This window comes from Acanthochromis polyacanthus, chromosome 13, assembly GCF_021347895.1.
Source record: "Acanthochromis polyacanthus isolate Apoly-LR-REF ecotype Palm Island chromosome 13, KAUST_Apoly_ChrSc, whole genome shotgun sequence".
In the NCBI taxonomy this organism is placed as follows: Eukaryota; Metazoa; Chordata; class Actinopteri; family Pomacentridae; genus Acanthochromis; species Acanthochromis polyacanthus.
Window position 1 is genome coordinate 28,542,293 of NC_067125.1, and position 54,514 is coordinate 28,596,806.

The 54,514-nt window shown below is 41.3% G+C and overlaps 2 protein-coding genes across 3 annotated transcripts; one reads left to right on the forward strand and one right to left on the reverse strand.

Annotated features, from left to right (window-relative positions):
- Positions 1–6,419: 6,419 nt before the first annotated feature.
- foxo1a (forkhead box O1 a) lies at positions 6,420–31,804 on the reverse strand. Its single transcript, XM_022189109.2, has 3 exons — positions 30,771–31,804; positions 10,905–11,096; positions 6,420–10,547 (listed from the first exon to the last, which is right to left on the reverse strand). Exons 1-3 carry the CDS (start codon positions 31,413–31,415, stop codon positions 9,360–9,362), a joined length of 2,025 nt encoding a protein of 674 aa, XP_022044801.1. The 5' UTR covers positions 31,416–31,804; the 3' UTR covers positions 6,420–9,359.
- A 2,064-nt stretch (positions 31,805–33,868) lies between these two features.
- slc25a15a (solute carrier family 25 member 15a) lies at positions 33,869–38,616 on the forward strand. 2 transcript variants are annotated; one of them, XM_022189111.2, is made up of 6 exons: positions 33,869–34,387; positions 34,766–35,024; positions 35,770–35,910; positions 35,999–36,174; positions 36,249–36,407; positions 38,278–38,616. In XM_022189111.2, exons 1-6 carry the CDS (start codon positions 34,333–34,335, stop codon positions 38,397–38,399), a joined length of 912 nt encoding a protein of 303 aa, XP_022044803.2. In that variant the 5' UTR covers positions 33,869–34,332; the 3' UTR covers positions 38,400–38,616. The 2 variants fall into 2 exon arrangements, with proteins under 2 accessions (XP_022044803.2, XP_051813653.1); XM_051957693.1 differs by having other exon boundaries at positions 33,871–34,024.
- The last annotated feature ends 15,898 nt before the right edge of the window (positions 38,617–54,514 follow it).

Genomic DNA, 54,514 nt, shown 5'->3' on the forward strand with positions numbered 1-54,514 from the left:
AGGTCATTAATATGACAAAATTTCTATTTTTATGATCACTAAAGATGGTTACAGAATCAGGAAAGACCCTGGTGTGTTATATGAGGAAGCCAAACAACGAGCACTGATCAAGTCATACGTTCAGTTGTACATGGAACATTTTGTTTTTGAACAATTTAGACAAACGCAGAATATTTTGTCTCAATGTTTATCCCCATAATGAGACATAAACAAATTTTATTGCCTCTTTATACACTTCAAAAATACAAATTTAAACTATAAATTTCAGGGGAAGGTTACAAAATAGGTTACAAATGCAAGAGTGTTTACCACAACAAAGAACAGACAAAAACACTCAACTTTTGGTCACTTGAAAGATGAAAATGGAATCTATGCTATAAATTTTAAAAAAGGGGGTTTTGGTTGCCATTTCCTTTGCTTTGTTCTCCGCTGAGTGTATCACTGGCTGTTTTTTTTTTTGTTTGATTGCCTGTTTTTTTGCTCATATTATGGGGGCTTTTTATCTTTGTGAAAATGAAATATTAGCCCAAAGTGCAGAGAATGTAAAGGATGCCATGGTTTGTAAGTTTGCATTGATAAAACATGGAGGCGGATTCCTGATTTTAAAAAAAACAACAACAACAAAAAAAACTTCATAGTAAACGTGGAGATTGACAAAGAGGCGGAAGCATCACCCTCAAACCAAGAACCAGACAATGATGCTGTTGATTCTTTTATCAAGAGCAAATCTTTGACCGCAGCGCTGTTGAGATAAATCTTGTGGTTGGAGCTCAGAGCCATGACTGCCTCCACCTGAAACTCTGTGCCAGACTTTTCCAAACACACATGCCATTCGGTTAGGATCAGCAACTGGTGTTTGTCAGCCGCCGCTGAAGTGCTGTTGACGGTGTTGTTTTCAAATGTCCTGCTGATACTTGCTGCTCGCCCACATGTACCCTGGATGCGTATTATTAGGCTGGCGCTCAGGTAAACGATATGTTCCTGGATAAAACGTAAACAAGACCTTATGACACGCATGAGTAGAGGGCACACAGAATCAAATGCACTGATGAATAAGTGCATCACTGGTTGAATGACCCACTGCAGCAGCAGGATCCCTCATCCCGTCCTCTGTCATTGACACTCGTGACTAATGGCAAGGGAGGGCCAAGCACTGATGACAAATATGTTGCTGCTAGGATAAAACTAAGGGCAGCTCTGTCACTAATTAAAGCTGAGATTGTGATAGCAACAAATTCAATACTTGATAGAATGTGTATATAGAAGATCCTTCTTCAGTGGAAAAACCATAGAACTGATAGTTGTTAGCCATAAAAACATCCACATGAAGCTCTATCCACAACGGAGACCAAACAATCTTCGTCGGTTTAGTAGATTTAAATTGTGATTTAAACAAGGAAATAAGTGCGATTGTTTCAAAACAATAAACTTTAAAGTACCACAAGCTATAGCAAAGTACAGTTAGAGCATCCTGTTTTTTTATATTTTAGTGTCTGTGGAGGTGTACAGCTGACATGTTTGGAAAAGACTGAATTTATTGATATGGAAGAAATTAAAGTATTTTGGTTCTCTTGTATTACAGACCACATGCTGTAATGAAATAGTGGACTTAAAAGATAAAATTCAAGAGATTTGCGTTCTTAACACTTGCAGTTATGCATGCATCAGATATGTCTGCTTCAGTGAATCAGTGGAATGATCTACAAGTGTTAGACAGGAAATGTCAGAGCTATTTAAGGTTCTGTAGTTTCTGTAAGATTTCAAAAGCATTGTTATCTTTCCAGAGCGTGATTTGTTAGTTCTTTTTGTGTATTTTCACTTTAAATCATCTCATGGTATTGTGTCCCCCCCTCTTTTTCAGTGTCTTTTGAAGCGTTTAACACATTTTATGCTTTACATTATAAGTCTGTTTGAAAGAGGCTACACAAATAAACTTCCCTCACCTCACCTCTCCTTTCTTCTCTCAGTTGATGTTTTACTTAGTTCGTACCCTTTCGCTTCTTTTCTCTGCTTCTTTCGTCCCTGCGCTCTTGTAATTTTACCATTGAAACTTTATTGTTTACATCCTGTGTGCCTTTCAAAGACCATGTTTATTCTTGCGAGTGCCGGTGTGTGACTCTCTTACTATCATTCTGGAGGAAATACCATGAGTCGCGTGCCAGTCACAGCTAACCACAAACCCAAGCTGGGTGGAGGCATTTTTCATATAAATCATGGAATATGGCTGTGGGCGAGCCTTTGCCAGGCTGAGCGAACGGCCACAAATAGACTCCTATTGCATGTAGTAACAGTTTTGAGCAACACAAAGGCAAAGACTGTAGTAACCATTGCCTGTGGTATAGCTGAGGAAAAGGGCTCTTATTGTTCCCGTAGTTAGTCATGAGATATTACCAGACCGTCAAGTTCAATTCGCGAACCATCAGACGTGAATGCTTTAAATTCTCAGTTTTCAGTTCAATCCTTTCAGCACCGCAGGGTTTGACAGTATGACAGAAAAAGTCCCCTAATGAACCTCACTTGAGATGTCAGTGGGCCGAATTTGACACACTTTGGTCTTCGACAAAACACTCACAGGCACTGCTCTGTCTGGCTCCATTTCCCAAGATTGCTTACATCACATGGCATAAATAGAACTCTCCGGGATATAAATCCAACGCTGTGATGATAGACACTAAAATAATGTCAGAGGTAGTTAACAAGGGCTGCTCGAGCAAGAGCGTGTGACAGTACAAAGGCAGCAAGGAGCAAAGACTGATGTGGAATGTAACTAACCTGGAAGCTAAAGTCATATGGGGCTAATCGGTTCCAGCCATGCATAAATTACAAAGGGAGGAACAGTGGACGGTCAGCGGCATGGGCAGAAACTGTAAAGATAAAAGACAAGGGGGACAGAAAGATAAAGAATCGGATCAGCGTGTGTGTGTGTGTCCTGCCTGTTGGGTGTCTATCAGTGCCGCCGGCGAGGTTAAATCAGGACACAAATCACACCCCCAAGCTGGGGTGCCTCCTCTCAACTTACCCAACAGTTAAGCTACATCTGTTTCTCCTTTACTTTCTCCGTCTCCCTGTGTCTCTCTCCCACAGCCTCTCCTGAAATGCGCTGTTACATAGCGATGTTTGCTGGCCCCAAAAGTGGAGCCGCTTCAGTACAGGTCGGTGTGATGTCCTGCGCTGGAGTACAACTAATCATCTAATCAGAGGCATGTTCAGGTTGTCTAAGGACAGGGAAAACAGTGGTACCTCTGTGGTGCACAGGGGCAGGTTTGTGTTTAGGTTTATGGTTTGTTTAGTCCAAAGATTACAATAGATTAGCACTTGAGCAAACCGCAGAAGCACTTTGGGCTTACCAGCAGAGTGCCTGTGCCAACCAGAGGGGTACTTGGCCTCACTAGAGGGATATTTGGACCAATCAAAGGGTCACTTTAGATAGTGAGAGAGGGATCGAGGCTGACCAAAGGGGAACTTCGGATAACCTGAAGGGTATTTTAGCCAACAACAGGGATCCTTAGATGAACTGGAAAGACATAGGAAGATGGTGGGCACTTGGGACAACTACAATGGCAAATAGGTCAATAAGAGGTGCCAGTCAAAGGGTCATCAAAGCAGCACTTGGGCTTACCAAAGGAGGTGTTGCAGCCGCCACCTGGCACTTGACTTGGAAGAGAATTTAGGACAACCAAAGGGGTCTGTGGACAAACCTGAGCACTTGGCCAACCTAAAAGGGCACTCCAGCTTACCAGAAGTGTGTACTAGGATCAGTTAGAAAAGGCACATTGACCAAGCGGAGGGACAGTTTTAGCAACAATCAAATAACTGAGCCAAATACAGAGACATGTGGGCAAACTGTGGGCGCTTGGGCCCACTCTAAGATCACTTGAGCTCACCATTTGCACACCTGCACCAAGTGGAAGGGCATATAGGCCTACAAGAAGAGCACTTCACCCTGCCAGTGGAGAATGTGGGATTACCACTACCTGAGGGCATTTGGGATGACAGGAAGGTCAATTTGGGTCGTGCTGGCTGTACATTTAGGGAAAAACAAACTATGCAACTCTGTAATTGGGACATGAACATATCCTGAATACATATTTTTTCAATTTTAGAGAAATTTTGGCACATAGAGCTAGTTGTCCAAGCTAATTTATTTAGATTTGTCATGCTGTGCTATAGTGATGACTTCAGGCCTTCAGGTAAAATACCTGTAACAAATGAGAGTGGGAATAGAGTTGAAACAAACAATAATTTTTAAAATAATTTTTTCAATTATGAAAACACACCAAATAAAAATGTGGTAAAGGCTCATGGTTTCTGTAATGTACTTTGGCACTTCACTCGTTACATTTTTTGCTCAAAGTCCTTTGGGTCTAAAGTCTCTCAGAGTCTTATTTGTGTCACCAACAGAGCCCTGAGGACACACCTCAAACACACACACACACAGACACACTTGCGTGTTCAGGCCTGCGTGAGAGCTAGAAAAGATGTCAGGAAGTATGATAATGTACAGTAGATACAGCAAGCTGTAAAAGGGTCATTTGTGTTGTCCCATTTACATTTTAAAAGATTATCATTAGGAGTTTTATTTAGTCTTGTCATTTACACCATAACACTAAGATATTCATCAATGCTTTATTAAGAAAATCCAAACAAGAACATTTTTAATGAAAAAACACTCAAAGGAGGCTCTGATGGCAGATTATTTATTGGTGACAGTGTTCTAGTACCATCTTGTATTGTGTGTATCCCACTGTACAATAACAACAGCTTTTTTTTTGTTCTGTAACTCCTTGTCTTCAATTCACAACTGGGGCACAAAGAACTGTTCGCTGGAAACTGGAGGAAAATGCAAAAGTGCACATGCAGCGGCGAGAGTGAACTCCATGACATATTCCAACGTCCTCACACTACATCTGTGTCCTGACATGGCCCCAACCGTCTAACCGCATTTTGTCTTCTGGCACCCAGGGGAACATAAGGATCACATATGCCTTTGGCAGCAGTCCACGCCCACATTCCTCAGCTATGCGCTCACAAGCATTCTCCCTGCTCCCCCCTCCCATCGCCCTCCCTCTTCGCTCTGACACCAAAAACTTGGCCTACATTGTTGTACCCTGTAAAGAAATGCAAACACTATATTTTTCCTGGACACAGGGGGAGGTGGAACTTATAATGTGCCACTTCTCGAACCAAGCTGAGCCTTCCAAGTTCTTCTAAACATGCTACTGACTGAACCGACTGTTGTGCAGGTGGATTAAATAGGCTTGTCAGGCTTCAGGGATAGGGTTCATTTCAGGTAGTGCCTACATGCTGATACTTAGTTCACGGAAACTTCCTTCAGTGTGAATTTCAGCTCTGAAATGGGAGGAGGAAAAATGGAAAAATAAGAGGCCTTGATTGCAACTCCTAAAGAAGAGTCTTTCGCCGGAGCTTTTTATACGACTAGTCCCCAGTGGCTTGTCTAGTTAAAGGTTATCTTTTACTCATAAGTCAAAGTCAAAGACAGTGGGGCCAGAGAGGGTGTGCAGTTTGCTGTCTGGGGTTACTGGGTTCAGTGGTAGGGGGTGCATGGTGCGGAATGTGGCTGTAAGAAAAAGCCAGGAGGAATCATTATAGGGAAGAAATGAGACGCCAGAACTGGGAGTGCAGCGCATGAGCAAAGAATTTTCAGTCTTTTATAAAACAAGCCTCTGCACATGGCTTAAATCTTCTGTTCTGGATCTTTTACCCTCCTGTGACAATGTGTACTTTCCACTTTTTAAGTGTGGACGGTGAGTGGTCGACATATTTTTACACTGAGTGTATTCTAATTTACAGGACACGGGTTGATTGCGGATCATTTGTAATGGTTTCTGCCATCTAGCTTCTGACTTGTTAACTTTTCCTATTGCAAACTCAGCCAGTGTTACATTATGTCAAATTCTACCACACTTTGCTAATAACCCTCTGCACATTTGTCAAGTATTTCACCTGGAAATGTCAGCTGGCTTATTAGCTGGGATGAAAATGTGACCTCTGGCCAGACCACCTGCTAATCATCTCCTGCCAGGCCAAGGACGCTGTGTGTATTCTGGTGCCAGAGGAAAAATATGAACCACATTGGAGTTTTAGTTGTACAATACTGTGGAGGCAGAATAACCAACTAGCAGTGGGCTTATTGCTTAATTTAACAAACCAAATTAACCTATAGGCCTTTTTTGCACGTTTAGATATATATTTTTTAATTTAAGCCTCTCCTGTGCTTACTTTCAGCATATTTTAAGTCCGTACTTCTTTTGTCTTTGCTTTTTATCCTCCTCTCATGGTTTTCTGCAGGGAGTACTGACAGACTATGTCTTCGAAGACACGTTTCAAATGAACCAAAACTTTTAAGAGTCCACTTCTGCATGCAAAATGATTCATATTTCCAAAAAACAAATCTGATGCATCTTTTACACAGAAGTACATTTATTTAGGTCTTAATACATTAATATTGAACAAGTTACATATTTGTATTGATTGCAAATTACACAGCACGATTCCAATTTATTCCTGTATACCTGCATTAGGTAAATGTAACAGATTTTTTTATTTTAAAATATGTAATGGGAACTCTTCCTCTTGTTACGAGGAGCCCTTTTGTTATAAAATGTAAGTAAAAGTGCAATATCTAAATTGGTCCAGAATCTGCATCATTTTGAGCAGGACTTCTCTGACAAATAAATATTGTGTGTTTCAGTTTTAAAAATGCAATATATCTTTACATTTTTTTCTGTAATTTGCTTTTTTTGATGCTATTTTCTAAAAACCGTAGCTGAATACAATAAAAACAACATTGTCAGTTTACAAAAAGCTTAGCGTATCAATCACTGCATTATCTATTTTTTCTAAATAAACTTCATTTTTTCCCATATAACTATCTGAAACATAGAGTTTTGACAACAACAACACCATAACATCTCACAGCGCTATGTTACAATAAAATATCTCTGTTAAAAGTCCAAAGAAAAAAAGAAAAATATAACAACAGCAACATAAAATTAAGGAATACAATGCATAGATTCAATCATTTCAAGATGTTTGAGATATAATTTACTTAGTACAGCTCTTTAACTTTTAGAGTGAACCTACATGGATTCATTACAGTTTATCCTGACTTGAGTGACCGGCACAAATATATATAGTTCTGAACACATCACATGATAAAAATGCTAAATATATCACTTTGACTTCAAAAGGCAAATTTGGCTATTGTACACTATGGCATGTTTGGGTAAGAAAAGGCAACACCTGGCAACAAAGCCAAACAGCAGCTTCTTTATCGGCTCCTCTGCCTTTTGAAATGTTAAAAATGTCATTTTTACTCACTTTAACTTGCTTGATCTTTCTTAAAATCTGTCAGATGATTTACACTTGCTGTTCCAGAGTATGCAGGTTTTCATTTCATCCAAAAAACAAAAATAAATTGAGGATCTCTCACCTGTGGCTGACAATGAAAAACCTACATACTCATACAACACGGGATCGCCTACTGACATGATCATTCTAGATCAATCGCATAATAAAGGCTTTCAGTTTTACCGCTTTCAGCCACCAAAACCAGTTGACTTTATGAGAATCAGTCATGTTGACAGATGAAGGTCGCAACAGTCTTGTGCACGATTATCTGCTTCTGCATAATAAGTCACTGGCAGGCTGGAGAGTTGGTTGTTAGTACAGCAAGAAGTGGGAAAAGCAAGTTTGAAAATGCAAATATACAAGCTCAGATACGTAACACTTAGTGGCGCTTTTCAGGAGAAACTTTAAATAATGACTAAAATAGACTAAAAAAAGATGATTGAGGGTTATCAAGTCATGCGTTACCATTATATCAGATGCTTAAAAAAAGACATAATGATAGGTAGAGGTAGGAGGGGCAGAGTGAAAGCAGTAAGGCTGTTCCTAATGACAGCATTTAGAGGGCTCTTTTGGACAAAAAAAGGAATCATACTATACTAATCTGGATCACTAAACGTTCGAGACAAACAGGGAAATGCAAAGAGCTCTGAAGCCGAACAGAGCACGGGCTGGTTTACTTGCAGTGACAATCTCTGCAGGCCTCATTCAGCCTCGGCATGACAACAACAGTAGCACTGAGAATATCTTTTATCCAAAACCACCTCGACCTCATCACAATCACAGCGCCGAGAAAGCGTTCAGGAAACCTTAACAATAACAATTTACAGTCACTTATTTCTTCTGCAGACAAGTGAAAGCAGGAAATTGAAAATAAAAGAGTTCACTGTTCTTTTCTTCAAGACTGCTGGATTTGAGTATCTTCTGGACCGTAGACATTTACAATATTAAAACCCTTCAAGCCTGCCGTCAAAATCTACTTTGTTAGGCACAATAAATAGGCCCCTGTGGTATTAAGGTTCAGAGTGACAAATAACCCAGAACAATTCTGATGTCTGAGTGCAGGTTATGCAACAGCATAAATCTATATTAACCACAAATAACTTATGTCTCAAATATATACTAAATCTAGTAAACATGTACTACATCATTTTAATATACATTCTTAATGTATGTACAGAGGAATCAGAAAGTAAATTATCATTTTACAGCCTGATTGATCTCAAGCGCAGATCTGTGTTTAGAAGAATCGGATCCAGTTTTTCTCTGTGAGCTCATTTTCTGTTGCCTTGATTTTTGCTTCCATTCTGTAAACACTATTTACAATCTTTAAAAATACACGACGAGACCTGATTTTACAAACCATATGATTACACTATGTACATTCAGGTAATAAGTCAGTTATTCTGTAACATCGCCCAAGGATCCTTTGAGAAATCCCTCGCTTGTTTTATTATCATGACAGTCCACAAACTCCAGGAGCCAGATCACCTTCATCGTCCGTCCGCAGCGGTAATCAGTTATCATTATTTGCACATACAAAAAGCTTGACTGGTGACACACAGTAAACAGCATGGGTTTGTGCACTTCTACACATTGTGCTGCAGCTGCTGATGAGATGTAGTTGGCAGTGTCAAAAATTACAGACTCGACTAAATTACTACTCAACTCTGTAACCTTTGTGAGTAAACCAGAGAGGTGCGTTTCAGTTTGGCTCTTCTGTTAAGGCAAAATGTTTGGCACTTAGTTCGTACAGACTATTAAAATAAACCTGACTTCATTTTCAGGGGCCTTAGTGGTGATTTGTCTTCAGCAGGTTGCAACCAATCTCAGCCTGCCGATGTACTTTGAAAAGTTCTTTTTTTGAAACAGGAATGTCATTGGAAAAGAAATTGCAGGTGATGTTGAGATGAGAATAAAATGCATGTTTATTCTCAAATGAGTTTACCGAACAGCGACAACAAGAACTTTTTTTTTTTGCATTACAGTCTCTACCCTGACACCCAGCTGTGTGTGGTGGTCTTCACCCCATGTGGGAAACCTTGCTGGGTCACCACCGGCTCAAAGTTGAAGTCCAGCGAGTCTCCGTCCATCAGAGTGTCGTGGAGCACCGTCTCCATGTCAATCTCAAACGTCTCGATGGACATGTCATCCAGGTCGCTGGGCAGTTTCTCTGGGTATGAGGGTGGTGACAGGCCCGGCCGGCCGTATCCGTTGGTGTTCAGAGGACAGAAGCCGCCGGGCATTCCTCCTCCGCTTAGGTGGCCGGACAGACTGTAAGGCATCTGCATGGGGCTTTTGGCTGCAGGCAGCCGCGAGCTGCCCCCGTTGTAGCTCAGGGACATGAGCAAGCGGCCATTCATAGCTGGTGATGAGGACGGGGCTTGGCTGTGCACATTGTGGGGGTGAGTGTGAGAGAGGCCATGCAGGTGACCGTTCCCTCCTCCCATGAGTTTGGCTGCATGTTGGCTGCTGCTGTACGGCGGCAGCATGCAGCCTCCGCTGGACTGAGACACCACAGTGTCCACCGACGGCATCAGCTCTCCGTGCTGGTCTGTATCTGATGTCAGCAGCTCCTTTAGAAGCCCCGCAGTGCAGCTGTACTGGCCCATTCCGGGCCCGAAGCTGGGCTTACTCTCCGACAGCGTCTGCAGCGGCATTGGAGACAGGGTGTTCATCCCCGCTTGGCCGTACACACACTTGTGGTAGTCTGGCTGGGACTGTGAGGCCATGCTGGGGGAGCTGTAGGCAGGATACCCCGGGCTGGGCTGCATCATAGGAGAGGGGGAGGACTGAGAGGAGCCGGGGGTCGTCGCCCCTCCTCCAACCTGAGAGTTGTTGGGTGACAGCAAGTTCAGGTTGTCCAGAAGATTCTCCATGACGTTCTCAGAGCTGTGTCCCAAAGAGCCTGTCATCTCGGTGAGGCTGGGCAGCGTGGCTGTCATCTTGGCCCCGGGGGCTCCTGGGTAGCCCATATGCACGTCTGCCTCTCCCAGGTCATCCTCAGGCATGAAGGGAGAGAGGCGACCGCTCAGCGTGCTGGCGTTGGAGCTTGTCCGAGGCCTGAAGCTGTTCCATGCATCGTAGTCGTCGTTGCTGTGGGAGTTGGGGCTGCCAGGCCACTTGGAGTAGGATCCAGGGCTGTCTGCACCTCCGTCAGGGCCGCCCTGCAGGGACAGCTGTGGGGAGACAAGGAGACTCTCAGTGCACCGACAATACTATGCGTGCCAGAGTCAATCAATTTAACATACTGTTGGCAGAAAGCAGTGGAAATAAAACAGGGCTCAAAGATAAAAGCAACAGAAAATATTCCTTCCAAATCTGTACCCATAAAGTGACTATTCAGCTGATGTTTAAGTTAATTTGACATATTTAATGTCCAAAATCCATCAGAATGCTTGGTGATATTTATCACACCGTATCTCAATTCAGTAGAGCACATGGATTTATCTGTTAAATTAGTTTCTTTTAAAGAAGAAAGCAACACTGGACTATGTCCGAGCATAAGACTACAGATGGGTCCTGGACTGACTTACCTTTTTCTTTGCTGCTCTCCCTCTGCTCTTGGTGAACTTGCTGTTGTTGTCCATGGAGGCCGCCCGGCGTCGTGGGGACTTGCCGCTCTTCCCACCTTCTGGGTTCAACATCCACCACGAGCTCTTCCCCGTCCCTTCATTCTGGACGCGAACAAAGCGGCTGTGCAGGGACAGGTTGTGTCTAATGGAGTTCTGCGGGGGAGACGAGAGGGAGAGAAAAGCTGGGTGAGGAGACAGACAAACAGAGAGATTTGCCCTTTTCCCACAACACCTCAGTTCTGCTTCATCACACAAGTGCAAATCCATCCCTACAGGTGGTTCTCTTTTAAAAACTCGCTCGGCTCGACAGCTGACTTACGAGGAGAAAAGGGAGATTTTGTGGTCACTCAACAATCTAATGCCATTCGCTATTCAGAAAAAACGTGCAAAAACACACACACAATAGATGCCAGTGAGTTTGCTCTGTGAGTGATACATCCTGAACAGAGCGAGGATTGAACTGCAGGCACACTTTTCTCCAAATACACTGTACATGAGCGCCTTCCTTCCCAAAACAGAGGGGCCTATTGTAAAACACCATTAAACCAACAGCCACATTCCACCTGGCTGTGTCTTGTCTAAACCAGCACAAAATCAAAGGGAGGAAACAGACTAATCTTTCCTCCTTACAGACACATTAATGCGGCGCTCGGACGTTGCTTAGTGACGCCACCAGTGGAAAAACTAATTTTTTTGTGCAGGAAGCTAGTGAAGCGTTATAAAAACAGGGCAAACAAAAGAGCGAGAATATTGGGCAAATGTCTGCTGAGCAAACCACAGAAAGCGAGACGCCGTTTTCTCTCCCTCCGCTACTGTAATGGGACGCTCGGGTTACTCATCATTTCGGACTCGGTTTGTTTTTCAGACGAATTTTTCAAAGTCGTCGGCTCAACCTGTTGTGAACGTTTACCCCCAGAGAATAATTTACACTCTCGTTCTGTATCATTTTGCATCCAGGACTTAACATGGAGTAATGAGCCTTGTCCAGACATTACTGTGCATGCGTAAAGCTGGTTGTTTTGGAAGAAAAAGGCTGGAACTCCCGGCACACACACAGACACAGACACACACAGAGCTTAGCGTGCATAGTGGCTAACGTCATCAAGCCTGTTCTTGCTGTGAGTCACCGCTTCACATCTGGTTCACAGTCTGCCCTCTGCTCTGCCTTCACCTCTGCTTCTCCTCATCTCTACCAACTCTGCTTGGCCTGGGCTCTTAAATCTGGTCCCAATCTAACCTGTGCCACGCTTACTTATTATTATTGTTGATGAATTTCTTGTTTAGTCTGCAAACATCACATTCTGATATTCCGAAAGCCTTCGAATTGCACTCCAAAACTCACACATAGTCAATTTACAGTGATATAAAACAGAGAAAGGGGACAAAGGCTTGACACTTCCCCTCAATAATTCACTTAAAAGATTAAAGAGGCACTCCATTTAGAGTTGCACTCCTCTACAGCTGGGAGACTTCAAGAGACTTTTTCTTTTTTGTAAGTGCTTAAAATCAAAGAAGGTGGCCAGATATTTTGACGATACTAGATTGGGTCAAGCTCTTAAAACACGGCACCCTATTATTGCCTTTAATGCCATTTGATAGCATCTTTTATTGGACCTCCCACCACAGAGCTGTTTAATCCCAACTCACTTCCAGCTCCAACACTTTCTCTTAAAAATGGCAAATCTGCCGATGAAGCTGGGATGACACTATCGGGGTTATTTTTCTCAAACTCTGAGAGCCACAAAAGACGTTACACAACTGCTTCCACAGGCTCAGTTTGACTCCTTATCACAAGTGAATGTAAATGTGTAAAATTGTTTCATTTTCTCTTTAACCTCTCCCGTTCCTTCTCTTTCCTTTCCTCACGAGGGCCTGCCTAAACACAAATGAATGTCATTTCCTCTGAATCAAATGGCCCGACTGCCTCAGCCAATAGTCTCAGGCTCGTTTGCATGATCTGAGGTACGTGACAGCCGTTCCCTGATTAGCCTAGCAAATGCTTTTCTCCCCCCCTTTCTCCTCCTCGTGCACATCGGTAGCTATGACAAAAGGCGAAGAGCAAAGTCTGGTCATGAGCCTCTCTTTCCCATGACTGCTAAGACTGCTGCTGATTTCAGCTGTGCTGCAATAAGGAATGACTGCAATGTGCGCACAGACGCCGGGACGTCCTGTTATAGTCCTATATCATCCTGATGACAGGAAAACAGAAACTGGCAACTAAAGTCTCTACTTTGGCCACTCTGGTTTCTATTTTGGCTGATGTCATGCTAAAGGGTGTGATGACCAGGAACATTTGAAGAAAAAAAAAAATTAAAAACTAAAGTATTGGTGCAAGCGAGAGGGAGGAACAAGTGAAGGGTCATAAAAACTGCTCTGATGGGAACTGCCAGAACTCGGCAGAACTCAGTGTGCCGTGTGGGGAGTGTGGCTGAAGGGTGTCTGCTGGGGCCAATGGAAAAGCCTCGTCTCCCACTCTGTGTGTGTGTGTGTGTGTGTGTGTGAGTGCCAGCTCATGTTTTTAGTGGAATGGCAGTACGACAAACAGCAGCACAGTATGGTTTTGATTTTGTAGCTCCCTCCTCTGCAGGCAGTGATATAGTGGTCTGCAAACACACGCTATTGAAGATGAAGACATGAAGCGAGACACACATGTATGAATGAAAACGTCTTTGTGCTAATAACTAAGAGACATTGCTCAACTTTTTCCTCTTGATTATTTTTATATTTTTAGTATATTACATTTTCTTTACAAATTAAAACTCTTGTGTCTTTTGGATCCCGAGACCGTATGTGACACTGATTTATCTCAGGCTGCAGTACATAGGAATCTAAACATTCCAGCTAATCACTGTGTGCAAAGTTCAATTGTAATCACAGCCAACTTGTTAGTATCTCTTAGGAAACAGTTAAGGCAGGATTCCCAGCCAGGCAGCCATCACAATCAACATTCCTCAGCAAGGTTACAAAACCCAAAAATTCACAGAAATGATTGCTGTCGCTAGAGGACAATCCTATCTTGTGTTTTGTAAAAATATGACAATAACAGTGTCTCATGTCAGAAGCTTTTTTGTCTTTTCCCAGAGAAAAATGTAAATATCAACGAAGACGGTTCAGAAAAGCATATTACACTCAAAATAATACTGGGAATGTTCATACATGCTTTGCGCAACACAATAAATACTACCTGTAGTCTGACATTGCTGCATCACTGAAGGCTACTTCATGATTAAAAAAAAAAGACCTCGCTGTGTTGTTCCTGAGCCCACCGTAAGAAGCACCACCTCCGTTCTCTGAGTCAACAGAACAGAGCGGCGCTGGCAAAACACAAGGAAGTGACCACATGAAAGAGGACTGTGGCAGGAAACAGAGCTGACTTCCTGTCTCACAGGAAACATGGCGGTCGGTAAGCAGAGAAAAAGGCATGGAATGCGAAGCCGCAGGGTCGTGCGCCAAGTGGACACCGCAAATTCAACCCCCTCCCACCCTCACCGCCTCCTCCCCCAAAACTGCCAAAACAGTTTATATTTAGGAACTGGCATTAATGCCTGATGTCAGACTACGCTCATTAAATGAAAGTAATGTGCGACCTGTAGAATTACGTGCCTCGATACGTCATGAGTCCACACGCGACCGTAGTGTATGTGAGCAGCAGAATGCGTCTGGAGTGTTTAAGTAATGGAGAAAGAGGGGTTGTGTGTGACGGAGTGGGCTCGGATCAGCAGAGAACACACTGTGCTGATTTAAACTCCTTCTCTGGCAGCACTACTGAAAGGCCACACTGTTCGGTACATCACCCTCTTCGAGCTTTGCTCCTGCGCTTGACTTCTCATCTCCTCACCCCTTTTTAATGTCATCTCCTCTCCTATACGCCCAACTCCTTTCATCTCCTCTCTTTTATTCGTCTTTCTCATCTCTTCATCTTATTTTCATTCTCCAATCCATTTCCCTCACCTTATTTTCTCTTCCTTCCTTCTCCTCCTCTCTCTGCATTTTTCCCCCCTACCTTCCCTCCCCTCCTCAACCTGTTTCCTTCCTTTTCCTCTCTCTCTTGCTTTCTCGCTGTGGCTGTGCTCTTGCAGAAAAATGGAGATGGCGTGCCAGACAGATGCTGGCAAACCGACTGAGGCACTGACGCTCTGAGGGCTGCTCAAATGTCAACTCGTCTAATAAAGAAAAAAAATCCCCAAAAGAGCGCAACACCACCTACATGCAGTGCTGCTTTGAATCAAGTAAAGCCACAAGTGAAACCTCGGCTGCAGAGCCTGTACAGCTATAGGCACAAAGTGCAGCTCCTCACTGCAGCAGGTATGATCTCACATGGCTGCAGCTACAGCTTCACACACATTTAACAGCGATACAGAGCAGATGAAAGTAAAAAATGTGGTTTCCCTGCACCATTTCCACTGAACTCATGAGAGAAACGGTGCTGTCCTGAACAAGAATTTTCACCTTTTTGTTGCCAAGATTTCAGCTCTAACAGTAGGTGTGTTCTTGCACTATAAGCTGCTATTTTCTGTGTAATGTCTGCAGCTGCCATGGGGACATCCTATGGAGGCCGTGCACCGCTTCTAACCGCCTCAGTAAATCGGCCTAAAGCTGCAGCTTGGTCATGTCTGGAGGTTTGTGCTGAGTCTGGCTGAGTTGGAGCGGTGCGGTTAAGACAGAAAACGTGCAAACTTGTTATTAGCCAAACACCAGCTCAGCATGTCTGCCCACTTAACAACAGCATGGGGCTGAGCACACAGTTCCAGGTGAGAGGGCAGGGCAGCGAGTGACCAAGAGCTGGAACCACAAAGTCATCAAAAAATGCATTTCTCCTGTCTGTGGCAGGGAGCATTCTGTGATCCAGAGAAGGAACCAACATCAAATGGTGTTTAAATGCAGCGGAAAAAGCTATCAAATACCAAAGGTTGACATCTAGTATCTAGATAGATATCTACTTAGAAGTACTTGTTCTTTGATTATTGTATGTTTATGTACTTCTAGTGTAAATCATGATGTAAATTAAAATCCCTCAAAGCACCATTTTGCAAAAAGTATCTCAGACACTGGCTCTAATGTTAAGGAATTTCCAACAATGCAGCGGTTTTAAAACTCTACAAACTTAATTGTACTGACAGCCATAAGTCACATTAAGTTTTTTCTTTATGTGGAAATTCTGCTTTAATTTGGGGGGATTTCTTTGCCTGATTGTTTGACCAGGCAAAGCGGGTTTTTAGACAGATTGGATACTGGTAGTCAGTCATGACAAGATCAAATAAATTGTAAGTATCTGCAGCTAAATCGAGGCGTCATGGAATATTTGGTGCAACAGTTCACGCTGGAAAATGGCAGCTCCTTTATGAGACATTAAAGAAAATTGTCAGGATATCAGGAAGACTGTTGCAGTTGTATTAATAGTGTGTATTGCTCCTCACACATGCTTGGAGCCTGGGGATAAAATGATCTTAATAATCAAAAAACAACAGCAAAAAAAAAAATCCCTGAATAATGATGATATACTGACGTTAAAAGCATCGGCCCCAATCATCACAATCAGCCATTAGGCTAGAGGAAAGGGGGTTATATAACTCACACGGTGGACCAAAACAAGGGAAAAACACACATGTTGCTGGGACTTTTAAAGCTGATTGACATCTGCTGCAAGATATGCAGGGGACCTGATGCAACACAACAAAATTCCCACCATTTGAAATGTTACAATCCCACTTAATATACAAAAAGCCTAAAATCTGTAGTCATTAACTACTAGCACTAGCATTAGCAACCAACTTCTAACTACAAAATGACAGGAATCAGGCCTTAGGCTGTTTATTTGCTGACTTTGTTGGTCACATTTTTGTTATTTAGAATGTAATGATGTGGCACATAAAAGAGCTAACGTGTGTGATTTTGATTTAAGCCACTTTCATCACTTTGGACACAGTTAATTATAAAAGCAAATAAGTTAGAACCATAATGAAGCTTTATTGAATCATTTAAGAATAAATTCTGAACTGAAGTCACCCCTTGAACTTCACTTTTGCTGTTTTCATTCAGCATGACTCATCAAAAAATATTGTGCAACAAATTGATAGTGTTTTGGTCCTTATTAATTGCAATAATTCCCTATCAATATGAGAAATTATAATATTTTGGCCAATGTATTCATCTTTGTCTCTCTCTCGCATGCAACAAAATACAGCAAAACACATTCACAAAGCAATATGAACAGACTGTGGTGACTTCATGTGTTTGCATTTTGATAGGTTATCATCAGCACCAATATTGAACTGACCAGCGATAATAACTGACCTATTTACTAAAGTCAATACAGCGATGATCATAAAAGGCAGTGGAAATCAAAAGCAGAGCACAGGAAATGTAAAGCCTTGGACCTTCTTTATTATTCACACCATTGGTTTAAAAAAAAAAACAACACAACAAAAAAAACAGTCTTGAGAAAAGTGATTGTTGTTGTGATTGTTGTCATTAATGTTGCATAGCAGCGAGCGGCACAGTACAGCGCCTCAGGTCTGACTGGTCAGAAAGGGATAAACATATCACTGTTAGCAGGGATATAAAAAGAAATCTGTTTGCTATAATTTCTGTTTTTTAAAAAGTCTCGGATTAAAAACAGAAAGTCACCCTAGGATATGGTTCTCGCCAGAAATAGGTCGCTCCTGCCCTCGCCCTCCGTCCCACCTCCTTCTTAGCCTTCTATTCCTCCCTTGTCCTTTTCACTCGCTCCTCTGGGACATCATGCATGTACACTGCTTGCCACAGATGATCCGCACACTTGTGTTGCAGGGGAAAAAAGGGTCCCTTTCTCGCCCGCTGACGTCAACTTCCAATAAATCAATTTGGCGAAGAGAAGGGGAGAGTGAGGCCCGGACACAGAGCACTCAGTGTGCAGCTTCTCAAATTCACTTTAGACTTGTACGAGCCCAAGTAGCAGTCTATGACTTCCAGGAAAGTGCCTCCTCCAAATGGTCATTGTCAGATGCTGAGTTATATGACCGTCATAAAGCGAAGATGGAAAGGCAGAAAACACAAGTCATGCAGGAGCAAATCTGTCTGCAAATGTATTTACTGACGGCCTTCTTGGCAGGATCACCTTTTCACAATCCTCTGCAAGCAATCTTTGTGCAGCCAACCCCCCTCTTCCCCTTCAAACACACACACGCGCACATGCACACACACACACACACACACACACACACACACACACACACACACAGCTGAACTTGGACACCTGAACGGACGCCGATTGGTTAAGCTGAAGATTGATCAGCCCCACAGACGCTGGAGACAAATGATAAATAGTCTTGTGAGTGGTTTTGTGCATATGGTGAGACTCAGTGAAGCCACTGACACTCCGGGATCTTTCATCACCGTGTGATAGTGTGAGACGAGTGGCGAGTGAGACGAGTGGCAGAGTGGCTATTAGTGAACTTCCTGCTGCATTGCATCCGCACAGGAAGAGCTGGCCAGTCCTGATACTGATCCCACTGATGCCTCTGGTTTTTATGCAAAACGAGACCCTGGTAGGTGCAAAGAAAGGGACTTGCCGGAGAAAACAGCGGGTTCAAGAGCCACAACTTCCTAATCAAAACTCTCTAGTCTGACGGGGCAAAACAAGAGGAAAAAGGAAGGAGTGGGGCCTTGTCCAGGTAGGCTTTTTACAGCAGGATTACAATGGGGGATAAAGCTCTTACTGTACATCTTAGAAATAGTTCCCCACTTAAGATTTGCCCTCATTATGGACCCAAACAAACAGAACTCGGGGACAGAACAATATATCATTTGCCATTTCCTCTAGTTCGTCCAGGCCTGACATTTGGACAAATTACTCAGAAGGGAAATCGACTGAATAAGCAAGTGAGTGACCATACATTCAAACTTTAAACTATATAATCAGCAAGTCAAACAGTCCACTGGAAATGAGCCCAAGATTTTGTGGTCAGTGGCAACGAACCTCCAGCAGCCAATCAGGGTTTTGCAATTCCTTGTTTTCATTTCATCAGGCCAGTAAAGAAAAGGACGAGAAGCTGACTAGAAGCAACTCTGTGGCAAATAACATGTAGAAGAATGATCCTGGAGAACACTTTGACAAAATACGCCTACTTCATATTTTTGGTCAAGTTGTTGAGACATTTTAGCTCACTTAGGCTGCAACAAAATCCCCCATAAATCAAAATATCTACATTTTTTAACTTCATAACAATGGTCAAGTTTTCAATTTCAGCTTGTGTTGACAGGATGGTATTGTGTCATCACTTCACACGTATCTAATATAAAGCAGACTGTGACCATAATTCAGTACAATAAGTTACTAAGAGTTTTGTTTCAGTCATCAACTGATGGATTAACTGTTTTTTTTCACTAATTCTTTAAGTGATGACTCAATTCCTTTTAATGCTGCCACTTGGAACCCTTTAAGTGCGTCAATTGTAAGAAAAAATTAACAGCGTGATACAATTAAACGCATTTACATTGTTTCAAAAGGCTCCAAAAATCGAACCTAAACATGTGACTGCATTCATAGCAGACAAACCGAATGATTAACGCTGCATTTTCTCACAATACATATGTTGTTTACGATGTCCGCTTTGAAATAATGCGCCGGCGGAGCGCTAACAGCGATCGGAGCTCTGTGTTACATGTTGTGCCCGCTCTCTTGTGCTTGTTGATTTCCTGACTCAGATTTAAGCGGCACGCAGCTCATGTGCATAGACAGGGACCGGGTTGTGCTGGCTAAGCTTGCCATGCTAAAATATGTGCATGTGTTGCTATGTGCAACACAATGCGAGTCTGTAAATGCACAGAGCTGTGTCTGTGGAGTGGGGGATATTTTTTGCCTCTGATCGGCGTAGCCACTGGGCTGGGCCGTGCCTGCTCAGCTTTGGATAAAGATGCAGTGTGTGGGCCACTGCTGGGTGTCTGTGTGGCAGCCTGAACCGAAGGTCTGACCCACCGCTGGAGGGACGAGGAGGGGTGTTATGGGGGTTATATTTATATGCTTGTTACCCCCTGTTCAAACTAGCAAACATGGGGATATCCAGAGCTGTTTTACTGCCTCCAATGATGACTCGCCATTCAGTTGCAGAGCCGAGAGGATTTCTCACTGGCACGCTTCTTTTGTGCGTTGTTTTAATACCCTGTTGAGCGTCGATGCAAACAACCCGACTTCTAAAATGTTTTCATGAAGCGACAGTTTGTCTTTATAAAATGCAGCAATATGTGGAAGAAAAGCGAAAAAAAGTGATACCTGCAAAAGCTCAAACTGCCAACAGAGAACCTGAGAAAGTCAGCCGCCCACACCATCTGAATACTCCCTGTTCTTAAATCTGCAGCAACAGGAATCCACACAGATTCCTGTTGAGCGCCAAAAATGTCACCAAAATTAAAGGGCCTCAGTTGAAGGTTAGTACTTGAAAGAGTATAAAAGAGGGCATGCTGTCAACCTCAAACTGACATCTAGGCTCATATTTTTGGAGTTTGAGGTAATAAATAACCACTTTTTCTGCGCTTTCTGTCCATTTGTAGAAGATCTATGAGTGATGGATCAACCGGAAAATGATTTCCTTTTACGTTTTTGATGTCGGTTCCTGATTGGTTTGCCTCTCCTCCCATGTGCACAACACCCGTGAAGCAGCATGTATGTCGATACCTCTGCGAAGCTGTAATGCACTTACCTGTTCTCCGGTTCTAAAATTAGCATGAGTCATCACCGTTTCCCGTGAAAAAAACCACACACACATACAAAGAAAAACCTTATGAGAGGCAGTGGAACCATTATTTCTTTTATCACAAAGTCTTTTTAATGGGCTTACTGTTCAAAGGCAGTAACAGTGACACATCTAAAAAAAAAAAAAAAATCTATATAAGTGAACTGAACAGGACATGCATCAGAAACCGATGACTGGATTCGTGACTTGGTTTTCTCAAAAAAGATGCAATGTGTTTTTAAATGCAAAATGAATGTTGTTTAAAACACATGCAATGCTCTGTCACATATGCACAGCTCTGTTTTGATATTATTATTATCACTAATATTATTGTTATTTTGGCTTTGTGGCTACTGGACCGATCGCCAACAGTAGATTCAATGTAAGTTTGTTGGTAAGAAAATAAAAGTCTTCCAAAACATTCTAGAAAGAGATTTGGAGAATGTTTGTTTTCATCTCTGGGCAGAAAGTCAAACTAGACTGATATCAACATAAAAACCTCATCAGCCACATTTTTGTGAGAGACCGTAAACTCTAAGTGTGATATTAACCGAGCAAAACCTGAACTTGGCATCCCAATCAAAGGACCATTATCAAGCTGGCATCAGGACAAGTCAGGACAGGGAGTCTCGCTTCAGCATTCACTCTGTTTAACACTCAGTATTATTTAGCTGAATTTGTCAAGTGTACATCATAATATCTCGATGTGAGCATTCAGAGAACTTTAAATATTTACGTGGAGGGCTGATACGGAGTGACACCGATTTGTTTCCCAGCTCGGAGTGGAGCTCAGAGGAAGAACGAAGGAAATGCTGGAAGAGGAAGAAGCCACTGATTCTGGCGTCACGCTCAGTGTTGCTTCCTCTCCTGATGACATAACTACCCCACATACCTTGTACTGCTTTCAAAGCACCCACTTCCTGTCAGTCACAGGCAGAAATTTGCATTTCTCATAGGGGAGATGAGCAGGTGGAAGAAGATAGAGACAATAGATTGAAGAAAAAAAAGCATTTATGCAATCACTGCAGCCGAGTGCGTGTGCTGACACAGGACATATCATATAAAATAAAACAAACACTTTACTGCTGTTGCAGTTTGTGCAATTTGCTATGAAAAGCAATTTCCCTGCTTTTCCTTCCAGTGTGAGTGTTTCCACATTTCAGATTATTTCTGACAGGCTGATAAGATAAGACAACAACAGTACTAAAGCTCTATTATTAGTGCATAGAATAATCAAACTAAATTCAAAGTTTCAGATGGCATGCAACCTTCTCTAACTGTTCTTGCTGTTGATACTAAAACATTCCATGTCAAGACTAAACAGAGGAAATTTCCAAATGAAGATGTCTTTAAACAATGAAAACACTTCTGGATTGTGAACAAAACAGCGTAATCTTTCTCGTCAATTACTTCAACCAGGATATGAATGAATCACTGAGAGAGAAATGACTCTGCATGTGGTTACACATCCAATCAGCTTGCCTAGCACTGCTGCGATTCCTAGAATTTAACACAAAACCCCTGAAAGAGGGGCCACACTGGAAAGCAGAGATGCTTCCCGCAGACTGTAACAGTACATTCAGCTTGTTTATATCGAGCACAGCAATAGACACATGACGCGATACATAGTGGAAACTGGCGGGACTTGCTTTGGAAATTGCTAACAGAAATCTATTTTTGAACAGAAAAAGTGACTAAAAACAATCTAGTGGATGTCAAGTGAAAACCTAACTGCTGGTAACCTCTCATCTCTGAACTACGTCAGTCAAGCGCTTTGATGTACAACACAGACAATAGCACGACCAATGTTGCGACACCAATGCAAACCTAAAGTGAACAGTCCTGAGGGCGGCTCGGTTACGCTGTTATGCACTTTGGCCTCAAACCATCGACCCCCCACGACAACACGACCAGCAGGAACCTGCCGTCATAACAGTCATAACGGCACTCCTGATTAAAGCGTGGATTGAAATTTTCACCCATGCGAGCCGGCTATAGAGCTCTGGTGAGCGTTCATGTATGTGATAGAGGGTCTAAATGAGTGTGTGATGGTGTGATAATGCCGGGCCAGTCTGACAGGCACCGTGCATAATCGCTTTAGGGCAGGAATTGCATAACAATGTGGGTCTGGGTAATGCCTGTGGTTTGGGGCCCTCAGCAGTGAGCGGTCCCATAAAAAAGTGTTGCTCTGCTCGCTCCTTGTGTGTCTGCAGCCACTCCACATACACACAAATACACACACACACAGGCTATGAGAAATCGATGGGACACCACTTTTTTTTTTTTCGCTGAGGGCTTTCACTTCTCATTCGAATGGTGAAATAATTCAAAAATCACACACAACACTTCCTCTTTTCGCACCATAAAACAATGCTGAGGTCTTCCTGTAACCTCACCGGAGATTTTTCTAATATTTCACACTGATGAGAAGTCGTGATAAAAATGCAACACAGCAGCATATTCCGGAAAGCAGACGGCCATGCCTGGGCAATACCACGATCAAAACAAATGATCACGTGCTGCCATCCCACTTCTACCAAACCCTGCACTCAGAAAAACAAAACATTGTGACTCATCCCAAATGACTGTTTACCTGACAACAGCACTGGATGTCAAATCCATGTTTTCAACTCTAGCGTAAAGCAACCTGCGTGGGTGCCACTCCTCTGTCTTGATGAATGAGGTGCTTCTCTCCGCCGCCGGTATCTTTTTTGTACATCATTTACACCCGGTGTGCAGTTACCGGACGCTACATGCACTGAATGATCTGTCCTCTGGTCTGCTGCCAGAAAAAGAACTGACAAAACAAAAACTCTGGCAGGAGCGTGGCGGGGTTGTGCAGTGCCAGCGTCTGAGGTGGGTGGAAACACCCCGTGTACACATCTGACAAGATTTGTTTGAATTCTCAAAATGAAAGGAGCACATTATGGGATTTTCCAGTGTCCTTTCCACTGAGATAGAGGCTTGCTACTTGTGAAGTTACAAGCAGTGCGACCAACCCACTGCTTTAACTTACTTTAAGAGAAGTAAAGCTGGAGTTTGACAATTGATTCCCCTTTAATTTGGCTCCAGCTGGTATCAAAGTGACATTAATAAACTTTAAATCTTAAAAACCTTATTTTTAAAGTAAAAATGTTCAATTGGTGTAGAATGATGTAGGCAAATTGAAAATAAGAAATTGGAAAACCCTGAGTGGGGCAAGATTCAGCAGCTGTGTAATGAGACCACACTTATTCTTACTGCTCTAAAAAGCACTAAAATGACATGACATTTGTAATAATCATAAAATATGTTAAAGAAAGCCATTTGTTTAACTCAGCTTCTTAGTAAGTTTCTCATTGGTGGCTCATAATAAAACCCTGACTACATATATTTTGCCAGACCATCTGGAACATCAATAAGCTCGTCAACCTCCTGCAGATTCAAGGTGGCTGCTTTAAGTGGAGCCAACAGAATCATCCCTTCAAAGAAAAACTATTTTCCTGTGACGTAGATTCTTCATGGCGTTTGGGGACAATCTGAGTGATGAAAAACTATTACGTCTGCACAACAGTCTGGCAAGCGAGAGCAGTGAACAGAATCTGAACTTTTTTGAGTGAGACCAACACATGGGATCAATGGTGATCTTCATTTGAGGTTTAAATGACTTCATAGCTACAGAATTGCTGGATCTGTAAATAAAAGCCACGTGTGCCACACGCAGACATAAACACCCAGACACCATTTGACAGCCCGGCTGCACCACACTGACCTGCTTTCCTGCCTGTTTACTATTTGAGTCTGCTCAGGTTTGATTAATATCCCAAAATGGTCTCGGTAAGATGGAATGGAAACACAACAGAGAGGGAATAGCGATGCCAGCCCTGAAAGGTAAACAAATGTGGAGAAGGACAGGACGAAAACATGACGTTGGGAAATCATGTGTTGGAGCTACTAGTTTTACAGTGTTGCTCATCGGATCAGAGCAGATGAGCACAGTTACATCATATTTTCATGCCACACTCAGCCACAAACACACAACTAAGTGGACCTACTTGTGCTAAATAATCAAAGGAGCCGTTGATCAAAATTTTGATCGTGATTTTTGTAACTTGAGTAGCTTGGATTATGAATTTAAAGATGCAACTGTACAGTTTTGAAGCTTTGACGGGCTTTTCCACTCTCGTTTCAGAGTGATATACACTCAATAGTTTGCTATTTATTGTGATAAAGAATCAATAAGTCAGCTGATAATGGCACTAATCATTACTGCAGTCCCAACAGAGCAGATTAAAGACCAACAGGTGGTAATCATCAATACCACAGCTGCTTTTTAACACCCCTGCTGTGCCAGCTATGGTGAATCAGCACTTCAAAGCACTAGTGATACCAAAAGTGAAAAGGAAGGAGGGGGAGAAAGGCAGCTGTAAGAAGACACTGGATTAAAATCATCTGGGGAAAAAAAAAGAAGGAAAAAAAGGGCAGAATATCGCGCCACAATAAAAAGATATAAAAGCCTGTGCTGGAATGTTCTCTGTGTCGGCCTGTCTGTCTGTCTGCCATCGTGTCTGTGATCTGCCAGCAGCAGGGCTTTAATTATGAGGCCCAGGTTATGCGCGCGCGCACACACACACACACACACACACACACACACACACACACACACACACACACAGGAGACTAGCGTCCCACATATCTCTAACACAGTGCCTCACAGTTCCGCTGACTAACCAGTGGCACCAGACTTTGGCCTGCGGCTCCCTGATTCCAGTAAATGTCTTGTTATGCAACTCCTAACAAGTGTCACCCAGACTGAACTTAGCGCATTCTGGGTCTCTGCTGTGCTCTCTCTCTCCCTCTCTCTCTCTTTATAGCTTAATTTCTCTCTGAAGACAGTCAGCAGTTAGCTCCTTAGGGTTGGACCATGAGGGTAAGGGGGGAGGCAGGGTGGTGGGGTAGAGGGAGGCTCCAGTAACCCTTCAAAAACGCCAAGTGTGGCCCACTTGTGCTGAGGCAGAGAACCAGGGAATGGAGAGGCAGGCGACGCAGGCAGGAAATGGGGAGGAGGGTGAGGAGAGCTCCTTCAGCTCCTTGCCTGAGAAACACAGCTGCCCCTCATGTCTTGGGGCAATGCCAAGGCCGGACTCCTCGGGGTGAGAGGTGTGTGTGTGTGTGTGTGTGTGTGTGTGTGTGTGTGTGTGTGTGTGTGTGTGTGTGTGTGTGTGTGTGTGTTTTGAACCAGTAGAAACAGGAGGATTGCTGTTCTATCCAGCTCTCTGTCCTATAAGACACACAGAGTCCCACAGAAACAAACAGTCTGTGATAAAGTACAACCAGCTTTGTGCTCTGGATCATTCATTGCTAAGTTTCTGTAAGCCATATTCCTGGGGTTCATGGGAAATATGCTGAAAATGATGAGAACTTCAAGCTAATAACACTAACTAGAGGTGCAATGTGACTCTGAAACATAATTATCAACCAGTTAAACTCTAATTAGCATGACGCTTAACAGAAATTCGGCCACAACGTTGATACCAGTGCAGCATTCCTCTCCATACCTCTGGTAAAACTGAACCATTCAAGGCCATGTTGCAAACAAATGATCTGGAAACTTCACTGTAATATTGTACTGAAGGTACTTTTGCATAAATTTGACAGTTCGTTAGTGAATAAACACAAATATTTATTGCATTTACATTCAAGAAAAGCTTTGTACATTAAAATGTTTTTTTCTTTCATTAGATTACTTCCATGTTAGAATATTTTATCTGTAATATTTTAAATAATTCTGTAGTTTATGGCTAAGGAAGCAAGGATTGTTTCATAATGTCACGACTCCAAGGTGCACGTTGTAATCTATCCTACCATACTCCATTTGTTCATCAATGGGGAGGTTAAATACAAACTCTGGTAACATGACCAACCAGTGTGAAGACGCATCGGGGATAAGAGCTACCCGATTAATCAGCCAAGCCAAGATGTCAGCTAATATTAGCTTACTGCAAAGATATTAAGTTAGCAAATGATTCTAAATGGATGACTAACATCTGAATAAATGATAAATTTGAAGCTTAAAATTGAGTTTGATTCCAGAAGAATGCAGCCAATAGAAAAGGTTTGTTGGAATTTTATATAATTTAGAAGTTTGTCCACTAAAACGCTTCCAGATCGCCGACACAACTTACGGGAGTCTCTTCTCCCTGCGATTCTCTCGGTGTTTACTGTAAGACTAAGAGTGATTGGAGTCAATAGGTGCATTTACATGGTAATGACCCTTGTGTCGCTTGCTGTACGATCTGCTCGGACCTGCGTGTTGTCTGATCCGACACAGTTTGTTTGAGATCCGTGGGAGTGTTTACCAGCGTGGGCTGAGGAATTTCAGGTCAAGAGAGCATCGTGTACAGAGAGAAGCTACAACCGAGGTGATCTCGATACTGACATCAAAGCGTACCTGAACCATGCGGCAAATATTTATCCTGCAGTGACGTACGTATAGTAGAGAAATACCAGAAAGAACGGACTTTTGGTATACATGCAAGTGCGTGCACTGTATATATGACACTGTATCAGAGTAAAACATGCATGTGTGATATTTGAGCTGCATGCATTTATAACATTTTCAAAAGTGGACAGTCTGCTGGAGAAAGGGACACATTACAAATAAATAAGCAGCTCTGCAGAGAGTTTGGTGATACATCATTTGCGCCATCTGCTCCCCTTCCTGTTGGATGGCGTCCTGTGCCAGGGCCAGTGTCCAGTCCACTCAGAGAGCTTCTCCAAGCTGGTCCCACCTGGCACAACTGTCCTCAAAATTCACACTGTCACAGACGGCCTGAGAAGTACGGAGGCTGTCATGACTCAGTTCAGACACGACCGAATGTGGAGGATCCGCAGCTCTGTGAAACCAGCTCGGCCTCTAACAATTATAGAGCAGACAGCCTTAATTATGCATTAATGAAAACTTCATGTGCTCCAGCCAGAACACTTTAGGGAAACCACGTCTGCATCAGTCACACAGAAAAATGATTCTTAATAAGTTCACAGAGGCTGAACCAAAAGTAAATTACAGCTAATATTCAAAGGTGTTGAGCAGTCACTGCTTCCTAGAAACAAAGCGACTGTGTTGTGACTTCTGTCAGTGAGATTTACTGTATGTCTGACAGCACAAAAACTGACTTACTCAACCCATAAATCAATCCAATGTTTCTACAAACCACAGAACATGTTGTCAGTGTTGTTTCGTGTTCTGTGGAGGGTCACGGGGGAAAAATTCAAGGTTATTTGTGCTTTGTTTGAATGTCTAAACTCATTTTGCGAAACCGGCGTCTTTGAAAGGAGGTTCTGCCACACAATTTACATATTTTCATGTTTTCAATCAGTCATTTCACCCCAGTCCAGACAGAATATAATACGGCGGATGAAGATCAAAAAGCCAGATTAGACAATTTGTGATTCATCGCTGAAAAAAATATTTTCTCACATTTCAAATGGAGACACCCGTGGAGTTAAATACTGGCGAATTAACTTGACTGTCTAGAAATATCTTTTGACTTCAAAAGGCAGCAGCCGAACAACTACACGCACGTCTCGCCACATCATTTACATTTTACATCAACATCTTCACCACGGAGGCATATTCTCTTTAGCTCGGCGCGCCTTATAAGTGAGCTCGCTCTGAGGAGACAATGTGTGAAGGCCCCCCGTGTGGAGCCAAGGGGAGCTCTATGAATAACTCCCCTCGCAGCAGTGAATGGCACTTTGCTTTCCCACAGTATTACTCAGTTTACACCCCCAACATGGCAGGATAAGCAGAGAGCCCAGGCGGCGGCTGCGTTCCCCTCTCCAAGCCGCCAATCACAGAGAAAAACACTGTTAAAGGGATGGAACGACTGTGAGAAATTTTCACTGTTTATTTAGTGGTACTGATGAAGACACGGTGACCCTGCTGCGTGTTCTGCAGAATGTAAATGATCTACTATTGTAGGTGACGACGATGGAGACAATTAACTCTCGGTCACTTCTTGCCGTAGCCGCTTTCTGCTGTATAATGACTTCCAAATTACACTATAACCAGCGAGAATGACTTGGAAAGTGTCGGCTGCAGGTGTGTCTCATAGCCGCTGCGGTGCTAATAGTACTCCTGACACTCATGTGGTAATGCAAGAAGTCTCATCAAAAATGCTTATTACATCATTTTATAGTAAAAAAAAAAAAAATTTCCGTTGATATTTCGAAACCTCAGATTCAGTGTGACTAACACTCTGTAGGTGTTTGGTTTTTGAGATGTTGCCCTACCACACAACACTTACAGATTCTAGATTAATTTCCCACATGAATGCATCCGTTGCAGAAATTTGCTGTGTTTATTAATCATAAGTATTCTGGTTGAGTGTTGTCATGTTCATTTAAAAAAGGATCTTGGTCAAAAACACAGTTAGTATAATGATATCCACACTAACATGAGCAGGCATTTCACTTTAAAGTTAGATGTGGGCACCACTATGGGTAATAAAGTGATCAAAAAAAAAAATCACATTTTATGCCTACAAATCATGACAAAGCTATAGAGTAGCACAGGTATGCAGCCTGTTACAGCACAAATGCACCTAATAAATAAATGAGAGGAGAAACCTACTTGGACAATAACACCACCTTAACAACAGCTGCCCAGCACCTGCTTTGTTGACCGTGTGTATTCCACTACACTAAGTGGGTTTTTCCACTCTCATTTAATCTGACATGACGGGACGACGTCTGACAGCTCCATGTGAGTTTTGTGCCTTTTTTGTGAACACCGACGACAAATGGATAAATCTGGAGCAGCGAGGTGTTCGGCCAAAACCAGCAAAAATGTGAAAGATGCAAAAGAATTGTCTTTGTTAATATATCTGTCTGTGTGTCAGATTCACTGAGAACTAAAAAAAGACATTCTCTTTGGCATTTGTGACTGACGTGAATGTGTCATCTCTCAGCACATGACTCAAACATGGGCTGCTCTGAGAGGGGAAGACAGAAAATTAAAAAAAAAAAAAAAAAACTCTCTTCACAACTGCTTTAAATTTCATCTGCTGCCCAGACAGCCCATAACAGAGGGAAGCCATAATAAATCTCTCACTGTGTGGCTGCAGGCTCACTATGATTTCCTGCTGGGAGAGTAGACTGTCATTAATTTATTGTCAGACACCACTGAAACTATGCGTCTCCAAATGGAGGTTTACGCCCTTCAATAGTGTGCAGTGGGAGGGCCTGCTGTCACACCACATCACAAATGTTGAAGTCCCCTCTTGTGTAATGTTTTGGACAGCTTCTAGGACGCATGAGCGCCTCTGGTATCTCCTTACGACACAGATGTACAGCTTCATTCAAGGCCCGCACTCGAATACAGAAAGCTGATTTAGCCCTTAAAAAATCGACCATCTTGGTTTATAAAAATTACCAGCAGCAAGAAGAGAAGTCAATCAAACTGAGTCAGAGGTCAAGGCATTTCATGAATAGCACGTAGATGGATGCAATAAGGCAAAAAGAAGAAAAACCCTGTTGAGTCAGGAGACTAAAATGAATCACAGTGCAGGAAGAGGACAGATGACTGGGTAAGGTGCTGGCAGCAATTGGTCACTTTACTAAATTGCCATAGATAACAATGGAGGGAGACATGTGGAGGAAGACATGTGACTGTGGAAAGTCACTTAACTTTTCATGCATGCTCTTCTCTCATTTAACATTTGTGAAGGGGGAAAAAGTGCACATATGAGCAGAAGTCCATGCACAAGGATGATGGAGATAAAAAAAAAAACACTGACCAAAAAATTGTTATATAATCACAATAAAATGACGATTAAACAGCTCAGATAAGCCAGAAATCCCAGGAGGGATATTCCAGCGACACCACAAGAGATAAAAACACAGCATAAAGCACAATGATGACCCTGTGAAACCACTGTAAACACCACAGACCGATCAAAACTCCCCTCTGGATCACTCTGTGTAAGAACTGGCATAAGCAGCATCAACCACCACACACACACACACACACACACACACACACACACACACACACACACACACACACACACACACACACACACACACACACACACACACACACACACACACACACACAGAAAGTACCAAAACGTACCTTCCAGCCTGCAGAGCTGTTGCTGTCTCCTTTGTCCTTGAAATAAGGCACACTCTTCACCATCCAGTCATAGATCTGAGACAGAGTTAGTCGGTTCTCGGGAGAACTTTCGATAGCTTTGGTAATGAGGTCTGCATATGACATATTCCCCCATGCGTTTCGCCGGGAGGAGCTGCTCTTCCTCTGGGCAGCGGCTGCAGCGGCTGCCGCGGCCGCCGAGGAGGACGAGCCCACCGGGGTGGAGAGCAGAGGCACCTGCTGCTGCTGCTGCTGCTGCTGATGGGGGAGTTGTGGGTTCGGGTGCTGCTGATGCTGCTGCTGATGTGGAGGCTGCTGCTGCTGCTGCTGCTGCTGTGGAGGTTGCTGGTGGACGCAGTTCTCCTGACACTGGAAATCAGTGCAGAGGACGACGGGCTTCTGCTCCGTGAAGTCCTCGGTCTCCTCCAGCAGGCTCAGGTTGTTGATGAAGTCGTTGGTACCGGCGGGCTCCTGCTTCACGGACGGCACCGGCGAGGACGTGTTGGAGTCGCCCGGGTTGATGAACTCCGGCCGGGGCAGGGGCCAAGTGCACGACCGGGGCCGCGACAGGGGCTCAAAATCCGGGTCAATCTCCACCAGGTGTGGCTGCTGGGCCGCTTCCGCCATAGTCGAGAGGTTTTTTTTTTGTTTGTTTTCGTTTTTTGAAATGACAAGAGTTAAAATGTCATGTAAATGTGATCAACCTGTCGCTCCCCCTCCCCCGAAAAAAGTCACTTCGGCGCTGAAATGTGAGATCAATCTGTCCGGGAAAACTGTGCTCCGCCTGGGCGCAAAGTCTGCGCTGGAAGTCACATCCCAAGCCGGCGGGGATCTGTATTAACAGTCGTAAAAAATAAAAGAAAATGTGCTTGTAAAAAGGCCTTTTTCTAGTGGAATAAAGTGAAGTTAGTGGCCACGGGGAGTCGAACCGCTGCTTTGTTGTTGTCCGTTTGGAGCGATGTGCCGCCTGCGCCTCGTCCAGCCTGTTGACTCTGTTGTGCAGCATGTGAGGACTTACTGGAAGTATCATTTGTCAGCTGACACCGCCCACAGGAGACTGACAGCCAGCAAGCACCAATGAATGGCACCGAAAGGCACGAATTTTAAAAAAAGCTCCTTGTTTTCATTCTTTCACTAAACCTAAAGACTAAAAATGGAACATTTATCTCTCCGTCTCTCTTGAGAGTGCCATTTTCCTATTTTATGTCTCATTTGATAAAATACATCAATGTAGATTTATTTGTTCTTTTGGCAGCACCAAAAAAAATCATTATTTAGCCTTTAAAAGTACGCATAAGTCTGGCACACTTGGGTAAACTACATATTTTGTTATTTTTTAAGGTGAACTGTAGCTTGTGAAAACATTCAGACACTACCTGTAAAGTCTCAGAGCATCACTAACTCCTCAGGCCTTACCTGATTCTTTAAGATTTGTAATTCGGGTCAATTGTCAGCCGATGACAAAATAAAATAGATCTGATTCATTATGTGACTCCTCATACTTTGTGATTTCACTCAACAACCATGAATTCCTCCGGATCTGAAAGTGAGGCTGACTGATGCTGACAATGCAGAAGACTATAAAAAGATATCAAAGTGCCTCCAGCTTGCAAATTCCACCAATCTAAAATGGGATTGAGAGATAACAGTTTAAGAGGAACTGTGGAAATCAAGAAAACCTTCAGATAATGGTGCACGTTAGATGTGAAAGCTGACACAGGAGTGGTAGTGCTGTCTTCCACTGTGCAGCAATGATGCACAAACACGATCTACATGAGAAATTTAAAACCTTAGAGGATGACTTCTGCAAATGTGCATCAACCATCTGCCTTTGAGAATATGTGGGTAGATTTTAAATGTGTCTTTTGCGCAAGATTAATTAAATTACATTCAAAAACAGTGGTATTTGCAAAATGAAGGGTTGCTCACTTAACAGGTACCCAAACTTTTGCGAATGCATTATTTTTAGTTCAATATATTAATATATTTGTATACAAACACATAAATGAAAAGTACCATCTCCATTTGATCAGAGTAATTTTTACTTTTTTTTCTTCCACAGCTCAAAAAAAGTACTTTACCAGGGTGCTTTTTGGCTTTTTTTTCCCTCATATTGATGCCCCAAGAAATACAGCTGTAATTACAGGCTATAAAAATACTTTTTACATTATTGCTGTTGCTGTCATTGGAACACTTAGTAATCACAGTGTATAATCATTTAAAGCACAGAGTTTACAAAGAATTTGCAAAACATATTAACTAATTCAGACAAATGTGACAAAAATTCTCCAAACTAGAGGTTCCACAGACAGAAATCAGGCTAAATCTTAAAAATACTTCTCTTAATGTAGTAACAATAAAAGCATAATCAGAAAAACAGATTCGGGAAAGCATGTTAAAAGTATTTTTGACTCAAAAACAGGAGGAAAGAGTGACTTGTCAGAGTAAAAGTAATGCAACAGCTGACTGCTTGTTTGATGGAGCAGACGCTGTTTGGGCATCCGATAAATTATGTTGTATACTGTTGCATGTTGTACACTGACATCTTGTGGCTTGTGTGAGGTATTACAACCACATACAGCCCTCATGGTTGACATTAAATCCCCAGCCTCGTGAGTAGATGGACTTTCTCGGGATGTTATGGCACATTTCCCTGCGCACATGAGCGGCCTCAATCTGTGCATCTGACCACGTGAAACTAAAATCTAATATTAGCTACCAGCCCGCAAGACATCTTTTCCGCATTTTTTTTTTTTGCCTTGGAAAAAAAACTCCTCCCAGTCATCAGAATAAAGTGTTAAGATGCAGTCGCCTACTTTTTTCTCCAACCACACAGTGTCAAGTCGTTTAAAATAGGAGCTATCCTTATTGTTTCCAAGCACAAATCAGTTGCAAAATGTGATTTTAAGAAAGATAAAGCAGCAAATATTTTCTCACCATTGTCAATCAAAGATGATATGTTAATTTAAATGTAATGGTTTCATTTTAAGATCTACCATTACCTGTGCGATCGTGTTAACTTGAGTAGCTTGACGCAGCTCCTTGTGCGCTCTGCGTGCGTAAAGTGCGCATGGCAGGAACCACTTGCAGACATCTACCAATGAATTTCACAACATGCTGCGGAAGAAAAACAAAGTGCAGGAAGACGTCGAGCACTGACGAGCAGCAGCAGACTTCTGGGGATTTTTCTCTGTTCCTGAAAGTTGTACTATGTGGGAATTGAGACGCCTCATCGCGTGAGTGTTGGTCCACACGGAGTAAAGAGCAACAAAGATTCTCAGAGTTGTTCCTTTGTGAGCGAAGGAACACAAACTCGCCTTGAGAGGACCCCAGATGCAGCGCCAAAGATCTACTTCAAATACTTAATAGATTCCTGCTCTTTTGTGTCTTCAGTATCTAGTCCACAGTAGAGCTACTTAATGTTCGCTATCGCTTTATTTATATCTGCTGACTTTACAAGCACCGTCAAGTTTGTGACTGTTTGCATGTGAGGAAATTACGCAAAGGTTAAATCGTTGCAAGGTTTTCAGGCATTTGACTCCTCATGGCTCCACACCCTGTAATCCAGGCAATCATTGACTTCTCAGCCGGAGCAGTAGGTGGGTTCTATTTGTTTAAAACAGTATGTATGTATTTGTATGTGTAAGTGGTGCTAAATAAACCACTTAAACACAAGCTGGAGAATTTCTCTCACTTTAATGGGAAGAGAAACCCAGGATGACCTCAGAGAGAAGCCCTGAGGTCAGTAACAGGCAACCAAACTCCTTATTGACACATTTGTATTTATAGAGACTATCTCTAACAGTGTGTAGTGTAGAGTTACAAATTTAGACAGAGCAATGAATATCCTGTCTGTGCATTGGAGCTAGCTATGGAGTCATGGCAGTAAAAAGTGTTTTTAACTGTTTCCTGGACTCTGCTTTGTGCACTGCTCTGATTCTAAATGATTCACCCAGTGTGCCTACGTCCTCCTTCAGGTGGAACAGCCTGTGTGCTGAGCGGTCAACCGTTTGATACCGCAAAGGTGAAGATGCAGACGTTTCCCGGCATGTACCGGGGCTTCATCCACTGTTTCATCTCGACCTTCAGACAGGTGGGACTGCTCGGTCTCTACAAAGGCACAACTCCGGCCCTGCTAGCCAACATCAGTGAGAACGCTGTACTCTTCTTGAGTTACGGCCTCTGCCAGGATGTCATCCGCCTTTTGACCAGGATGGATAAAGGGACAGAACTCAGGTTAGGAGCTGATGTTTGGGTGTATTTATTTCAGATTTACCATAAAATACAACACCCATATGAATAATCTGGTGTTCAATCGGTCATTTACATTGTGACTAAAGTAGCTTCTCATCGACTAAATTTGTCAACTAAAAAAAAAAAAAAATCATTTTTCATTAACATGCAACTTTGAATCTTCTTGAGGAGATGCCTTTAATTTTAAGCAAGCTGAAAAATTTGTGCTCTAGCTGCAAACATAACATTGCTGTATTTTTCCCTGACTAAATCTTAGGTTGCAGTAAACAGCGTCCTGCATGTGAAAAGACCTTGAAACGGCAGAAAAATATTTGAGTCTCAGTCTTTATTCAGAGAAATATGAGGAGCACAGACAGGAGCTGTTCTCTTGACATTTAAGAAGGTTACTCTGTAGTTGAGGTTCTTTGTTTGTCCTCTTTGAGATGGAAACAATTCTACCAGGTCCAGACCAGGAAATGTAACTGTGCTCCCAGAAAGTCGTCTTGGGTACATTCATAAGATGATTTTCCATTTAGTGCACTTAATTGTCAGAGACGTGGAGGTTATTTGTGTGTCAGCAGACTACAACAGAGCGACTGACCTCTTATCTGTAATTACAGGAGGCATGGATTGAATTCTAACTGTCCTGTCCTATAATAACTGAAGCTGGGCATTTTTCTGTGTGCATGTTAAAGCTGCATTTTTGTTTGTTTGTATTTGCTGCTGTGCTATTGCTGTTGCTTATCAGTGATCTTCAGAAGGCATCTGCAGGGTCTTTAGCCTCCATCTTCTCCTCCATGGCACTCTGCCCCACAGAGTTGGTGAAATGCCGCCTGCAGGCCATGCATGAAATGGAGACGTCTGGAAAGGTACCGAGAGGACAGAGAAGGTGAGTGGGACTGAGAAAGGGAAGAAGAATATTTTCAGTTTCATTTGACTTCAGCCATTTTTGACTGTGTCTCGTGGTGCGACTTCAGCACAGTGTGGACTGTGGTGAAGACGGTGTTGAAGACAAATGGACCGCTGGGTTTCTATGAAGGCCTGACGTCCACCATCGTAAGGGAGATTCCGGGTTACTTCTGCTTTTTTGGAGCCTATGAAGTGTGTCGGTCTACATTTGCACAACACATGGGCACAGACAAAGATCATATAGGTATGTTTAGAGTAGTTTCCCTGTTATGATAATGTTTTCAAGTTCATCCCCCTTAAAATAATTTGTACTTGCAGGTATCCTTCCACTCATGTTCAGCGGTGGATTTGGAGGAGCTTGTCTTTGGTTGGCGGTTTATCCAATAGACTGTGTGAAGTCCAGGATCCAGGTTTACTCTTTAGCTGGGAGGCAAGAGGGCTTCATAAAGACCTTTATGGGTATTATGCACACTGAAGGTAAGAGTTGAACATGCATTTTTCAATTAAAACTGTGCTGTTCTCATATACTATCCATTTATCCAGCTATTTTCTACACATCACTTTATCCTGTAGAAGGTTGTAGGCAGGTAGAGCCTATTCCAGCTGACTTGGGGCAAAGGCATTATACATCTTGGACAGGTTGCCAGTCTATCGCACAGAGACAGGCAGACAGCCATGCATGTGCACATTCACACTTACAGCCAATTTAGAAAAATCACTTAACCTCAGCATGTCTTTGGACTGAGGGAGGAAGCTGGAGAAACCGGTGAAAACAAAAGCAGGCACAGGGAGAGCTTGCAAAAGCTGAGATTCAAACCCAGAACCTTCTAGCTGTGAGGAGACAGTGCTAGCACAAATGGATGTAAATGAGAAATGTAAAACCTTAGTGGCTGGCTTCTGCAAAAATACATCCAAAATGTGCCTTTGAGAATCTGTAGGTAGATTTTAAATGTGTTTTTGTGCAAGACAACCTACAAATAACATTTGAAAGCAGCGGTACTTATGACAGGAAGAACTGCTCACGTAACAGGTGCCCAAACTTTGGACATGTATTCATTATTTTCAGTTTTTAGTTCAATATATAAAGTTATTTATTTACAAACGTATAAATAAAAAAGTAGGACTATCGTCACTCAAAGTAATTTTTACTTTTTTTCCCTCTACAGCTCAAAACAAAATATGTACTTCACCAGAGTGTTTTTTTGTTTTTTTTTTGGACAATTTATCTAAAAAAAAAAAAAAGGATGACATTTCTCAAAGCTACTGTGCTGCTCTGTTCTCACTTACTACTGGACAAAACTATTCATTTTGCACTTTGTCAGCTACTCAGATGTTGCTATAAAAAAAAAAAAAACACCACACCTGGCACAACAAGGGGGCAAATGTGACAGTTGTACATATCATGGCCTTAAAATGGTAGTTTGAAGGACAGAAACTGCATTATTAGTCTTCATCAGAAAAACTGTCAACCCAAACACAACCTCAGAATGACTCTCCTATTTAGCAAGCTTAAACATTCAAAAATAACAAAATACATAGAAAATCTTTTACCACATTTATCTCCATTGTTATCTTATTGTTAATATCTTAAATTTCCCTCTGGATTTATAAAGTATCTGTCCATCTATCTATCTACCCATCTATCATCCACTTTTGAATTTCTGGTCATTTTCATTCTGTCTGGACATACTGGCTATCTTTTGTTCACTGGTCTTCCTGAGTATCCCTCATCTCTTTATTGCTCTGTCAGTAAAGCACTTTGCAAACTTTGATTTTAAAAGATGCTACATAAATAAAGTTATTACAATAACCTCTGCACAGGCACTTCTCACCTTGGTAGGAGTGAAGTCAAACTGAAAAGATTCTCTTAACAATATTATATTTTTCTTGTATATTTTCTTATTTAATACAGCAGAGAAAGTATGTGTACTGTGATTTTTTTTGTGTGTGGTATTATAGCCACCATCCAGTGATGGTTGAGGGGTTGTTGGAAGCAGATGAGCCAAACTGGCATGTGGAAGTAACATACATGATTTACACAGTCTATTATCGTGTCAGGACAAAAGGAAGTGAAACAGATCAGATTGATTAAACCTCACAGTGCATATTAAGAAGTCATGTATGTTGGTATGTACAGAATTAAAGGTGTTCAACATAACAGTGGCAAAGAATGTGTAATGTGAACCCAAATAGACACCAGTGAAAAATGCAAAACTAACCCAGACTGATATAAAAAGGTTGCTGGAGATGCTGTGGATGCATTTTGTTAGTAACTGGTCCAAGCTGGGGATTTTCTCCTCTCTGGGGAATCGCTTTTGAGGCCTTGAGACTCTCTCTTGCCCCGCAGGGTTCGCTGCTCTCTACTCTGGCCTGACTCCTACCATGATACGCACCTTCCCTGCCAACGGAGCCCTCTTCCTGGCTTATGAGTTCAGTCGCAAATTCATGATGGAGGCGGCCGGTGCCTGATGTGGAGGATCTTTCCACTTGAAGCAGACATTCTGTGATAACACTGCCTCTTTTAGTATTTAAACATATAGAACTGGAGATTTACAGTTTCATCATAGTTGATGATCTGAAAATGATGTAAATATCGGTGTTTTTATTAGCAAATAACATGAACATTGTGTGTCCATACTGTGCTGGTCACAGCCATTTTAAATAAAGTTTTATTCTTGAAATTTAAGTCTGAGATTACAACTTTTAATGGTATATGAACATGTTACAGAATGATTGATAATGGGAACACTCACACATTGGCTTGTCAGTCAAATTGTAAACAAACTAAGAGGAAAAAAGAACTAAGGAAAAATATGAACAGCCCTCATGCAGTCAAGTCCTTTGCTGAACTAACTCACCAGTTACATTTAAAAGTAATACAGTTAACATAAAGCAATGCTTTGTTTATTCCCTAGTGTACATTTTCCAAAAATATCTCAATTGTATTGCAAATACTTTGCCATTTATCTGCTTTTGGCTTCTTTTTTTTTTTACATACTTAATTTTTCCCTAACTAAATCTTCCTCTCATGTATTTTGTTAAAAATGTATTTATTTCATAAGAACACAATGTTGTAATTTAAAGATTGGAATCGATTTCATCATCTTCATTTGCAATCTGTGAAATCGGTGCATGAATTTTCACCTGAATATGTTTATCATCATAGATTTAACTCCTCAGTATGTCTGAAGAAGATGTCAGCATCAAGTCTGAGACCTTGAAACTTAAAAAAAAAAAAAAACTTTACAAACACTCTGTAAACCCTGAGGTCATCTATTACACCTGTAAAAACAAAACAAACAAAAAAAAAACACATTAATCACGACTTGCACACTGAGCTGAAACTTGAGATAAAGCCGTGTCTTCTGTGTGGTATTTGCGGTAACCTGGGCTGTAGTGAGCTGACTGGCATGTGACAAAGTATCATGTGACAGTCAATTAGTGACCTTATTGAAAAAGAATTACTGGAAATCTACAGTAGGGAGATGATTTCATGTTAGTCCTTATTGCCCACACACACTATACAGAATATATCCCCTTTGTGCCTTGCAAGTTGTGTCTTTTTTCTACAGTGGAAGTTGATCCGTTCCAGACCCACAGTGTTTGAAATAGCATCCCCATCTTCCAGGTATGATATCCTGATTCTCCTAACTGGAATTCTGAATGGATGGCTGGTTTGATTCTTTTGGGAATCAAGAGAAAGAAAGACCTGACTGGCTCCACAGGCAGCCAAAAAAACTGTTCTACATCTCTGTACTCTGATTGGTTCCCTTATCCCAACCAGCTGTTTCCTCCTCTTTCTCCTTTTCTTCCTCCTCGTAATTCTCTTCCTCATTATTGTTCATGCCATTTCTGTGATATCCCGCCTTTCTTGGTCCTTAATGGTGTTTTGCTTCACCCAAATTCCTGCCATACAAACTACTGTCACTCTTTTTAAATTCCATACAGTGAGTGAATGGATAAATCTCATTCATTTAGTAAAAACTGGGAAATCTGGAGGGAAAATGTGTGGACTGTCCATATACGGGAAGCTGTGATCACATCTTCTTTCTGCACCATCTCTCATGTTTCACGACTTGGACACCACTGGTTATTTATTTATGATTCGCATTCAACAGGTGACTGACTCCTGGGCTTCAATGTAAGAATATAATGGAAAAGAACAGGAGCTGAACATGAAGCTGTCCAACACTAGAAGCTGCTAGACTCCATGTTTCACGTTACCTTTTGGCACCTAACAGGCGATCGAGTCACACACCCTGTGAGAATTTGACTTCATGTGTGTGTTTCTAGTCTCATAGACGGGCAATGAGGAGACGGATAGACCACACCTCGCAGGGAGAACAGATGGAGTAAACAAGTGCTGCGTCACTTCACCTTTTGCATCCACAGCGCTGACATCCCACTAATGATCTCAACAGCGTCCAGCACAGCAGAGATGATTACGCAGGGAAAACTTCACATCAGTGAGGAAAACGTTGAAGGTAAATATTTCATATGAGCTTTTAAATAAAGTCCAATGTTGACTGTCATTAGATGTGAAATGTTTTTTTTTTTCTTTTCTTGACAACTTGCTCACCAAGGACACTAATTTAAATGGAGAAGACTTAATTAGAGATACTAAGATATCTGCTTATTATCTCTGACCACAGAGAGTTAGTTCTAAGGGACTCTGAACCAAGACATTTTTGTCAGAAAATTGGTCCTCCTTGACACACTAGTAAGTTGCTTACAATGTTTCTCATTATTATATTTGTAAAACATTTAAGATACAATCATTTTAAAAACTACAGTGGTATTTAAGGAGAAAAGAAAGGAAGAAAAGGGTCCAAACATGAAACTAATGATTTGAAATAGTCCCACTGAATTTAAAAAAGTCACCAGTTAGGTCTCATGCTTTTACCAACAATTATTTGGCTGCATAAACATTAGTTTTCAGCCTCACATCCACCTTTAATGAGAAACGCATTATTCATCATGCTTTAAGCTAACTGGCTTAACACATTTCTCAGCCACCCAGTCTCTCCCTTCACAGATCACACTTCCAAATCAAATCTGTCAGTTTGTAAACTCACTTCAGAGCATGGCTTAGAAAATTTGCACTCAGTCTGACATATTTTTTGACACCACTCTTAAGAGTAGATAAACGCCCGCTTCTTTCTTCAAGAGCTCTCAAGTAATGAAGCGTTGAGACACTTTGCCACAAATAAACATTTAAACATAAACATTTAAACATTTAGTCTGTGAACAGAAAAGGCTTTGGTTGTCCATTTTTGTGTGGTTAACTTCCTTATTAAACTAAAGTCACAAACATTTGTTGAATTCAGCTGCTCAAATTTGTGCTTTTTTTTGGGAAACCTGACATCACAATGTCTTAAATGTGGATTTTCAGTAAATGTGATCTTTTGCAGAGATTATTTACATCATTATTGACAAGTGTGGATCCACTACATCTGCCTGTCTGGCAACATGAATGCTTTTGGTTACTTAGAATAAAATGGTCTGTTCCACAGGATCATTTTGGTGTTTCAGGATAAGGTTACTTTTTACACCGACAAATCAGTAAAGAAAGAATGGTTTTACCTTGCTGACATGTTTCAACTGCTGCAGTCTTCTTCAGAGCGTCGTCCGACGTATGATGACGTGTCCTTTTTATCAGGTGACCGGTCTGACCATAGGCTGTATATTATATTATTTATATACAGTCTATGGGTCTCACACATATGAATCAGTAGATACGGCACGCCCCTCTGAGCTGCGTGCTAAGTTTCAGAGCATTCCATTGATGTGGACAGCGTGAAAACGGAAACAAGAAGTAGTTCTGCATACAGTTGCACAGTACGTTGTACGATGGAGACAAGGAAACTTGGAATGACTTTGCATAGGTAAGAATAGTTTTTGACTCTTTTTTTCATTAGTAAATCTTGTTGAGAGCTTCCAGTCTATGAGAGCTAACTAGTTAGCCACTAGCAAAACACTAACGCGAGCTAGCAGCTTGACAAGCAAATACCAGACGATTAATAGCAGCTGTAGTATAGTTGTACAAGCAGTAGTAGTAATACTAAAAGTACAAGCAGCAGTAGTAGTATAAATAGCTGTTAGAGTCGTAGACGTAGTATCAGCATTTGCAATAGTATTACAAGTTTTAGTAGTAGTGCCAGTCAGCAGTAGTTAGTGTACTACCACTACTACTAGTAGTAGTCACATTACTATTACTACGACCAATACTACCAATAGTAGTTATAAAGCCTAACTCATATATATCCAGATATGTACCATCTGTGTTTTTCCACCAAACCCATTTTATGGATTCAAGGATATTTATTGTCATTGCATTTCTGCAACGAAACTTTGGTGGCACTTCCCCAAAAAAAAAAAACAATAACAGCTTAGTATAAAAAAACAATGAGCAACTGTATAAAACACGTATTAAATGTATATATACAAGTAAATAGTATTTTAAAGTGTAAAAGTGTAACAGTGCTTTAAAGTGTCTGATGTAATGTTGCTCGGTATGAATAGTTATTGCCCATTGACGTGGTTATTGTCCATCAGAGAGTCTCTGAGAGCAGGTGGGTGGTGGAGGGCGGAGATGTTGTGGTGTGATGGAGGCAGCAGCTCTGGGGAAGAAGCTGTTCCTCAGCCTGGTAGTGTATGTTCTGATGGCCCGGTACCTCCTCCCTGACGGCAGGGGGACAAACAGGGAGTGTCCTGGGTGGCTGACATCCTTGCAGATGGCCCGTGCTCTTCTCTGCATGTGCTTAGTGTACACAGAGACCAGGTCCGGGAACTCGGCTCCCACGATCCTTTGTGCCACCTTTACCACCTGGGACAGATCCTGTCTGTCTTTTGCTGTGAAGGAACTGTACCACACTGTGCTACGATTGGGATTACAGGCAGTTCTTTAGGACTGTTCTCAAATAATTGAAATGTTACTAAACAAGGTTATACTTATTAAATTAAATTGCTTTGATCTCCAGTATATTGACTCATTCTGCTCTTTTCCTTAATTTATTAGCATGATTTTATGTTGTGTACAGACTTATTTACTTGTCTGTCTACTTTTCTTACTTCATATAGGTTTCCCAAAGACTATGGGTTGAGGAGGAGCTCTGATGAGAGAGGGGTTTGCTGCAAATGATGAGTGGGTGCTCTGCAGGGATCATTTTAAACCTGATGAGTTTGACAGTGTTGTGCAGGTTTGCTGGCTTAGACCTGGTGTCATTCCATAAGTGTTTAATTTCCCGTCTCGTCTTGGAAGAGTACGTGCCAGAAAGACCACGACCAAGCAGCCTTGAGATTTAGGCAGCGTCTCCCTCAGGTGGGTGTCAGTGGTGTTCATGGTCAGGTCTGTGGTAATCCTGTCAAAAAACAAAACAGAAAAAAATCGAGATTATAAATCAACATGCAGCCAAATGCTCTGTGTATGATGCCATGGTATAGGATGTAGTTCAGAAAATGTCAAAGTATAGTATACTTTTCAAGAATAACATAGTATGGCCTGTAGTTCAAAGTATAGCATGTCGGCAAAAACACCCATACATTGTTATGTAGTTCAAAAAGTGCAAAATGATAGAATGATGCCTAGAATTGTAATGTATATGTGGTTCAAAAATGTCATAGTGCAGTATATTATCAAAATAGTATGTCATTCAAGAAAACATCAGAGTATAATATGTTGTCTAAAATATGCCATAGAATAATAATTCATTGCACAAGTAAAAGCACAGCAATTTTAAAAACTGTTCAAATTCTTATATGTTGCTAAAAAAAAAAAAAAAAAACTAAAACAAAAAAGTCATAGTAATATGTCAATTAAAAAAGCCTATAGTATAGCAGGTCGCTCTAAAAATATCATAGTACAGCCTTTGGTCCATAAAACGTCACAGTATAGCATGTCGCTCTAAAAACATCAGAGTATACAGTGGCGGCTGGTGGTAAAATTTGTTGGGTGGGCTAACAAATGCATAATACCGATTAAATAGTTAACATCACCTATGATACACACAGTTACATCAATTACAGGTACACTATATTTTAGTGCTCTACATCAACTCTCTCTCTCTCTCGCTCTCTCTCTCTCACACACATACACACAGATACACATGCCTCATCGGTTGTCTCATCAGCTTGCACAGCCATCTGTGATATTTCATCAGTCACTTTTTGTTCATAAACAGCTAACATACAATCAAGCAACTCATTTTGGCTAGTCTTGGACGTGTACTTTGCAACTTGTGTGTTTGACAGGTGATCTGCTAACTGGCTGTCTTAAAAAGAAAATTGAAATTGGTCAACCAGGTCCAGAAATACGCCGCATTGGGTTGAAGTGGGGGATTCATCAGACCCCCGTAAAGCTAGCTCGTGTGCTCCACAAAATTTAATACAGACCACAATCATTGATAGTGAATGTCTATTTTTTTTCACCAGCTCGTTGTGCCTCTGTACAGCGATGCGGTGGCCCTCATCCAGCTGACAGGCGTTGTTAACTTTTCCTAACATGGACAGCTTGACGCCGTTTCCAATGTGACTTGTGCTGCATTCATGTTTTCTAATTTTGTCCGACAAATGTTTCAAATCCACAATTCCTTGTTGAGTCCATGCGGTATCTCCTCCAAAAAGTAAGCATGGGAAACAGAAAAGTGAATTCTTAGCTACACTTGCCGTTAGCCAGTCCTTTCTCTCAAACTAAAAAAAGGCAAAACTTATGATTTTGTCGTTTGTCCCATTGAGTTATGTGAACATCGTTTGGCCGATGTGATCCCAGTCTCTTAACTTCCAGCTTTTCCTCCAAAGACATTGAGGAAAATGAGCAAGAAAGCAAATAATCTACCTCGTTCATACTAACACCCGTCATAGCTTAACTTTTTCTCCCTCCTTCCCAACTCTGGCACAAATAGCAGCACCGCTGCGTTAACTCGCTGTTATTGGTCAAAAGTCAGTGGCCTGTGGGCTGACTGAAGTTAGCCCAAATGATCAGTAAATCACAGGAGCGTGACATGACACCTGTCAATCACTTAAAAGAACGAAATGAATGAAAGCGGACGGTATCTGCTGGGGCTGTAAAAAAATAAGCCCATTTAGAGATATTCTATGTTTTTCTTTTGACTGATTGGTGCTGCTGCTACCTTTGGTTTCACCTAACTTAAAACAATCTATTGTAAGTTATTTAAAAAATAATTTTCTCATCTTTTTTGTGTTTGCTTGGGAGGGCTTAGCCCTGTTAGCCCATTTATACCAGCCGTCCCTGATAGTGTAGCATGTCGCTCTAAAAACGTCATAGTATAGCATGTCGTTCTAAAAACATCATAGTATAGCATGTCACTCTAAAAACATCATCGTATAGCATGTCACTCTAAAAACATCATCGTATAGCCTGTAGTCCACAAAACATTGTTCTGTCCCGGCTGTCGGAAGTCGGTGAGGAGCAACACAAAAACAGACCAAACGCTGGTTTCCAGAGGGTTAGACAAGTATTTATTTGAAAGAGTAAGTTTACAACAGCACAACATGTGAGGGGGTTAAAAGCAAATGGGTGTTAGTAAAATAAAAATAAACAGAACAGAACTAAAAGTGAACTTCACGTTGACATTGATGGCCATTCCAACCAGGAACAAAGTAAAAGATCATCAATACGAAAAAACCTCTTCCCGTTCACCTCTTAAAACCCAAAAACACGCCGCAGTAGCACCCTAAACTAAAACGACCAATGGGTTCCCTGTTTTCCTTTCTGAACAATTCAAAGGTCCCTCTCTATCTCCCCACGCATCCACCAACCACTGGAACACATCTCCAAAGTTCTGCCGGGCCAGCTCAGCTTCCCCTCAGAAGAGGTGCCGCCAGATGAAGGAGCCTTTTGAGAGGTAGCTGTCATCGTGATTGGACGTTACTTTGGTCTGATCCAATTCAGCTTCAGCTCCAGAGACGGCAGGTGGGACGAGTCAACGAAGGCTGGGTGGATGAAAGCATGCAACTGAGTACAATCCAGAAAACATCAGAGGAGAACAGCAGCCCAGGGCCAGAAGAAACAGAGTAGCATGGTATGTCTCTTAGAAAACGTCATTTTGGTTCAAAAAACGCCATCATATACATTGTATATTGTAAAAATAAGTCAAAGGAAAGCGACATACATTGTAGAATTGTAGTAATTGTGGGCTGACTGATTTACTGATTATCAGTATTTTAGTTTTTACTGATTTACGGTAATAAATACATTTAAAAGTGGCTCTACTTTGGCTCTGAACCTTTATCTACCTGTGGTCGCTCTGTCTTCTGGAGTGATTTGATTGGTTATATGTCACAAATAAAGCTCCTTTAACTTAACATCTGTAAACAGAACCAAAACGTATCAACAAAGTTTTCTGTCAGAGTTTGTTTTTCTAAGTTTAACTCCAAGATTTTAAATACTTTAATTTACTGCAAATGAATATCTCCTCCAAATGTCTCACTAATAATCATTATCAGCCTTAAAAACCCACAAAACACCCCGCTATACTGGAGCACACTTAGTGCAGTCCGGTTCCTCCTTCTATGGGGATGACTAGTGTGACGTCATGGACCACTTCCGTGTCCAAGCCGCGGCGTACCAAATGAAAACACAATGGCAGTAGCGAAAGAACCGGTCACCTTTTTCACTGTGACATCTTATTTTGCGGATTTTCCGAAGTCGGTAAAGCGAGGTCTTAACTCTTACAACTCAAACAGAGTTGTAAGAGTTAGTGTGCTGGCAGGTGGTTTTAAAGGGAAAGTGCAGGTGTCAATGAAAAGGAAAACGTACAGTGTTGAGGTGAGTAGCTAAGTAGTGTAAGCTAACAAACACAGGATGTCAGAAATAAAGCTAGCTTTATCATCTGTGTGAGGTTAAATGTCGTTTACTTGGCTTTGTTAGAGTTGTTATGTTAGATTTGAAAAGTATACTCTAAAGATTCCCAGCAGCACACTCTAGCGCTAACTTCTGCAGGGAGCACATGGCTAATTTGCATATGTAAATAACTACGCATCTCTTTACACTAATCATGAATCCATAACAGTTAAAACAATCTTAGTCAAACATTTTTAGCAAGTCAGTCCAAGTATTGGACTCAATTAAATCCAAGTCACATAGACCCATATCCTAGTCAAGTCGAGTATTTTGGGCAGATTGGTCAAGCAAGTCCAAGTCCCCAAAACTGGGACAAAAGTCTCCCTCGGCAGACTTTATTCTTATAAATTAAAAGTATAAACTTATTATCAGAGACTTTAATCTCGACCACTTTTAGTTTCTTTTGTAATGTGGCCCAAACACTCCTCATAACACAAAAAGATAACATGATTCAAGCGGCTAATACTAGCTAGCGCACGTTAGCTCCCGGCGCTAAATGTATTTTCTAAGATTAGAAATCCGACTTACCTTATCAGTGTCAGCCATCTTCTCTTCTCCTTTTCGTCCAGAGGAAAGTGGTTGAAAGATATCGTTTTATTTACATCATTTCTATTGTTGCAACACAGGACACAACACAGCACCATTATATCGTTGGTTTGGTAGGACACGGAAGTGACGTTTTTGGACACGATGACGTAGTTACTAGCCATCCCCATAAATCTGCTTGGAATCTTCCACTTCCTGTTTGTCAAAGTGGCCTTCTACCTGGACAGGTTTTGTTGGAGCTCATGCAGCAAACATTTTGGGTAACTGCACTTTAATATGGATGGATGACACTGAATTAGAGTCTGTTTTAATGAGACTGAGTTAAGATGTGTAGCTCTGTCATTAAATAGGAAAATATTTCTCAGAATTCATCAGAAAGTCTGAAATGTTTGCTAGGTTAGCGTCCCACATGTTCTTTGACTCAGCTAAAGCTAACGCTCTCCAACTTCTGGATCTCTTGAGTTGCTCGTTGTTAAAATATCTTGCTAGAGGTGCTGAAGCTCAGAAAATCTGAGATGTTTGTTCAGAATAAGCTCATTCTCAAGTCTGAACTGTCCTCTTTTGTTTGAACTTTCCCTCAACAGCACATCCAGACTCAGTCTCATTTATGTAGAGACTAAACTTCAGTGTCATTCATTGATGTTAAAGTGCAGTTTTTCAAATGTTTGTTGCTCATGCTCCTGACCAAACCAGTCCAGGTGGACGGTGATGTGAAGAGAAGCTCCAGAGGATGAATATCACACGTTTACATTGGAAATAAATGTCCTTTAATTAGACATAATCATCCAAAAGTTGGATTTCCCTTTAATGATGTTCAAATCTTTGTTGAGTGTTTTGTTGATTTCTAAATGTTTTCTGACACTCGGCCCCAAAGATTAAAACCTACAGCTCACAAGCTGCAACAATTCACACATTATCAACTATCTTTCTTACTAAGGTCCTGTTTACACGAGGACGCTTGCAGGTAAAAACGTCAAAATATTTCAACAAAACACCCTATCGTTTATACGAGAACGGCGTTTCGGGGGCTTAAAAACGCAAAAATTTGAAACCGGCCTCCAGAGTGGAAAAGTTGAAAACTCTCCGCCATTACGTTTCCGTCTAAACAGCAAAACGCAAAACTTTGTCGGAAAAAAAAACTTTGCCGAGATCTGACCACGTCGCGTACGCGATTACGTCACATACGTGCGCCGGTGCTTTGGTTTGCCTGCCGGTACAAGGAAGTAAACAAATTCCGTTTTGGGTTTTTGTGGCTTTGTAGTCCAAAGTGGTTCGAAGCAGTAGTTCGACCTCTTCGTCTATCCAAACAAAGTTTTTCTTACTAGTCACCATCTGACATTTACCGCGGCGGAGATCTGAAAAGGGAGATAGTACGCATGTGCGTAGACATGGCGGAGTTTTATCACAGCGCCACCTAGCTGCCTGGCATGCATATCCAATCAAATTCCACACACTATAGAGTCACCGTATATACACAGATTTCCTTTAAAACCGCTCGTCTAAACGTGAAATAAAAAGTGAAGACAAGACGCCACTTTTGCGTTTTCTGTTAAGATGATCCTCGTATAAACGTAGCCTAAACTAAGATAAAAAAGGGAAAAACTGTCTGATTCCTGCATCATGAATGTAAATATTTTTGGTTTTATGACATTAAACTGAATGTATTTGGGTTTGACATTTTATAAACCAAAACAAGAAATGAATTTCTGGAGAAAACAACAGATTAATGGACAAAGAAAATGTGTTTTCCAACATATATGGCTGAATTACTTCGTTACAAGATACATACAATTTAAATTCAATTTTATTTATATAATGCAATTTCAGGTCAAATTGTCTCAAGACGTTTTATTTTTATATTGGTTTGTCATATTTAAAACATGACAAAGTAACAAATTTAAACCTCTTGACTAATCCAATTTATTATTTGGTTTTTAAGAGACTAATCAACAATTAAAATAACTTTCTCCACTAAAACTAATAAACATGAGGTCAAATAGAAGGAACAGTTTTAAATCCTGCAGTCCAGCGATGACAAGAATAAAGTGTGTCAACAAAAGCTGAATCTCCTGGTGGCTTCCAATAAAGTCCTAATAAATGATAATAAAGTGTGATACTCAAGGTTTGTGGTGCTAAAAATCTCAAAGTAAAGATATCAAGTTGAACATGTGGATGGAGGCTGATAAAAGTCCTCCCTTCATTTCTCTGGAGCCAACTTCATGGATTTTAGGGATGCTGGTTAAAGACCTGCTCTTCTAGTCGCTGTAAAAAGTTACAGCAACTCGACTTCAACACCTCTTCATGACAAGTTCTTCTGCCTCTGACCTGGTGGAAAGTCAGGAAACCCGTCGAGACTCGGATTTTCGAAAAACTCGTCGGGTGGGGGAAGGTGTGGTGGCCGGTGGGGGAGTAGAGGGGGGCAGTGGGGGGAGGTGGGGGGTAGAGGGGGGAGGCCACCACCCACCTCCCCACCTACTCTCCGGCCTGACTCCACCTTGACTCCACCCAGACTCCGCCTTGGCTCCACCCATGTGGTCACTTTATTAGGAACAGAAACTACAATGTCAAAGGGATGACGAATTTAGATTTTTTTTATCTGATCTGTAGCTCAGTGAGTTCAGGGTTTGCCCACAGAGCTACAGGTGGGCGGTTCAAGACCAGGCCCTTCTTAAATTTTCTGAAAAACTTAGACAAAGACAAAGAAAGAAAAATGCCAGTGGTAGGTCTTGAACCTATTACCTTCCACTTGGTAGGCTCTCTTCTTACCTCCTGAGCTACTCACTCAGACACTAAAGCTTCTTTTTTTTGCGCATTTATCATCTATTTTTTGTTGTTTTCGAGTTTTTTTTTAAAACTTGAGTCTTGTCTCGACCGTTTTTCTCAGGAGGTTGGACTTCAGTCTTTGTGCTGGAGGGTTGAACCCTCAGTTCCAAGAGATTCCAAAGCCTCGAGACCTCCGGAGTCCTCTGGGCCTGAGCTTTCACACAGTCTGAGGGCTGAAATTTGTGGGGCTGAAAGTCCCACAGCAGATCTCTGTTAGATTTAACTCTCAGACCGTCCAAGGACTGATATCTTCAAAGTTCCTGAGTAGATCCCTGTTAGTTTGAGCCTTTAGACAGTCTGAGGACTGAAGTTTTAGATGTTTCTCACCACTTTTCTGTTAGTTTGAACTTTGTGTTTAACAGAAGCCTTAAAACTTGTGACCATGAGTCTTGATTTCACATTTAGACCATCGATCTGAGTTCTTCTCAGACATTCACCTGTGGGTTCATTAGAAATCCTGAACAAACATTGATTCTCTTCACTGAACTGTAAAGTTTGTGGAGATCAGAACATTAACATTAGTTTGATCGATGCCTTCAGCTGCTAGTAGACTTTATCTGGAAAGCAGTTTTCTGAAATGAAATGAGTTCTTAGTAAATCTGTCCACAATCAAACCTAGAACATAGAAAGAGGAAATGTTTGAAGAAACAACTTGATGTTTTCATTTCAGACTAGAAAACGCTTTAGGACCTTTATCTGTTTTTGCTCTTTTTGATCATTTTAATGTCTCTTGTGTTTAATTTGATCTTCTAAAGTCTAACTGGTGTCTTTTCAAATGTTTTGTCTTTAGTTTGATTCTTCTTAAATGTTTAGTTTTGCTCTTTTCTCACTTTTATTCTTTTCTAATGTCTGATTTGATTTCAAAATGTTTTGTCTTTTTAATGCTTAACTGTTTTTTCAAATATTTTATCAGCTTTTCTTTCCCAATGTTTAATTTTTTGATTAAGTCTTTAAGGTTTTTCTTTTTAAATGTTTTACCACTTTTTAATGTTTAATTTACTTTAAGTGCTTCATCGTATTTTCTGTTTGATTCCTATTTAGAATTTTATTGTCTTTAAGATTTAATTTTCAAATTAAACATTTCATTTTTGAATGAAATGTTTTCTTTTTAAAGGTTTAATAATCTAATTAAATGTTCTGTATTTCTTTAAATGTTTAATATTCTTCTTAATTGTATTTTTAAATGTTTAATTATCTAAAATATTTCATCTTTAATGTTTGATATTTTTGTTTAAAAATGTTTAATTTCATAATTACATGTTTTGTATCTTGTTTAATTACCTAATTAAATATTTTATCTGTTTAATATAATTTAATTGTATTTAATTTTTTAAAAAAGTTTTATTACATAAAATGTTTTTGCCTTTAATTGCTTTTTTAATGTAGTTTATTTCTTTAATCTTGTTTCTGTCAAGATTTTAACCCCAATCTTAAAAATGAAACAAACCCTTAAATCACAATAAAAATACTTCTGTTATCACAATCATGAGTTATTCAGTTATTCAGTTTATCAATTCAACTTTATTTGTTTAGCACATTTCACACAAATGACAAAACCAAACAAGCAAAGAGAAAAACTATGCTAAAACTATGATTAAAACTCAAAAATATAAAAAAAAAAAAAAAAAAAGATTTAACATGGTAATAAAATATGTTGTGTCCAGGGATGGAGGGAGTTTAAGTGTTCTTGGGCTCACACAGTAAGTCATTTAAAATAGAAACTTGATATTCAGTTTAAGGAAACTGCAGAGCGACAGAAGAACCAACAATATCTCCCGTTTTCTCCTTTAATGAGTCGACTCTTGTGCTTTCAGGCCAAAGAACTACAGACTCTTCACAACCTGCTCAAACTCTTGGTACAGGACCTCACCACACGGGTCAAGAAGGTTTCCTTCTCATTTCTACTCTGAAGTTCACCTTCACCTCAAAACTGCTGACAAATGTTTCTGATGCTGTAAAGTCTGGTCTCCAGAACTTCCTAAAAACTCTCAAAGTCTCTTCTGCTGCAGGTTGCTTTGTAGAACTTTTACAGAAAACCTCACTCAACCACATGGAGGGGCCTCAAGATAGTCGTCCAAATGAAGCCGTACAAAAACCAAACTAGCACAACCCAAACACTGAAGTCTCCTGCAGTCTACCAGAGAACCTCTTTAAACAGAGAATCAGGACAGGAACTCTTACCTTCTGGACAACAAACATTGGCTCACAAACAAGAATATAGAATGTGTCTGAACAAAAACCTTTAAAGACTCACTACAGCCAAGATAAAGACACAACTCAGCTGCACCAAATCCACTAATCACTGTACACATTAGCACCATGTGCTAACTGTGGCTAAAGAACCACCTGTACAAAGCCCTCAAACACACCAAGAAACACATTAAAGATGATTTTACTGCTGGAAGCTCCAAGCCAATGCCTAAAGAACAAACTAAAGCAACAGAGCCAAACCCAGTTCAATGAAGAGAAGCAGAGGAAATGTTTAACTGCCGACATAAAGCAGGAAGACCCTGAACTGCTCAGGTGTTCCTGATAACAAGCAGGCACCTGGACAGCCAATAGGAACACAGCTTACTGAAAGTCCAGAGGGCTGGCTTAGTGAAGGAAATTTAGTTTAAAGTTGAAGCAGAAAGTTAACAAAGAAAGTTGAAAACCACCTTCTGATACCTGAAACCTCTGAGTTTTCACACAAAGAACACCTGAACATGCCAAACTAGTTTCATAGTAGTGACCTCATTGTAAAAACGTCATAGTATGGTGTGTTACTCAAAAAACATTACAACCGGCTGCCTGGGGTCGCCAAGGAGCGACACAAAAACAGGACAAACGATGGTTTCGAGAGCATTAGGAGGCTATTTATTTGAAAGAATAAGTTTACAACAACACAACATGTGGACAGAAAAATCACAAAGTCTCACTTTAGTTCAGTTTAAAATATTAGTTTTTGTCTTTTTTATTCACCAAACTTTTCAGGAAGTAGATGAAGAATAACTAAAGCTCTCATGTAGAAGTCAAACTTACTTTGGATCCTTGTGGAGAGTTTAATCTTAAAATCTTAAAGCTGTTGAGTTCTTAGAGTCACATGGATTGTTTTGACATTTAATAACCGAGTCCTGAAATAAAATTACAGTTCTGGATTTCTGTCATTTAGGGGCCGTTTATACGAGGACCATCCTAACAGAAAACGCAAAAGTGGCGTCTTGTCATTTCACGTTTAGACGAGCGGTTTTGAAGGAAATCTACGTATATACGGTGACTCTATAGTGTGTGGAATTCGATTGGATATGCATGCCAAGCAGCTGGGTGGCGCTATGATAAAACTCTGCCATGTCTACACGCATGCTTACTATCTCCCTTTTCGGATCTCCGCCGCGGTAAATGTTCATGAATGGAATCTGTACAGATTCTGTACGTTTGTTGGTACGACTCCTGTAGTGTACATAGAGCTGCCAGAGTTGCTTGAAGGTATGAAGGATGGAAATAATCACACATCTTTGTTTACGTCCTTGTACCGGCCGGCAAACGAAAGCACGTATGTGACGTAATCGCGTGCGCGACGTGGTCAGATCGCGGCAAAGTTTTGCGTTTTGCTGTTTCGACGGAAACGTAATGGCGGAGCGTTTTCTACTTTTCCACTCTGGAGGCCGGTTTCAAATTTTTGCGTTTTCAAGCCCCCAAAACGCCGTCCTCGTATAAACGGTAGGGTGTTTTGTTGAAATATTTTGCCGTTTTCACCTGCAAGCGTCCTCGTGTGAACGGCCCCTTAGTCTGGACTAAACAAGTAACAGCAGCAGAAATCTCAAATGTCATTATAAGGAGTCTGGATTGAGGTTTCTCACTTGATAATGATCAAAACTTGAAGTTTAGGTTGGTTTAAAGGAAAATTCCACCTTAAATCTTTGAATGTTAACCTAAAAGGTTGGTTTCAGGAAGTATTCCACCTACAAGGTCCTCACACATCCACCTTAAAGGAACATTCCACTAAAAATCCTTGGGCATGCACCTAAAGTGTTGGTTTAACCGAGTATTCCATCCAAAATCCTCAAAGAGATCTGAGGGGCTGGTTAAAAGGAATATTCCACCTAAAACCTCAAATATAAACCTGAAAGGGTGGTTTAGAAAAAATCCTTCAATGTAGATCAAAAAAGTTAATATGGAGGAATATTCCACCTGAAATGTAGACCTGTGAAGTTGGTTTGGAACAAAATTCCACCTAAAATCCTCCAATGTAGACCTAAAAGGTAAGTTTAATGCTATATTCCACTTAAAATTGAGTGCTGTAGACCTTGGAGGTGGGTCTGATAGTATATTCCACCCAACATCTTTGAACATAAACTTAAAAAGTTCGTTCAAA

Coding starts and splice junctions, on each gene's coding strand:
- slc25a15a (XM_022189111.2), top strand. CDS start 34,333: ATGGCTCCACACCCTGTAATCCAGGCAATCATTGACTTCTCAGCCGGA. Junction 34,388..34,765: donor CTTCTCAGCCGGAGCAGTAG/GTGGGTTCTATT, acceptor GTCCTCCTTCAG/GTGGAACAGCCTGTGTGCTG. Junction 36,408..38,277: donor GGGTATTATGCACACTGAAG/GTAAGAGTTGAA, acceptor CTTGCCCCGCAG/GGTTCGCTGCTCTCTACTCT.
- foxo1a (XM_022189109.2), bottom strand. CDS start 31,415: ATGGCGGAAGCGGCCCAGCAGCCACACCTGGTGGAGATTGACCCGGAT. Junction 11,097..30,770: donor ACAGCTCTGCAGGCTGGAAG/GTACGTTTTGGT, acceptor TCTCCCCCGCAG/AACTCCATTAGACACAACCT. Junction 10,548..10,904: donor GGAGAGCAGCAAAGAAAAAG/GTAAGTCAGTCC, acceptor GTCTCCCCACAG/CTGTCCCTGCAGGGCGGCCC.